A 72,089-nucleotide genomic window follows, 5' to 3' on the forward strand; every position below is an offset into this window, starting at 1 on the left:
ATATAAATTAATCAATCGGTTAAATCGATTAATTTTTTATATGTTTTATACTTATTTTAACCAAAAATAAAAATATATATGAATTTCGGTTAATTCTGTTAATCGACCGAATTAACAGAAAAAGTTCGGTTCGGTTAATTTTTTTTGAAAAAATTTCGGTTCGATTAACGGTTTAAAAGGATCAGTTAATTCGATTAACCGATTGAACACCCCTATGCACATGGCCCTCACGGCTTTGTTCTTGGGAGCACCCTTACACCCTCAAAAGGCATCTTACCACTTAAGTGTTGCTACTCCTTTATATAGCTCAGGTCTCTCCTATGCTTTGTTGATATGGGATTCGCCTAGGGTGTTACATTAAAAATGCAAGCAAAGAGAGTCGAACTCGGGTCTCATAGATAATTGCACTATCTTTTTACTTTCCCTTAACCATTAAGCCAATAATAAATGTGGCGCCCCAAACTCGGTCAGGACGGTCCGACCCAAATTTTGAACGTCACATTAACCACCGAATTGACTCTCCGTTTAAACCACCGGAAAACACACCAAGGGACCAATCACACCACACAATTAATCGTAGAATATTTAATAAAAACATAATATCATGCTTCCGTTTCGCTACTCTGATCAACAATCAACAATAAAACTAATTCACAATTTAACATTTAACAAACAATTACCTTGAAAACTTTAGTTAAACATACACGCATGCAGTAGGGTATTTTTAAAAAAGGCTATATTTGTAGAGACTTGAAAAACCGTTTAGTTTAAAAACATATAATTAGATTTAAAACGTAATATATAGTAATATGTTGGGAAAAACTCCATTTCACAAAGTTTAACAATAGTATTTAGGATTTAACGTATAAGTCTTTGTTTGGAAAATTTATTAAAGCATCTTGCACAACCTCGTAACATTATTAATTAATTAGTTAGTAGACATTTAACAGTTTACATGACTTGACCAAATTCTATGTTACATCTCATGTATACCAAGCACATGTTTATATCCAAATTACACATAAAACATCTAAGGCTTACCTCGATGACTAGTGACTCTTCAATATGCAATTACAAGTTAGTCCAACAATTATTCAAACCAATTATCAAACAATCATAATCCATCATTCATCCATCTATCTAACGCAATGATAAAGTTTTAAACCAAAAAATTAAATAGTCCATAGTATCCAATTACAACCCAAAAATTATAAGTCTAACACTAAATCCCATAACTTAGTCCCACATTGCCTTCCTCGTTGGGTTTGGGAACACAACGACATACCTAGATATAGCCTCGATTTGGATCACTTGGATGGCTCACTCCCACACCTCTTTACAAGCTAAGTCACTGCAAGATTATAAAAGAGTGGGTGAGCTTATGAAAGCTCAGTAAGTGCTCAAACATACTACAAATAAACACATCAGTTAGGTTAAAAGGGTGACAAACAATAACGATTTACATATTATTGCAATCTACACAAAATAGTAACTCACACAACACAATAGTTCTCATACAATAAGTAATGCACATATAATAAGTAATTCGCATAAATTGGGCAGATCACATAAATTATCAATTTGAACCAAACATCTGTTCATATGAAATAACAGTTCTTACCAAATGAAAGCTCATGCAAAATAATAGTTCATTTGAAATATTAGTTCATACTGAATAACAATTCATGCAAAATAACAGTTCATGCTCTATCATAATTCATATATCTCAAATAATGATAAATTGACATTTTTGTGATTATGAAGCATATGCAAAATAACAGTTCATGCCAAATATTGAAATTTGTTATTCATCAGACTTTTCGATATCAAAAATCGTTGTGTCACAGAATGAGTCGATCTATGGAAGTTGAACTAGGCTCTGATACCAATTTGATGGGGATCGACTCGTATAAACAACGAGATAGTAAAAGTGAAGAAAAACAAACACAATTTTTTTACATGAAAAATCCTCAAAGAGAGAAAAACCACGGGCAAAAGGGGTTTCAGCTTTTCACTAAATTAGTAAACAAATGAGAGTACAATATGGAGAAAATAAACCTAAATGTACGAAACGTACATTATCCAAACCCAAAAAATAAAGCTTGAAATCCCAAAAAGCAAACCAATAAACAAATTTCTAAATCTCATTGGGCACTCACAAAAGGGGTATAACATACTCTCCATAATTACCATGAAACTCTCACCAAAACTCATATACAACTACATCTTGTCTCCCATTTATGATTGGCATGTCAAAACAAGGATACAATGACCCCTTTAAATAGGCTAAGATTAAAGCTCTAATCATACTAAAATATCCCTAGAATAATCAAAGTTTAACTCGAAGAAGAAGTCTTGCTTGAAGTCTAAAATACTACTGTGAAATAGGAGAACATGTCGTGACATCATGACATCCCAAGTCGCATTATCACAACATTGTGATCCTCCTCATCGCGACATCGCTATCTGCTTCTCCGAAAATACGAGGCACACCCCCACACTAAGCACCCGAAACACTTTATAAAGGTTGCTAATGTGTTGCTTCACAGATACGCTCTAGATTGGCATGTCATCCTCTAATAGCCCTCACTCTTCCTGACGTCTTATACGAATGATAGATTCCACTAGAGCACATACGTAGCAAAAATCTTAAAATTATTTAAGAAAACAAAAACAATTAAAGAAATATATAAATTTTATATAAATAATTTTGAAGACTTTAAGTCCATTTTAAAATCGTTTAAAAGCATTTTTAAACCATTAAAAACATTTTTATGTGTGAATTTTTTCGCCCTTAGTATAGAAATTTATCAAATTTGATTGAAATGACCAAACTAATTATTCCTAAAAATAAATATATGTTATTTATTATTTCTATGGTGTACTATCCTTAATGGTTTTTGCAAGTAAAACAAAATGTGTAAGCAAATATTGGTTCATTAATTACCTAATGTTTAATTAATATTAAGTTGTATTATATGGATGGATTATAATTCGAGAAGATAACTTATTTTAATAGGTAATCTAAATTGTCCATAGTCTGTAGAATCAAATTGAGCAAATGATTCAAATATTAGGAACTATTATGTTATCTATAAGCCCAGTTGAGGAGATAGCTTGCCTTCGTTATCGAAGTAGGATGGACTCCCATAAATAGAGACATAGATATGATTCTCTCAATTGATAATACATTAGACATAACCTAAGTTGAATTTATTCTAAATTCGTTTATGAATTTATTCACTAATTTGTTTTGCCTTAATTTTTACATTTTTTTAATCTAGGTCCTCTCTAAGTTTTCATGGTGTATACATAAGGTTGTCTAAGGTGTTGTTCTGAAGGCCAAAACCTCTTCTGGTAAGGCTTTCATCATGCTATCAATAAATTAAAATGTGCATTATGTTTTAAGCATTGATTGTTTGCTATATTTTTTGTGATATATCCAAGTAATTAGTGGACTTAATCGAGATCAAGCTATGGTCATCACATGAATATCCATTGAAGACCAAATGATCGCCTTTCTTCTCTTTTTTAATATTTGAAAAATATGGGTTTATTAGTATTAAAGTATGCCATTATTATTTCAGCTTCTGTTCTGTGTATATAAATAAACTATTTTATAATAATGTCCTAAGAATAATATGATTATTCTTAAAAAGTCTTTAGTCGAGTATTATTGTGGGCTTGGACAACAATAATGCATTAAGACTAACATGTAGTTGATTGATGACAAAGTGTTGTCATTAATATAGGGATGTCGAAATCAATACATGAGTATATGTTAGAGAACGACATATTGGACTGACCCGCTACGAGTATATTTCTTGGATTACTATGTAATAGTCACAACATTACTCATAGTGATAACTATGTATACGATCTTTACACTTGAGATCATCATTGTCCCAACACAGTGAGTCATATATTTTGATACAGTCAAATGTCTACTGTAACAGGTTGTACTAGAAAGACTAATGTTGGGTATGACACATTCTATGTAGTGGGATATGATTAATCAAGATAGGATTTGTCCCTCTTCCATAATGGGAGCAATATCTTAGGCCACTTGGTGAAGTGAAACTAGAAATGCATGGTTATGCTCAAATAAGTTAATATGAGATATTACACTTATTTGTTTATTATAGTCTACTTCGGGTATCAAGAAACATGATATTAGACTTTGCAAGTGTGACTACTTCATGACTTGTGTCCAATCGAGATATAAAGGACAAAAGGATATAATACATGAAAATTTATCATGGAAAGGTTATGTTGAACCACAACTTCTTGTAACTTGGGTAGTGATGATGCATTACTAGATGCCACTCATTGCTTGTAACGTTAGAAGTATTCTAGTATTACTACCAATATTACAATAGCCTACAGGGTCACACCCTATGATTGAAACGAACAGAATCTAAACACAGTTGGTATTAAATTTAACTGTCACGAGAATTATATTAATTATTGAATTAATTTAATTTGAAAATTAAATAATAAACACAATATATGTACAAATTCGTTGTACAAGAATAGAGAGCATAATTAAAATAAATATATGAACTTGATTCATATAAATTATTAATTATGATCTGTTTACCAAAATTATTAAAATAAAGTATTATAATAATTAATTTCGGTCAAACATAAAAAAATATGGAAATTAATATCCTTTTGGAAAGGATATTACTGATCGCGATTATTTCTTAGTGATAAGTTTTATAAATTTATAATTAATCGTTCTTGAAAACTAACTATCACGACGAAGGCAAGTAAACCTATCGAATAGTAGTATAGTTTAGGCAAGACCGGATTGTCGAACCCAAAGGAACTAAAAGTACTAGTATTAACTCTCTTTCTATTATTTAGCCTAAAAATAAAGGGATTTGTTTTATCTAAATTAATTACTAAAAGTGCAAAAAGTAAATTGGGGAAAACTTTTAGGAAAGACTGATTGATTGAGACAATACCTAAGGATAAATCCACCTAGATTTCACTTGTTATCTGAATCTGAATTAGACGATTTATTCATTTGACTTGATCCATAGAAATCCCTAAGTTATATTATTATCACTCTCGAGACTAATAATGTCTAACCCTAGATTGATTAATTGAAATCTCTTTCTAATTAACACCCTAATGTTGCATTAACTCGATCTATGGATTCTTTTATTAGGTTTCACCCTAATCCGACAAAATCTTGTCACCCTATCTCTAGGCATGCAATCAACTCCGCTTAATTATGTTGGATCTACTATTAGATAGGGACTTTTGCTCCTCTGAATAAGCACATCAATATTTGAATCAATATCCTGGAATATTAAGACAAGAAACATTCCTAATTAAGAACAAGTCAAATATTTATCATATAATTCTGAAAATAATAACAAGATCCGTCTTAGGTTTCATTCTCCTTAGGTATTTAGCGGATTTAGTTTATGATTATAAAAGAAAACATCTCAGAAGAATAAATACAAAACATAAATAAAACCCAAAACTCCTGAAGGGAAGTTGAAGGAAGATCTTCAGTCTTGAAGGAGAATTCGGCTTCTGAGATGGATCAATCGGCTTTCTTCGAGTAATTCATTGCTTCCTATTCTGTGTGTCCCTCAAGTATCTCTTCCAGGGTGTTAATATAGGCTTTAGAATGCCTAAGAACCCTCATAAGTGGCCTTTTTTGAATAGAACTCGTCTTGGGCCCGATAGGGACACACCCGTGTGCGATTGCTTCAAGCCATGGTCAAGGTTGTTAAATGGGTACAGGCATGTGGTCTACCCATGTAAGTCGTGTTTAGAGTCTGCCAAATTAACACGGGCGTGTGGTCTACCCGTGTAAGGAACTCCAGGCTGTGTTGATTCCCTACGTTAGCCCATTTTCTCCTTTTTTGGCCTATTTCTCACTCTTTTTACTCTCCTATGCTCACCTAAGTATAAAACATGAAATTAAAGGATTAGGAGCATCAAATTCCATAAATCTAATGATAATTCATCCAAAAATGTGCTAAGCATGGGATAAAAATATGTATAAATTATGACTTATCAAATACCCCCACACTTAAGCATTTGCTTGTCCTCAAGCAAAATCCCAATCACAATTAATAATTCATTTTTGTTAACTTATAATTCCTATCAATAATATCTCAAAACAATCCATAAGTAATCATACATTAAGAATTCAACTATAAGAAAACTAAAGTTTCAAACATTCTAAGTTGACGATTTTATCATGAAAAATATAGGTATCTCCCATCATCTAAGTAATCACCTTTGATTCAAAATATCACAGAGTTTAACATCCTCACTAAGGATTCACTCAAATCACTTGAGGTGTTTAAGGACAACAAGTTTAGCACTCAATAGTCCATATGAAAAGTTATTACCATAGGCTTGCGTGAGAATCAAATCTCCACCACTATGTATTGAAATGATACATCAATCAAAAGGTCTTTAGAGGGTTGTAATGTGGCTTTGGTTAGAGGGTGTGGTCACATGCTAAAAGAGAAGGTTAGAATCAAGATTGAATTAAACAATTACCTAACTAGAAAAATACTAAAAATGATAAATTACATTCCTAGAATTAAGCTTTTCTTCATGAAATATGGAATTAGATACTCAAGCTCAATAAAAAAAGAATTATTACTAACATGTATGTATATAATTTTTTTTAAGAACAAGTCAAATATTGAGAAATTTGCTAAAAATAAAACATAGCTAAGCAATTTATTCAAATCAAATCTAGATAAAAATATGGATCAAATTAATCGAGGGGATTTCAACAATAATGGTTATGGGTTAATATTGGGGGTAAATCAATGAATGGCTTGTTAGGCTCAAGAGGGTTCACTAAGGGTTAATTATGAAGGTAGGCTTTTATGGAGTGAGTGGGTTAAACCTAAGTGCCTTTATCATCTTGACATATTAAACCTAAGGTGTGGTCTTGACATGCATAATCAAGCAAGTTCTAGAATAACAATTCAATACTTATGCACTCATAATAAAAGTGAGCATGAAAGAAGTAGTATATGCTCTAAAGTTCAAGATCTCACAAAAATTATGGCTTTTTGATATTAAACCTGTGAATTTCAACTTAGGATAATACCTAAACTTGAGGAAACAACCTAATTTTTTTTAATTCTCAAAAATCAACTTATCATGCTTGATTCTTTAATTCCTTAAAGTTTAAACCATCAATGCATAAATACCTATGTTTTAATTCAAGACATATCAATGAAAATCATAAATTAATAAAAATTCATTCTAATAATGCTATGAGAAGATCACATGAGAATAAGACAAAATTCAGGGATTTTCTAATAATGATATAAGTAATCCCCTCACACATAAGATGTACATTGTCCTCAATGTACAAAGATAGATTTACTGAAAAATATATATATAAGATCATAAGATAGGGAAAGAAGTGAAACTTCCTGTATGTGTGGATGAAATCCTTGAATTGGAATATTGGAAAGTAATCGGCTAAGGCAATGGTGAGCTTGGAGGAGGATACTTCGGTGGTGGTAGAGGTTGGGTTCCACAACCATAGTGTCCAGCGAAGAGGTTATCGTGGTGGTCAGGCAGGACATGGCAGTCGTGGAGAACCTTTCCCAATGGAGTTGCAAATTCCTAAGTAATAGTGAGCTTGGGAGCTCTTTATAACTGCGATATAATCAATAACTCTTTAAGAATTATAGAGTAGCATGATTACTCATAAAGAAATAATCGAACATATAAATTACTTTAAAAATTTTAAAACCTAAAAATGAAATAAAATAGTATTAAAAGAAAATAAGATGAAAAATACTTAAAAATAAATAAAGATAAAAGAAAATAAAAATAATAAATAAGTCTTTGAAAAATCTTCATCGTCAGATGGTTAACGAGGTGGGGGTGGCGATGAGATGTGAAGGTGCTGACAAATCTGATGAAGAGTAGCATCAATGTGATCAAATCGTTGAAAACATTGCTGCTCAAATCGAGTGAGGCACTCAAAGATGTCAGAAAGTGAAGCAGCCGCATGAACTGGGCGGTGGATAGGTGGTGGCTGAGATGGTGCATCCTCGTGCTGTGGAGGGACATCATCAGTAATGTTCTGTAGGTCCTCTTACTCGGCTGTCTAGACGAGGCGGTACTGGGAAGGATCAGTTCCATGTCGCCGCTCGATCATCTTTATATGAAGCATACTTGAGATGCCCTGTGGGGTCATCTGTCCGATGAGAGTGGGGGAGGATGCTTGCGCCGCCGTGTTGAGAAGACCGAAGTACCTTGCTAGGTGAGTAACATAAGGGTCAATGGAGATGACTCCTTTCTTTTTTCACTCCGTCTGATGGCGAATGGCGAGGGCTATGAAATAGGTAAGGTCGAAGACGTGCCTATACGCCATACTCCATAAAAAGTAGGCATCGTGAGTGTTGACGACGCCGGTGCTCTCTCGCCACCTTGTTAAGGTGTGAGCTAGAATGGCGTGTAAGTACCTTAAAGATGGGGCGAGCGCCGATGCCTTGGAACGACTAAGGTCATAGGTGGCTGAAACAGGGACTAGTGCATTCCAGCACTTTGAGGGTGAATAGTAGATGTGGCGATAGAGGGTGTCGAAGTTAAGGTCATCCATAAACTTCTCCGTATAAATGCCTAGTGTGACACTGAACTCAGGCACACTTAATTAGCGAACTAGGCCGTCAAGACAGAACTGGACCGTTCCAGGATCATCGAACTCTGTCATAACGATTTGGAAATAGAAAGTCGAACAAAGTTCCAATGTGAGCTCGAGGTACGTCGGCTCGATGATCTCAAAGAAGAGCCCCCATGGGTTAGTCGTCAGGAGGTCTCAGACCGCGTCAGCCATTTGAATTTGTTCAAGCGTGGCCCAATCAATGCAGCGGCCCACACTTAGGGGCCGGGCCCGTAATATTTGAAATAGTTCCTCTTGGTTCCATAGTAGGAATTGGAGGAATGGATGTCTTATCTCTGTAGTAGGAACCGATAAAGATGACGCTCCCTTTTGTTTTTTCGAGGTTGGGATGGCAGTCTTCTTCCCACGTGGGTTTGACATAATGTACCTACAGAAGATAATTTTATGAATTTAAGTCGATATGAACAAATAATTATCCCAACAATGACATAGGAGATGGGGTTAAAAGCGAGTTGTTAATTTTAACTAAATGATTACTATATAGAATATGAATAACATGGACAAAATGATGATAGTAGAATATGAATGCAAAATATAGTGAGTGTTCATAACTAGCCTAAACATAAAATTATCATATGATGAATCAAATTAACAAAATTATAGCAAAATCAAAATAGAACAAAATAGGAAAAAAAATATGAAAAGAACTTTAGAAATAATAATGGTGAATAAATCAAATTTAAACGATAATTAAGGGGTAAAAAAAGGGAAAACCAGCAATGTTGGATGGTGGTAGTCGAAGTGGTGCGATTTCCAACGATGGTGAGGGATGGGAGTTGGCCACGGGCGTGGACGAGGAGGCCGTGTGGTTTGGTAAGTGGATGGGGAAGAAGAAGAGGGAAAGAAAGGGAAGAAAAGAGGGGAAAAAAAGGAAAAAAGGAAGAAGTGGAAGGAAAAAGGGAAGAGAAAGAGAAAGAGAAAGGAAAAGGGAAAAGAGAGGGGAAAGGAGAAGGAAAAAAGGAAGAAAGTGTGGCTAGAGGTGGCCCGTCGGTGGGGGGGAGGAAGTTGCGGTGACTAGGGTTAGGGATTGGGGAAGGCGATGATGAATAGTTGGGGGTTATATAGATATTGGGGCACACGGCCATGGGGCACGCCCTTATGCCCTTATGCCCTTATTTCAGCTCGTGTTTGTCGTGTTTTCCAAATTTGAGTGCGTTTAAAATTCAAACCATGCCCGTGTTCTTTGGGCATGTTAGTGCACATGGCCGTGTCGCGCGGCCGTGTACTGCTTCGTTCGTTTCTCTTACACTCGTGTTAATTTGACAGGTTCAAACACGGGTGTTTGGCACGGGCATGTCGCACGCCCATGTTACTTTTTCAGGTTCTACCACGGATTATAGACATGGGCGTGTCGTACGCCCGTGTTGATTTGGCAGACTTGCCCACAGCCATGTCGCTCGACCGTGTCAACTTATCGAATCCCGTGTTTTGAGAGAATTTTGCTCTGTTTTCACATGGCCGTATCGCACGTCCGTGTCTCCTTCCATAGTGTGAGTACGGCTTAAGGCACGCCCGTGTATCTGGCCTTGTGGATTTGGCAAACCTGTGTTCACAGACTCAGTTAGTAATTAGATGTTAAACACTAAAATTTAAAGAAATTAATGCCGTTAGTGCTCGGGTTGCCTCTCGAAAAGCACTTATTTATAGTTTAAGCTCGACTTACCTCGATTTCACGTGGTCATAGTGGTTCGAGGAGTTTACACTTCCCAATCCTACTATCAGTTTTATCAAAATAAGGTTTAAGACGAGTACTATTTACCTTGAAAGTGCTGAATTTAGAATGAGTTACCTCGACTATACTGTATGGGAAGATGTTAAGCACCGTAAAAGGGATCACTCCATTAGGTTCAGAAGTGGCAATACGAGGGTCTGCTGCACCTAGTAGTACTTTGTCTTCAACCTTAAGTTGATTTGGTGAAACATTGAGTCTGTCATGGCGTGGTTTCGGTTTATCATGTGTTCTCAGTTTCTGTGTCCGCCATTCATCTAATTCCTTGATCTGTAGCCTTCGTTCTTCATAGATGTGTCCTTTGTTGTTACTTGAACATGGCTCATATATGGTCTTCAGACATGATTACTACAAAGAAGGTTGCATCACATGATCAGTATTAGTAGCACGATTTATACAACCACCCTCACTATTCGATGTGTTACTCGAGTTACGAGCTTGAAGAGTGATTGTTTTATCACCCACACGAAGTATGAGTTCACCTATACCAACATCAAAATTGTTCTAGCAATTGCTAAAAAGGGTCTTCCTAAAATTAAAGGTATTTCACAATCCACTTCTATGACTTGAACAACAAAATCAATTGGGAATATAAATTTGTCAATTTTAACAAGCACATCTTCAATGATACCCCTAAGAAATCTAATAGTTTTATCTGCCAATTGAATGCTCATCCTAGTTTGTTTGGGTTTCCCAAGACCTAGTTGTTTAAACATTTTGTAGGGCATGACATTAATGCTAGCCCCTAAATCAGCCAAAGCATTGTTAACTTTTAAACTACCAATTAAGGAAGGAATCGTAAAACTCCCTAGATCTTTTAATTTTTTGGGTAGCTTATTCTGTAAAATAGCTGAGCAAACTATGTTCAACTCCACATGCGGTGCCTCATCCAACTTACGCTTAATTGCTAAAAGCTCCTTTAAAAATTTAATTGCGTTTGGCATCTGTGAAAGAGCTTCAATAAACGGTAAGTTAATATGTAATTTCATTAATAATTTAAGGAATTTACCAAATTGTTCATCCGTATGGTCTTTCCTTGTCGCATTGGGGTATGGCACACAAGGTTTGTACTCTTTACTTACTGGTTTTTGCTCACTGTGGTCCACCTCACCTGTTTCTTTACTTGCCATGATTTCTTACCTCGGTTCTAGTTCAGGTTCGACTAACCCCTCCTTATCTTGAATAGTAATCGCATTGAGTTGTTACCTTGGGTTAGATTCAGTATTGTTCGGCAAGCTACCTTGTGGTCGTTCAAAAATTAATTTGGCAAGCTAGCCTATCTGAGTTTCGAACCCTTGGATCGACGCTTGTTGGTTCTTAAGTGCTGTCTCAATATTCTGAAAACGAGTTTTTGACACCAAGATGAATTTCGTTAGCATCTCCTCAAGGTTCGACTTATTTTCCTATTGGTAAGGTGGTTGTTGAAAACCTGGGGGATGTTGTGGCCTTTGATTTCCTTAGCCACCCCACGAGAAATTGGGCTGGTTCCTCCAAGCTGCATTATAAGTGTTATTATATGGGTTATTTTGAGGTCTAGAGTTATTACCCATATAGTGGACTTGTTCCTCCTTAGTGCTAGGATTGAATGGTGGATAATCTGGGTTTGCATTCCTCCATTTGAGTCGCACCTCATCACTAGATGTACCTGAGTAGAACCACATAAACCATAAATCTTTTTATTCAAAAGTTTTACCTGGTTTGATAGCATAGTAACCGTGTCGAAGTTGAAGACACCAGCTGCTTTCGTCGGCTTTGTTCTCATGACTTCCTACTGATAGTTATTCAGTGACATTTCTTCAATAAATTCATAAGCCTCTTCAGGTGTTTTGTTGTTTAATGTTCCACCGACGGCTGCATCGATAAGTTGCCTTGTTGAGGGGTTCACACCGTTGTAAAATGTCTGAACTTGTAGCCAAAGAGGTAACCCATGGTGAGGGCACTTTCTCAACAGATCCTTGTATTTCTCCCATGTATCATAGAGTGTTTCTAAATCCATCTGCACAAAAGAAGAGATATCATTTCGTAACTTAGCAGTTTTAGCCGGAAGAAAATACTTAAGTAAAATTTTTTCGGTCATTTGTTCCCAAGTGGTGATTGACCCTCATGGTAACGAGTTCAACCACTGTTTAGCTTTGTTCCTTAATGAAAAGGGAAACAACCAAAGATGAATGGCACCATAAAAAACGCCATTGATTTTTAAAATGTTGCAGAATTCTAGAAAATTCACCAAATGAGTGTTTGGGTCCTCATCCTGCAAACCATCAAACTGAACAAACTGTTGTATCATTTGAATTGTGTTAGGTTTCAGTTCAAAATTATTTACAGCAATAGCAAGCCTAACTATACTCAATTCGGCTCCTGTTAAATTAGGTTTAGCATAATTATACATAGTACGAGGAGCAGGATTCTGATTTACTCGGTCGGCGATAGCCACAGGAGGTAACTGATAATTTTGATTATCAGCCATCTCCTCGGTTACGGTTTGAATATCGTCCTCTTACTCTTCCTCAATGTATTGTAGGCTTCACCTTATTTCTCTTTGGTTTCTGCGAGCTGTGCTTTTAATCTCACTATCGAAAAGTAATTGACCTGACGGGTTTCTTCTAGTCATAAATTATGAAAACCTGCCAGAAGAAAATAAAAGAAAATTTAGTAATATAAATAGAAATTAAATTAAATTGCAGTAAAATAAATGGCTAAATTAATAAAAATTAAGCGTTCCTAATATCTTAGTTCCCCGGCAACGGCACCAAAAACTTGTTTGTGATTATTTCTTCGTGATAAGTTTTATAAATTTATAATTAATCGTTCTTGAAAACTAACTATCACGACGAAGGCAAGCGAACTTATCGAGTAGTAGTATAGTTTAGGTAAGACCGAATTGTCGAACCCAAAGGAACTAAAAGTACTAGTATTAACTCTCTTTCTATTATTTAGCCTAAAAATAAAGGGATTTGTTTTATCTAAACTAATTACTAAAAGTGCACAGAAAGTAAATTGGGGAAAACTTTTAGTAAAGACTGATTGATTGAGATAATACCTAAGGATAAATCCACCTAGACTTCACTTGTTATCTGACTCTGAATTAGACGATTTATTCATTTGACTTGATCCGTAGAAATCCCTAATTTATATTATTATCTCTCTCGAGACTAACAACGTCTAACCCTAGGTTGATTAATTGAAATCTCTTTCTAATTAACACCCTAGTGTTGCATTAACTAGATCTATGGATTCCCTTATTAGGTTTCACCTTAATCTGGCAAAATCTTGTCACCCTATCTCTAGGCGTGCAATCAACTCCGCTTAATTATGATGGATCTACTCTTAGATAGGGACTATTGCTCCTCTGAATAAGCACGTCAATACCTGAATCAATATCTTGGAATATTAAGACAAGAAGTATTCATAATTAAGAACAAGTCAAATATTTATCATATAATTCTGAAAATAATAACAAGATCCGTCTTTGGTTTCATTCCCCTTAGGTATTTAGGGGATTTAGTTCATGATTATAAAAGAAAACATCTCAGAAAAATAAATACAAAACATAAAGAAAACCCAAAACTCCTGAAGGGAAGTTGAAGGAAGATCTTCAGTCTTGAAGGAGAATCCGACTTCTGAGATGGATCAATAGGCTTTCTTCGAGTAATTCCTTACTTCCTACTCTGTGTGTCCCTCAAGTATCTCCTCTAGGGTGTTAATATAGGCTTTAGAATGCCTAAGAACCCTCAAAACTGGCCTTTTCCGAATAGAACTCGTCTTGGGCCCGACAGGGACACGCCCGTGTGCAATTGCTTCAAGCCATGGTCAAAGCTGTTAAATGGGCACGGACGTATGGTCTACCCGTGTAAGTCGTATTTAGAGTCTGCCAAATTAACACGGGCGTGTGGTCTACCCGTGTGAGGAACTCTAGGCCGTGTTGATTTCCTCGTTGGCCCATTTCTCTATTTTTGGCCCATTTCTCACTGTTTTTACTCTCCTATGCTCACCTAAGAATAAAACATGAAATTAAAGGATTAGGAGCATCAAATTCCATAAATCTAATGATAATTCATCCAAAAATGTGCTAAGCATGGGATAAAAATATGTATAAATTATGACCTATCAATTACAATGTGATATTTTCATATATATTCTGGCACCAAAAAGGGGATTCTGTTTTTTTAGGGAATATTAAATAAAAAGAAATGAATCATAAAATAAATTCCTAGGGTGCAGAAAAGTATTAACCAACATTAACCAAAAAAGAAAAAGAACTTAGGTCTAATAGCCACATTTCTTTTCAGAAGAACTCTTTGAAACATTCAGTAAGAGTTTTTTTCATTCGTTCGCAACAGGGTGGAGTACGTAGAGGTCGGGACGATTCTGTTGCGACTTTGGATCGGCAGCATGCGAAGGGGATTAAAACAGCAGTGGTTCCTTCCTATTTTTTAGAGTACAAAAGGTAATCTTTCAAACATTTTCTTCCTGATTTGTTCCTCGTGCATGGATTCCTAGTTTGGATTGTTAGAATAATTTTTTAGCTATGCCACGGGGCGTACTAGTGACCCAACAATCAGAGCTTTAATCCTTTGGGAACTCTGTAATTTGGAAAGGGTGGTAAATTATGCCCTTCACTCCTTGCCATCAAATAAAAGCTAAATCATCTTATTCCTATATCTAGAAAGGCATTCTAAAATAATGAGATGTTTACAATAGAGATAAAGATGTTCAAATGTGAAGTTGGAAGAACCATGGGATTGACACTTTTCATCCAAGCAACGTGTTGCATATGGCGAGTTTCAATCCTTCTCAATTTCAATATTAAGCAAATTAGTCACTCTAAAAAAAATCTGACCAATTTAATTCTTGTCAGTTTCGAAAGTGGACATATAACGACAATTACTCACAACACTAATGTTTTTCATCCATTTCAAATAATTTGATTGGTACAATAACAAATTTATCTCTTCAAGTTTACACATTCTATCTATTTATATATATATGGCGCTAAATTTTTTTTACATATATTTTTTTGAACTTTTTAGACTTTTTAAAATTTTATACATTTTTTTCAAGTAATTATTTTTAGAATCAAAACCAAATTGAAAGAATACATAAACATTGAGGCCTTAATTTATTATTATATTAATCAAAATTATGCACAATTTATAGGAAACATTAATTGTTGTGATTAATTATCCTTGGTTGCTCATTTTTTAATTTGATAGGGATTATAAATCGCTCTGATTTTTTTAGAGAGACTAATTTAATCAATATCAAAATTAAGAGAGATTGAAGATGTGTTTTTAAAAAAACTAATATATATATATATATACATATATATATTTCGTGGTTTACACTAGAGGTGTCCATGGGTCGGGCCGAGGCCCAGTTCCAAAAATTTTTCAAGCCCAGGCCTATTTTCAAATCAGCTCGACCCGCCCAAAAAGCCCATTTCACTATTCATAAAATAATAAAAAATTAAAAATTTTAATATTAATTAATATTATGTATACTTTTATATTTAAATTTAAATTACAAATATTTTTATTATTTAAATTTAATTCAGGCCCAGGTCAACTCGATGTGAGAAAATTCTTGTCCAAACTCGACCCTAATCAAGTTGAGCCTATTGGGCCAAAAGGTGGGGCTGTTAGACAAGTCTAGCTTCTAGTCGGCTAAAGGACAAACAAAGAGAGTGGCATGCCATTTTAGCCCTTTGATGACAATTTGCCAACTCATCATTTGTTTCAAAGTTATAAGAAAGTGTTGGGGATAAACCCAGTTAAACAATGAACATTTAAAATAACGAAGAAATTGAAAACATTGAACACAAATATTTTATGTGAAAAACCCCTTCGAAGATGATAAAAAATCACGGTCAAAGATAATTTTACTATAATGAAAAAAACAAAAATACAAAGATGGAGATAAAACTAAGCCCCAAAACCTGAAATAAGAACCCTCGATGTAATGCTCCAAATTTTTTGTTTTCGGCTTTTTACGATTTTTGGGCTATAAAATTTTGGTTCGTGTTATTTTGGCTTAAACGTATGTCGGGTTAAGTAATTATGAGCTCTGGGGTGTGTTTGGGAGGTCCCAAGTTCAAGCGTTTACTTAGGCTAAATTTTGGGTTTATTTGAATAAAGCTTGACTTGAGGTTAGTGGACTTATAAGGAATTGAGGGTAAATACTTAACAGTATGGGCTTGTTGGTCTAATGGTTAAATGGAAAGGAAATTATGCTTAGAGTCAAGGGTTCGATTCCCTATACAAGCGATGGGATTATTTTGCTGCAAGTTTCAGTTATGTGTTGGGCTTAGTTAAATTTTGAGTTGTGGCCTTTAGGGAAAACCTAGGGTTTTCCTTTATTTCCTTCTTTCTGGACAAAAATTTGTCTTTGCCTCCTTCTTTTCTAAAATTCCCTTTGCTACCGTTTTCTCTTCTCTTTTCCCCCTTCTCCGTTGTTTTCTTCTTTTTTTGTCGATAAGCTTAGGCGTGTTCAAGCGGGTATATCGATTCGGTAAGTTTGATTTTAAACATAGTTAAGTGAATTTTTTTGGAGTTTCTTAAGAGAGATTTTGGTTGTTGTTTAGAAAGTATTCAAGGAGCGGTGGATCAATAACCGAGTTCTAAACAGTAAAGAAACACCGTTCTTTGTCGAAAGGAGGTAGATCTCGTATTTCGAGTTTTATCCAATCTTAGGTAAATCAATTTAAGTGACTGATTTAGCCTTGATTTTGTCAATCTTAGGCTTTGGAGTGCTCGTGGTTGGATTAGCAGCAAAAACAAACTAGGTGTGTACTCCGATTGTACAGAAAATGAGTTTCAGCGAAAGCTAAAAATGTAGCCTGTCGACACCACACGGGCGTGTGGTCTGCCCGTGTGGTAGCTTGCATCGCAAGACACGGGCGTGTGACAGACGAGCCAGGCCATGCTTGCGCCACACGAGCACGATGGACACGAGCGTGTGAGGCTGGCGAGGCTGTGTGCGAGGCACGGGCTCGACCATTTGGGCCGTGTAGACCGCACGGGCATGTGGTTTACATGGGTGAACCACACGGGCATGTGGGTCTTAGGCCAGACCGTGTGATCCACACGGCAAGGCTAATATGGGCTGTGTGGGCCACACGGGTGTGTGGGCCCACACGAGCAGGGCACACGGACGTGTGAGCCCAATTTTGTTTGAAATGTCTGTAAGGTTGCACGGGTCGCCTAAGTCGACTGTGACCTGTCTGTAGGGGCAGTAAGCGTTACTTGAACCCCTTTCTCTGATTGATTACTGAGCTGTATGCAACAGCATGTTATTATACGCATATGTATTTGTCTGATTCTGTATATCTGTTCTGCCATGATCTGATATATGCATATAAGCATGTCACGATATTTATGATGCATTGCATTGGGTTGGGTTTGCTATGAAGAGAAGGAAATCTGAGAGGTGATAAGCCTGTTTTCTGGCAGCGATGCTGCATTTATCTTTATGTACTGTTTCACGGTACCATTTGGTGTGTAGGGCTGGATGGGTGAGTGTATCCCAATACTCGGTGTGTAGGGCCGGGTGGGTCGATTCTATCCCCACATGGTGTGTTGGGTTGGACGAAGATGGTATGCAGGGTTGGTGGGCATGACTTATGATTCTAATTTCTGATATCTGATCTGTTATGCATGTTATTTCTGCATTCTATTATTTGTCCGAATGCATGCTGTTTGTGGGATGTACACACTGAGTTTGCGAAAACTCACCCCTTTATTTATTTATTTATTTATTTTATGTCAGGTAATCCTTAGCAGTAGATGGATCGGTGTGACGTAGGGCTCGATGGTGACCACTGATAAACTCTTATGGATTTTGCGTAACACTTATTTCATCAGTTTTATTTTTAATATTTATTTTTGGGATTTATATGTCTTTGGATTTTAACTATTTGTTTTAAGATTATTTTAGGGATTTTTAAATTGTCAAGTTTTGATTTACGAGTTAATATTGTTTTAGCTTCTGCGTTAATGAAATGATTTCCCTTAATAAACTGTAATGTCGATTTCATGATTTAAGTAAAATAATAGATTAATCGATTTTAACTTGCTAAGGTTTTCCTAAAAACACTCACATATGACACCGCCAGATTCGGCCATGACGTCTAGGCCGGGTTTGTGGTGTTACACTCGAAACATAAATACAAAATTCTCTGAAAGCTTGCAAAAGCTAATACCTAAATGTGTAATGGGTTATCTTTCTAGGGTGGAAAATGGACTATTTATAGACTAAATATGTAGGTTAAATAATAATAAAATAACCTACACTAATCAGAGTTTAAGTGGGAAACAAAAAATAAAATTTAACTAGGAGAAGAAAAGTCAAAATATACGAGGTATAACTCTACGAATCTCCACCTTAACTTATATTTCCACAATGTCTTTTTTGCCAAAGCCTACCACTGGCTTATCTCAAACTATGCAAGATATTAACTAAGTTGAAGCTATGCTTAGAAGCTGGAAGTCTTCTAGTCTTCGACTTATGCACTACCAAATCTAAATTGACCCGGGTCTAGTTTCCATGAACATAGTGCGCTATCATTTCAAAACCTGCATACAAAAGAGAACCTCTCTTGTACGAAACGGTCATACCTTTTTCCCCCTATGATCAAGTCGTCTCCGCTTCAAACTAGTCGACTTCAACTCCTTAATAGATGAGAGATGTCATGTTTCACCTGTCATCGTTGATCCTTCCAAAACATAAAGACTGTCAACCTATTTACCTTTCATCTAAACGAGAGCCCCATAGGATACCATAATGTTGCTTGACTCGATGTTAATTCTATAACACTTTGAGTCCAAAATTCCCAAGGAGATGAGATTTTTCTTTAAGTCAGACACATGTCTAATATCTAACAATGTCTTAATTATCCCATCGTACATCCTGATTTAAATAGTACTAATATTGATTACTTTAGTAGATGAACCATTCCTCATGCATACAACTCCACCTTTAATTGAGCTATATATGGAGAACCAATCCCTGTTGGGACACGTGTGGAAAAAAACATCCCAAATCCAGGATTCACTTGGATGTAACCTTGGAGCTTTCACTTGTTGATACCAACAAGAAATCATCACCCTTGTCATTGGCCAAATTAGCTCTAGCTAAATCTTCATTGTTGCTGTCAGTAGCTCTTTTATTTCACAATTCGTAATAATCTACCTTGACGTGACCTAACTTCTTACAATGGCGACATCTCTTGTATTGTTTCCTTGATGCTACCAAAATCGAGACTTACTTATCTGACTTGCTATCCGAACCAAACTCATTGTCGAGTTTGTTTTCACTCAATAGATAGCCTTTCACATCCTCGAATGAAAGATTATCTCTATCATAAATCAAGGTCTCCTTGAAAGACTTGTATGAAGAGGATAAAGAAAACAATAATAGCAAAGCCTGATTTGCATTGTCAATCTAAATCTCAACATTTTTTAAATCATTCAAAAGAGTAATAAATTGACTAATGTGACCTCTAAGGTGCTCACTTTCGTCCATGCAGAATGTGTATAGACATTGTTTCAACATCAATCAGTTAGTTAGAGACTTTGTCACGTAGAGGGTTTCTAACCTTTTCCATAAAGTAAATGTTGTTTTCTCCATCAAAACCTCTTGCAACACATTATTTGTTAAACATAATTAAATCATGGATAAAGCTTTTTTTATCTAACCTATCCCATTCTAGTTTATCCATGTCTGCAAGCTTCCTTCTCTGTAATGACATTCTCAAGATTTCTCTAAATTAGAATTGTCATCATTCGAACTTGCCACAAATTGAAATTTGTGATGTCATCGAACTTATCAATATCAAAACTTGTTGTTGCCATCTCTGAAGGGTTGAATGAGAAAATCAAACTAGCTTTGGTACCAGTTTGTTGGGGGATAAACCCGATTAAGAAACAAACAAGTAAAATAATAAAGAAATTGAAAAGATCAAACACAAATATTTTACGTGGAAAAACCCTTCTGAAGAAAATTAAATATCACGAGTAAAGATAATTTCATTGTAATGGCAAAAACAAATAGTACAAAAATGGAGATAAAACTAAATCTCGAAACCCGAAATAAGAATTCTCAAAATATAAATACAAAATTCTCTGAAAGTTTGTAAAAGTTTGTAAAAGCATATACCTAAATGTGTAATTAGTTGTCTTTCTAGGGTGGAAAAATGACCTATTTATAAACTAAATTTATAGGTCAAATAATATTAAAATAACCTACAATAATCTGAATTTAAATATGAAGCTAAAAACAAATTTTAACTAGAAAAATAAAAACTGAAAAATACTAGACATAAGTATAGTTTATCATGCATATTGTAACATTGAAAAAACATCATTTCTACCTGTTTTCCAATTAGTGCAATTTTTATACAATTAAAATAAAGCTAATGGATAAAAATACCATTAGTAAAAAAACGAAAAATTAATTAAGCTTAAATTTACAATCAATTCAAGTATTGGGTCCTTTCGTTTATAGAAATTATTATTGACTAACTTAACCGTTAACGGACGCTAACATCACTAATAGAAGTAATGCGCAACTAACACGTAATATGTCATTTGAATTTTTTTTCTAAAAATTAACAATCTTAAAAAATTAATAAAAAGTTCTTAAAAAAAACTGTATGCCAAGAATGAATGTGGACAAATGAACATTTAAGTTCATCTGAAAATAGACTATTATTTGGCCAGAGTCAATTCAAATATGAATTATTTGAAAATCATAAAATATTATTTAGAAATCATAAAATATATTTAAAGTTTTTATAAAAATCAATAAAAATAAATATATAGATATAGATATTATTAAAAATTAAATTATAAAATCATTAAAAAAATTATATAAAAAATTCTAAAAATCCATAAAATGCAAAGTCAAAATAATACATAAAAATAGTGAAAATTTTCATCTAAATTAGTTTTTTTATATATGAGAAAAATATTTTGTACACTATTAATGGAGTTTTTAGACTCCACAAGTAAGATCAAGGAGTTGACAAGTAAGAAATAAATATTAAAAAAAAAAGACATTGTTGTAAATATATTAAATGGATGTCTATAACCTTTAAACATTTATGAAAGTAATGAGTTAAAACTCCTCATTCATTATTAAAAATGCTTAATGTACGTGTTAGTGAAGCAATTAAATAAGCTTCATTCATTTATGTTGCATGAAATATCAATGGCTTATATATAACTCTTTTATAAATGAAAACAAGAGGCGAAAAAATTCTCTCGTATTTTTCATCAACTTTTTACTTATTATTATTATTTTATTAATTTTTCTATAACATGCATGACAATTTTTTAATGTTGCTTGTGGAATAAAAAAAGATATATTGATGCCAGTGTACCAAATACTAACCCTTTATATATATATATCATAACATATATTTATTATTTTATCAATTTTATTTGTAAAATTTCTCTTAAACTAGATAGAGTCCCAAGACAAATAGAGTCTCGGGACAAATCTAATATTGAAGAAGTCATAAGAGAGCAAAGCGATGGCATGAGTTGCATTGATCACTACAAATATGCCTTTGGAGTCATTGTTGTATTCTTCTCCCTGTACCCATAATTTAATTTGAAAAATTAAAATGAAGATCTCTTCAAATGTTTTGTCTTGAGACATTATGATGAATAACCAATTACTTGAATTTTTATAATTTTATAATATATATTTTAAAAATTTTATGACTTTTATATTTTTTAATAATTTGTAAATAATTTTTATAATTTCATTTTTATTATTTTTGGAATTTTTAATAAATTTTATAATTATTAAAATATTTTGTGATTTTTAGATAATATTTTAATAATTTTTACTAACCACATTCGGAATGAATTTGAATAAATGAAGATGCAGATAAACTTGGACACCTATTTGTCAAGATTCATTATTGATGTGCATTTTAAAAGAAAATTATGATTTTTTTTATTTTTTAAATTCATGTTGATGTGGCATATTATGTTAGCTTACTTTCACGTGGTAGGTCATGTGTTAGCTTTTCATTACTTTCATTAATCACATTAGTATCTTTTCATGGTTAAATTGATGAATGGTTGTTTATGTTAGTAGAAGGTTCTAATTAATTTTTTTTTTATCATTGATTGAATCGAGTGCACTTTTTTAATAAAAACTTAAAAGGATATTTTGATTTTTTAATATAATAAGTAGAAAATTTTTAATTAAAAATATGAGGTATTATTATACATTCAATTGTAGTTGGTTGGTTTTAATTTTAATTGAGTGCAGATGTTGTTATAGGGTAAATTTTTAGAAGCAACAATACGTTGGTTTGTAGGGGAAGTAAAAGTAAAAGTAAGAATAGTTCCAACTTGTGTTGTCCAACTCCCATGCCATACAATGCTTTCCTTTAAATGGACTCATTTCATCAACTCCTTTTAGAAAGAACAAAAAATGCAGTCTTAAATGGACTGCAAAAGAATATTAACATACAAACAATATCATTCTTATGTTTGGACTCATCTCTTCATCACTTTCTTCTTATGCTACTCACTTCTTTCACAGCTTGAGTTGGGCCATCACCTGGTTCCTTAACCACCACGACATAACAAAGCTAAGAAGTTCATCAGATGTCCCTCTGCCAACACAGTGATGTCGGTGTTTGTTTCAGGGAAGATACACTTGACGGTAATACACTTGACACCAGGATTAGTTCTCGAGACCATGCATAGCGATTTCCTTATAAAAGTGATTGATGTTGCAAAAAAATGGCATTGTCCTTCATCTTCCTTATGTGAATAACCGTGATCATGTCCTTCATCTTCAAGACTCCTTCCATTAGAGCTGTAAGGGCACAAATAGAACTGATCTCATTGACGATGATGCGAGCATGAGCTTGCTGCAACGCATCAGCGCAACCCTTGCGAACATCACCATAACCACAGAAGAACAGCATCCTTGCCAGCAATCGTGACATCAGTAGCTCTCATCGAACCATCAGGAAAAGAATGATGGCATCCATGCAAGTTATTGAACTGTTCAAAAAGATCAAATCACTGCAACAATTAGATCGGAATACAGAAATTACAGTAAAAACCACAATTAGATCAGAAAACCCATATGAATACAACCCTTCAAATACATGAAAAAAAAACGTATCAAAATATTGAAGGTGACAGTCACACAGTCGACATGCCAGTCATAATGCAAACTAATAAAAGCTGACTACTTTGCTTTTCAATAAAAAAACAAATTCTTGCATTATTTCTTAAAATCAAGATCTAAGAATAAGTTTAACCAAACTTACAACACAATAACAGTGAAACCAGAGCAAGCAAACACCCAATTTGCATCAATTTACCCAAAAAAAATTGTCATTTCTAAATCATTTTCATCTAATCTGTAAGAAAAATACACCAGATCCATCAAGTAAAGTGTTGTAAGGTAAAGCAGAAATAAAGTTGGGAAAATTGTACCTAGCTCTCGATGACAAAGACATAGACATTATAGCTTCCTTTATGAACAAGGACTTCCGTTGTCTACGACTACACCATACTGTACTGATGAAATTAGCTTCCTTATCCCTAAAACTTTATGTAAAAAAGTTCATTTAATGGGATAGTCATTTAAAACATTCAAACTCATAACTCATGTTTACCTCAAATACAACTCATTCATCGAATCACCAAGATGCCATCTAGTTTGGTCCCTGCACTATATTGTAATTAAGTGATAGTGGAAATAAGAGATTTTACATAGATATCTACAATTTATAATTTCTATTATCAACATATCAAACCAATAACTAAAATATTATAATTATTAAGTATTCTAGAATGCTGACCAAATAACATTGGAACTTCTGTTTTGATGGAGTCACCTAGATCTTTTCCATTTCCGAATAAAACTAGCAATCCATTTGTTTCCAAACTCATTCAGCACTGTATATCCAATAGAAAATCCAATCACCAATCCACATCCAAACCCCATCAACACGACTTTCCAAACAGATAAACCATCTATCCACGAATCTTCACCCTCCTTTGGTGGCAGCATTTGCGAACCAACTTCATTGCATTTCTTTGTCAAAGGAACCCCACAAAATCTTGGGTTTGCTATGTAGGAATCATTTAAAAATGTACCAAATTGGTTGCTTTGTGGTATGCTTCCCTCAAGTTGGTTGTAAGAGAGATTCAGCGCTGCAAGAAAAGTAAGGCTTGTAAGCTGTGGAGGAATCTTCCCGAAGAGTTTGTTGCAGGAGAGATCCAATGACTCAAGCTCTGTTAAGCTTCCTAATGCTGAAGGAATGGAGTCAAAGAAGCTGTTGTAGGACAAGTTTAGCACATGGAGTGACTTGAGGTCTTGTATTTCTTCTAATATTCTCCCATGGAAGTTATTATTGGAGAGGTCAAGACAAGTAAGCAGGGTTAAGATTTTCTGGTAATTAATTTCAAACCCTTTATTCACAATTGTCACTGAATCTTGATAATAAGAATTATCTCCAACATAACTTGGCTTAGATTTGTTGCCGTCAATCACCATCATTGCCCTCAAAGATTGAAAAAATTCAACAGATACCTCACCCGAAAAGTTATTGGAAGCAAGATCCAGTATATGTAACATTGGGAAAGCATTTCCATCTCCGGAAAAATGAATTGAACCATAAAATTTGTTGGATCTTAGTATAAGAACCATCAAAGAAGGCAATTTCACTAACCAGTTAGGAAAAGTGTCATGTATCATATTTTTCCCAACATCCAAAACTTCAAGCTTTTTGCAATTGGCCAATGACCTTGGCAACTTCCCTTCTAATTTGTTCCCACCGATTTTGAGTGACCTTAGCTGATGAGTGGCATGAAAGAATTTAATTGATAAATGACCAGAAAAGTTATTAGAAGCTATGTCTAATACATCCAATACTGGAAAATTATTTTCCAAATGTTTAATTGGACCATAAAACCTATTTGCTCGCAGTATAAGAACCGTCAAGACAGGCAATTTTCCCAACCACAAAGGGAATGTGTCGTGCAGAGTATTGTTTTCGAGGTTTAAAACATAGAGCATTGTGCAATTGGCTAATGACCTCGGCAACTTCCCTTCCAATTTATTGTCATTGAGTTCAAGAGTGGACAGTTGGGTTGCTCCTCCAAAATCTGGTATGCTACCACTGAAACTATTTTGCTGTAGATCTAAATACTCAAGACTACTGATATTGCCTAAGCAACTTGGGATTGAGCCACTCAATTCGTTGAAGGATGCATTAAACCTCCATAGATGACTCAAATTACAAATAGGTATTTGTAAAGAGTCTTGATTGGATGAAAATTGGTCCAAAGATGTTAGAGAATTGTTGGAAAGATCCAAATATTGCAAACTTTTCTTCCACACCCAATTTGGTACGGCCCCGCTTATTTGGTTGTTTGAAAGGTCAAGTTCTTCTAAGCTCTCTTGACTCTTTAGAAATGCTGGAAACGTACTTATATTACAGGATCTCAAACGCAACGAAATCAGCATTGGAAAGGAGGAATTTGCATCATCAAAAGGAAACTGATTCGGAATGTCAATCGCATTGGAAGAAAGGTCTAATATTTCAAGTGTGCTCTTCCACAACCAATTTAGAACAAGACCGTGGATTCGGTTGTTAGAAAGATCTGGGTCAGTCAACTTGTTTTGGCTTTTGATGAATTCAGGAAATTCAGTAAGGTTGCATGACCTTAGGTATAGAGACTCTAATTGGGGTAAAGTACGGCTTTTGTTGTGGCTTCCAATTAACAAGCTGATGTTGGATAGGTCGAGACGCGTTAAGTTGCTGAGTTGGAGAAACATGTCAAGCTTTAATTGGCAATCACTAAAGCTGTTGTATCCAAGAGAGAGGGTTTGCAATGTTGAAAGAGTAAATAAGGAAGAAGGTATTGATCCAGAAAGGTGGTTCCATGACAAATCAAGAGATGCAAGATTTGGAACTCCAGATCTATGAAATGGAGGGATTGAACCATTGAAATTGTTATCACTTAGATACAATTCCACAAGGTTACTGAGATTTGCAATTGATGCTGGAATGGATCCAGAAAAATTAGTATATTGCAATGACAACACCTCTAAAGTGTTGTTAATTGGAAATTCTGGCAATTGGCTCATGAGACGAGAGTTGTCTGAAATATCAATTCTTTGCATTTTGGGCAATAAGAAAAATTCTGCTGGAAAATGCCCACTCAAATTGCAATCTACTAAACGAAGAGAAACCAATGGAGAGGAAATTTTCGAGAACTTGGGAGGCAAATAAGAGATTGGGTTAGAATCAAGGTTAAGTTTAGAAAGATAACGAAGGTTTAAGAGTGATGAACAAAATGGACCGGTCAAACCACAGCCTGACATGCTTAAAACACTCAGCTTGGGAAGTGACAACGATGTGGTTTCACACCATTCACTACTTTGACTTGAAATATTCACTCCATCCAAATACAACTCTCTGAGAGACCTCATGTTCTTTATGAATGTCTTGAAGTTTGGTTTCTCTAGTTTCAAAGTAGGGTCAAATGAAGCAAAACTTTGATCATTTCTCCAATAGCAATCATCTTGATAAGATAGGTTAAGTATGAAATCCCCACCGGAATTTGGCTATGAAAACATGAGGCCGAGAGGTTGAGATGAGTTAAATTTGGGAGTTTTCCAAACCCATACTGAAACAAAGTGGTATTAAAATTGTTTCCAGCAAGATTAAGGCGTTGGAGATGATGGAGATTGAAAATGGAGTGAAAGCTGCCTGAAAGGTTTTGGTAACTGAGATCAATCCCAATGACATGACCAAGAGCATCACATGTAACTCCTTTCCAAGAGCAACAATGGGTGTTGGGATCCCAGAGGTCAAGTTTGGAAGAGAAAGTGAAGTTTGGGGCATAGTAGAGATGATGCTGCAATTGTAGGAGAGCAGACCTCTGGTCATGGAGGCAATGGTTTTGGAGATTATTAGTATGAGAAGATGGGTGAAGGGAAGTGGAGGAGGAGAAGAGGAAAAACAGTGCAATTAGGATACCAAGGTTCTCCATGTTTGGTGTTTAGACAAAAAAGAAAGGATAGATTGTGTGGAGAATCAGAATTTGATATGCACCAAATTTATAGACAAGAAGTTGAGATTACATACTATTCTGTCATTAAAGCAGCCTTCATCTAACAGTGTTGATTTGTATATGATGCAAATGTTTTCGTACTCTATTTTAGTTGGTGTATCATGCAAATGTTGAGTTGATTTGGCCCACAGCTCAGTCGTGACTCGTGATGGTGGCATAGTATGTGAAAAGTATTGGTGCAAGTCATTAATTCAAACACAATGATAGTTTTTTAGAAGATTGACTAACTTTTTTTGTATATTCACATTGATAAAATAAACTATAAATTCTCAATTTAGCATGTGAATTGCAATAGTCTTAGTCTTTGCACTGTACTTCATAGTTCCAATGAGTTATTTGGAACAGACTAGTTCTGTTTCCGAAAAAAAAAATAATGCAAGCCACCAAGCCTTATCTTCGTCTCTGAATTGTTGCCTTCCCTTCGATCGAGTTTTCCATTTTTTTTTTTTATTTTTTTGTCACATATAGGTATAGGCGAATAAAAGATAACGATTTTCGAAGCTGTGCTAATAGTGGTCAAAAATAAGGTAAGAAGAAGTTTTAATAAAAAATACGGGGAAGTATTCCATTTTCCAATGTTCGACCAATCACTCGTCCAGGGCCTTCCTCGCGGTCAGGCAACTCTTTCCTCGTCGGCAATCCCAATCACTTGCTATTATATTATATATCAACAAAACACCTATCCAATTTGTGAAATTATATAAATATTATACCATTAATATTACAAATTTTGCTCCCATTTTTATTTTATTTTAGTTTAAATATGCCAAAAATCTTTATACTCTTTTAAAATTTACAATTTAATTTTTATATTTTAATTTTTAGATATTATATTTATGTATTTTTTAATTTAAAAATCTTAGTTCCTCCATCCAATTTTACCATTAAATATATTGGCCTAACAATTATAAAAAAAAAAAGTAAAATAACTTCTTTTACTTTCACGTACCAATCTTGTGGCAACCTCTTTTTCGGAAGAGTCGAAGATTCAAGTGGGTAAAGTTCAAAATGTGAAACTTTGAAATTTCCTTTTTACCTTTTTTTTTTTTAGTTTTCACTTAGAATTTGTTCATCTCTTTTAATTTTATTTATTGTTTTTTTAATAATATCATAAATTATTTGCAAAAGTATAAAAAAATTTAAAAATTGAAGATTTTCTTTATCGACTTTTAAAATTTTTAGTTTAAAAAATTATATTTTTATCTTTTTAATTTTTTTTATTTTTCATGTATTTTTAGAGAGTAGGAAACAAATTAATAAAAAATTGGACAGAGAGAGTACGAGTTTTAAGAAAAAAAATTAAAGAGATTCAATATTTTAAAATTAAAGTATAAAGACTAAATTTTAAATTTTAAAATAGTACAAGGACCTCTTATATATTTAAGCTTCTATTTTCTCAAAATTAAATTTGAAATTTTTCTTTTTTAATATTGAACTAATTAAGAAAAATAATGATAGTGGCATAGTATGCGTGGTGTAATTGATGTAAAAATTGCTTTTTGAAAAATGTTTTTCTAATTTAAAAAAAAAATTAGAGTCAAATAACATTCTTAATTTTTATTTATATTCTAATATATTTTATGTAATATTTATATTGGATATACAATTATTTTTCTATTTAAATTTATTTTAAATATATAACCTTATATATTTAAATTTGTAATAGTTATACTTTTATAATAACTAAACTATAGATTATATATTTAAATTAAGTTTTACAAATAATTAATATCAATTGGTTACAAATGTTTTAATTTTTATATTTCATATAAAAAAATATTAATAATGAGATATAATAAATTATTTTTTAATATTCTTACTAAGATATCATAATATTAATTAATTTAAATTTTAGTTAAATGCATACTTTTACTTTACAATATAATGTCTAAAATGGACGTTTTATTTTTTAAAAATATTTTTTTGATAACAATATTAAATACAATCAGTCCTATCTATAACAGCTACTAGTTATAGCAGCATTTCATTATAATAGCCAAGTTTCTACTAGAACCATTTTGTTATATTTTATTTAAACCTTCTATAACAACTTTTCATTTATAATAGCAACGTCCATAGTTATAAAGTACATTCTTTATTAAATTAGTTTTCTATAGCTGCATATTGTCAAATATTTCAAATAAGTAAGCATTTTAATTGTCATTTATTAAATGAAAGTGATCTTAATTAAAATATTATTTCGATAAAATGATTAAATTTCATGTGAAAAAATCTATTAATAATATTTTATTAAATTAAAATAATATTCAATTAGTGGAATTAAAAATATCAATTCACTGAACTATTAAGTCCCCCAATTAAACATTCTACATGAATTTGAAATACCATAAACTTATAAATTGATTATTTGAATTTCATAACTCATGATAAATTAAATAATTTAATTTGATAAATCATATTGATTAATTGAACTTGTTAGATTTATGAACTTTTATAATTAATCATGTGAAAAAATGTAAAATAAAAAAATATATAAAAGCAATAATGTATGCACCTGTTATACGTCTTTTAAATTTGTTGATTTAATTCCCCCTCTCTCTCTGTTTTGAACATAATTCTCACTTTCTTTATTTAATGGAAATTCACAATATAAATTCAATAGTAAGTTTACAAGTATCTCTCTATAAGAACATGTGGTTATAGGTTTATAATAGTCATCTCCCTCTAACAAGCAAAATATGGATAAACAAATAAGGTTGTAATAAAGAGGGTTAACTATATTATTAAACTAAACTTTTCAAAAGCACTTTTCATAAATATTTTTTTTCACAACACTTTTTAAAAGCAATGAAAAACTAGTCCGTTGTATATTTGGCATTACTTATAACTCTAAAAACATTTTTGAAAAGCAATCAGAAATTTAAAAAAATTTGTTATTTCAGTTTTTCATCGGTATTTCACATTTTTATTATTTATCATTTTTCTTAATTTATTTATTATTGAGAAAAAAAAGAAAAGAAAAATCTTTTAAAGGGAATTTAAATTAGAATGCTATAAATAATATTGTAACAAGAGGATAGGGAAAAAATGGTAGCGGTTAAATTTTAAAATCTAAAATAGTGGGATATTACATAAAAAAAATTTATTGAAACTTAATTTACATATTTGATAATAGAAAAATAAAACTAGCTTTCAATCAAGGCTTCTTAGCTTCATGATTTATACTTAATTATAAGAATTGGTTGAAGTATGATAGAGGTCCCATGTTAGAAGGTGGATTTCGTTTTATCTTAATTAGCAATTGTACGTTAAGAAAAAAGTGGAAATGGCCCTTCCATTAAACATTCCATTTATATATGTTGTTAAGTGTTGATTTGATTTTTTTCAATTTTTATATAAGTGATCTGGAGTTAAACGATGAGTAGGATTAGGTAAAAGTACCTGTAACAACTTGATTTTCAATTGTGTTGGAAAATACGATTTCGGAACCTCATTTCCTTAAATCGAGCTCGTAAATATTAAATAGGAATATTTACAAAGTTAATATAAAAATGTATTGAAATTTAGTTAAGTAATTTAGCAAAAAAAGTGTTTAATTAAGGCTTGGGGATTAAATCGTAAAAGTTTAATCTCTATAGAGTTTTTTTTAGGAAAAGGCTTAGGGACACTTCAAATTACGGCAGATCACATAAAAGAAAATGCTTCACAATTAGAACACTAGATCTAACATGATGGACTCGTATACTTTAATGGAAGTAAAAGCCTGAGTTTGAATAGATAAGAAACCAAAAACTGGTGTGTAAGGTATACGACTTCTACAGTATGTAACATCATTCACAATAGTGGAATTCATAGCACAAGACATGGGTAAATGATATACTCTCATTGGCATTATGTGATAGATGAAAAGTAAATGTAGTCACGGGTGGTTCACCTTTATTATATAAATGACTTAATTACTATTTGATAGTAGTTGACTTTTCATGAAGGAATATGTAATGGCTACCATGAGATAAAATAGGATCATATTGGGAGAACGAATATTATCCCAAAGAGATTATGGATATTCTATGAGGGTAACACACTTATGGCAAGGTCATTAGACGAGCACTGATCAAGTAACTTTCCTAATGGTATGTCATTAGGGAGAGCTCAGTCACAATACAATAGTGGATTGACTTTGTGATTAAATGAGTTTATAATTAATAGACAAAAAGCTCAAGCTTAATTATAAATCATTTAAGCCCTAATTATATATGTCCAATCAGTCCCTCAGTTAGCTCATTGAAATCAAAATTGGATTGCATGATTGAATCAAATGAATATAAATGGATAGAAATGATAAAGTTAGAGAAATAGGTAACATTCAGAAATAAATGTGGTTTCTCACTAAGTATGAAATACCTAAGAATTAATTTAAGTTTTTCAAATTATTAATTAATTAATTAATTAATTGAAATTCAAAATTAGAATCAAATTAATTGGTCATTATGAAATCCGTTAAAAAGTAGAAATTTTAAATATATTTTCTCATAGATTCTTTTCTGGAAAAGTTTTCATAAATTTAACGAAATTAGAATTTGGTTGAGAAATTTATTTAATTGGAAAGTTAATTTATTTAATTTAATTTAACAAATAATATTTAGTTTGGGAAATAGAAAAAATATGTATTGGGTTAAATTAAATTATAAAGTGCTAGGTTAAAAGTTCAAGAAGCACATATAATTAGACTTAGAACAGAAAAGGCTCAATGCCCTCTTGGTGAAAATAAGGGGACGGCAAACCCTAGTATTTTTACCTAGGGTTGTCGTCCCTCTCCCTAAAGAATAGGGAGCTAGGGTTTTCTATTAAAATAATATTATTTAGCTTCTACTAGTTCAACTAGGATTCTCTTAACTCTCACCATAAATAGATAGCTACGGCAAGGGCTTACACACACCAAAAACTTAAGAAAAGAGAGAAACAAAAAGTCTCTCAAGTTTTCAATATTACTATTCTGGTAGAAAGTAGTGGAAATTTATTTTAAGAATAAATTTTATTTTCTAAAAATAACAATTCTATAGGTTTATGTTTTGAGAGAGATTTACTTTCCCAGTGAAAGTAAATGAAATATTTATGGTTCTATGTTTGATTCGAATTTGTTCGAGTCTACACTTGAAGCAGTTCGTGGTACGAGGATAACGGAGAAGGTCACTTGGTTGAAAGTGTCAAGGATCCGTCTAACTCAAAACATAAGTGCATTTCGGAAAAAGTTTATTGGTGAAAATATCACAAACCGGTTCAGTTTTCAAAATTTTATTTTTCGTTGTGCAAAAAAATAGTTTTTGAACCGGATTTTTTCCAACACTTACATATTGTCCAGATCTTACTCATTTAGCTTTCATTCAAGTTCGATTTAATTACATAAGCTAGATATGCTTCACAACCTTGATTCAAAAGCTTTTTAGCTGAACTGATGAGTTGATATGAGTAGAATCACTCGATCTTATGCCATTGACTTCAATAATATTACTTCCAAGAATTTGGATAAGGAACTTCCTTTACAGTAGTCTAAAATCACACTAGCTCATTCCTAGAATTTTGTCAAAATCATGAAACAACTTGATTAACAGATCAATTGGGAATGTTTTATTTTGAATTTCTCATAGGCATCGTTTGCATACTTGATCAACTAAGATAGTTTGTCCCAAAGGACTAGAAACAACTATTGCAACTTTCGACATCTCAAATATCCAATTTCCCGATTTCATGAAGATAGAGTTAATATAGGAATGCGTAAAGCCAGGGTCAATTAAAGCAAGAATAAGCGCAGAATATAAAAGAAATATATTTGCTACAACATTGGTAGCATCACCTTCTTCTCGGGTTCAAACCACATAGGCTTGCACTGGGGCTCTAGCTTTGAATTGATGGACCGCAGTACTAACTCTTCTCTAACTACTCATCGCTACAGAACCACCACGACTATTTCCCCTTCCTCTAACTGCAGGAACGGATCTCTGAATGGTAGCAAGAGGATCATTATCATTCCTCGGACAATCTTGGTCAAAGTGTTCTTGAGACCTACGTCGGAAGCAAGCTCTTGTCAATTTCCAACACTCGCTTTTGTGCTTCTTCCAGCAATGTTCAAAATTTGAAATTTTTGAATCTCTTGTAGGTCCTCTAACACTGCCCACTAATACCGATGGTTGTCGATCCCGGGCTTCCTCTGATTTGACAGACCTTGAGGTTGATCTCCAGAGTTCTCAAGACTCTCTAGCTTGCTTAGGTAAATGTTGTGAACTAGAAGTTCCCACTCTATTTCCAAAGGCTCGGAAGGGTTCGATTTTCTTATCTAGGTCCATGGCCTGCTCCACCATCTTGGCTAATTTAGTATATTCAACAACTTATGCTTGTAGACAATTTTGATATAGTTCTAATTAAACATGTGGACATTGTTGTTGGATTATATTACTATGAATCATATGATTATGGAATGTTTGTTAAATTTATGCATTTGATTATTTTTCTATTTATGCTACAAATTTTATAAATATTACTTAAATTTTAGTTTTTATACTATTAATAAAATATAATTTCCAACCAATGTTGTTTATTAATTTAATTAAAACTTTGTTCTCTAGATTAGTTATGAAAAAATTCTCGTTAACATTGTATTTATTTCACTGGCAACAATTTTTGTAAAATGATTTCAGGAAAATTTATCAAAAAATATTTTACACAGATTCTTTTAAACATTTAAAATTATCATTTTTCCCCAAAAAATAATACATTTTTTAGAAATCGTTTTTTTTAATTTTTTTACACTAAACAAACAGACCCTAACTTCAAATCTTTATTTTCTTAATTTCCCTTGTACATATTCTTTAGGAGCTTATTGTATTATCTTTCATTAATTTCATTTCTTTTTATTTAGAGCTCAAACTTGCAAACACACACCTATTAGAGGTTTATTAATTGTTTGCTCTTTCTCTTTGTATTTAAAATATATACTTAAACCCAAACCTTAAGGTGATTTAAAGCAATTTCTAGTTTAGCATTGTAAAAGCTACATGGTTTTAGTTAAGTCGCAAAAACAAAGGGGAATGTTTTATCTTAACCATGTGAAAAAGAGACAAATTGTAAAGGTTATACATTTTCCTTGAAAAGTATCAATTGAAGTATGATGAATTGAGAAATCATTGGTTAAGGTATACCAAAGTAGTAGAGGTAGGCAATTGAGGCTGAACAATTATAAATGGAAGTGTCTTAATTATTCTCCCTTGTTCTTTTGTTTTAGAATGGTTTGTAAGAAATTTTTAAAATCCCAATTCACCCTCTCTTAGTATTGTCGAGCCTAACATATTTTATTTTTATATATTATGTAATTTATATCGCCTAAAATTATATATGTATATATATAATACAATATTATGTAAACATAAAAAAATAAAATGTTAACTTGTCTAAATTTAAATTTTTAATAAAAGAAAATTTATAAAAAATTAAATTAAAATTAATATATCTTTGAAACAAGCCTAAATGGAGATGGGCTAGTCATTTACAACATGGATAAGTTTTGACAAAATTTTAAATTTATATTTTAGACTAGATCGAATTTAGATAAAAATAAAATATATTAATAACATACATAAACTCAACCTATGAACATTTTTAATAAACGCGTATATTAAAATTCAAACCTAAATACAGAACATTTCAAAACCTCTATTTTTGTGAAACATTGTGAAAATTGGACTGACAATACAGACGTAATATTATTATTAGATCCATAGTCAGCAAACAATTTTCTTTCATCCTCAGTTTGATTATTTATGTAATCACCTGAACATGAAATTCTCCCTTGGTTTAGTAAAATGAGGTGACGTGATTTCTTAGTTGATAACTATTTGGTTTTTAATCAATAGTCTAAAAGATGTGTTGGAAAAATTAAGATTCTAATTAGAGTGGCATGGAATAAAATGTGAAACGTGCAGCTTTCAAATCCAAAAGGATGGCCTAAGAGAGAGAGGCCTGCCTATTTATCCAAAGTTGGACACCCCAAATCAATAGTCAATTGCCTCCTTCACGCTTGCCAACCACCCTATGCTGCCTGAATTAAGTGACCATATAATTTACCCTTTCTTATTCCATTTTCTAAGGCCACCATCGACGCCAAGAATGAAAATTAGAAATGAATACAACCTACCCCAACCAGCAACTGCCTTTTTGTCAACAAATATCCTACTGTTTAGTTCAACGTTCTTTTTTCCTCTATGAAATTTCCTCTGCCATAATAAAGCCAATTAAATATAAAGTTGGGTGTCACTATTTGATGAAATAGAAAGTGAAAATGAAAGCAAAGTTGCATCTTTTTTTGATTAATTAATTGAAAACCAGATGCAGCAAAACTGGACTGCACCAATGGCAAAATATCATCTCCCACACAATCCCCATCACCTTATTCAAACCCCATTTGGTCTTCTTCAAGCAGAGACCTCATTTCTCTTCCACCAAAACTTACCATCCACCCCACACACAAACTCCTACCAAAATCAAAATCTAACCATCTAACCACAAATCATCAATAAATTTTAGTAAAAACAAACCATCCCGTTGTATGGTTCCTTTTTCTAGTCCAACTCTCTCCCTCTCTCTCTCTCACTCTCTCTCCCTCTCTCGTATTCTCTCCTCAGTACCTGTAGTGAGGGGGCTTGTAAGGACCCTCAATGGGGACGCTAATGTAGTCAGCTTGATCCTTGGTGAGCTTGGTGAGGTTAGCCCCAAGCTTTCCAAGGTGAAGAGCAGCCACCTTCTCATCAAGGTGCTTAGGCAAAACGTACACCTTCTTCTCGTACTTGCCTGTTGCCTTCTCCTTCCACAGCTCCAGCTGGGCGATCACCTGGTTAGTGAACGAGCATGACATGACAAAGCTAGGGTGGCCAGTAGCACAACCCAAGTTCATGAGACGTCCTTCAGCCAACACAATGATGCCGGTGTTGGTTTCAGGGAAGACCCACCTATCGGTTTGAGGCTTGATGGTAATGCGCTTGACACCAGGATAATTCTCGAGACCAAGCATGTCAATTTCATTGTCGAAGTGACCGATGTTGCAAACAATGGCATTGTTCTTCATCTTCCTCATGTGGTTAACCATGATGATGTCCTTGTTACCAGTCGTGGTGACAAAGATATCAGCCTCGGAGACAACATCCTCAAGGGTCAAAACTTGAAGTCCTTCCATGAGAGCCTGAAGGGCACAGATGGGATCAATCTCGGTGACAATGACGCGAGCACCGGCTTGCTTCAAGGCAGCAGCACAACCCTTGCCGACATCACCATAACCACAGACAACAGCGACCTTACCAGCAATCATGACATCGGTAGCTCTCATCAACCCATCGGGAAGAGAGTGACGGCATCCATACAAGTTATCGAACTGTTCAAAAAGATCAAATCATAACAACAATTAGACCAAAATACAGTAAAAACCACAATTGAATTAATGAACAAAAAGACAATCAGCATTGCAATTAAAATCTAAACTCCACTAACAGTAAAAACAGAGCAAGCAAATATCAGATCTGAAGAAATTTTAAAAAATATGTATATTGTTATGTTATTTCTAAATCATTTTTTATCAGATCTGCTTGGAAAAAGACAATATCCTTCATATAAGAAGTTCAAAAGGTAAAGCAGCAAAAAAGTAGGGAAAAATGTACCTTGCTCTTGGTGACAGAGTCATTGACATTAATAGCAGGGAACAACAAGGTTCCATTGGCCTGCATCTGATAAAGCCTCTTAACACCGGTTGTAGTTTCCTCAGAAACACCAACTAATCTCTCCTTCATCCTTGTATACTTCTTGGGATCTGCCTTCAACCCATCTCTAATTATCGTCAAAACAATCTGAAACTCGGCATTGTCGGTGGAAGACGGATCTGGGAGCTGCCCGGTTTTCTCATAAACCTCCTCGGCTTTAACTCCTTCATGGATCAACAGAGTAGCATCGCCACCATCATCCACGATCAGATCAGGTCCACCGGTGGGACCCCAGTCAAGGGCTCTCTCGGTACACCACCAGTATTCCTGGAGGGTCTCACCTTTCCAGGCGAACACGGCTGCCGAGTCACGGGCAATGGCGGCGGCGGCATGGTCTTGGGTAGAGAAGATATTGCAAGAGCACCAACGGACTTCAGCTCCGAGGGCGGTGAGGGTTTCGATGAGGACAGCGGTCTGGATGGTCATGTGAAGAGAACCGGTGATTTTGGCTCCCTTGAAAGGTTGGGCAGGGCCGAACTCGGCTCGGCAAGCCATGAGACCGGGCATTTCGACCTCGGCCAACTCGATCTCGAGACGACCGAAGTCAGCCTGAGACATGTCCTTGACCTTGCACTCGCGGCCGGCGGCGGTTTTCTCGACGGAAAGAGCCATGGGTTAGTGAAATGAAGTGAAGAAGAACAGATCACACTCTCCCTTGGAAAAGGAACAAAAAGATAGCGTTGAGAGAGTGGGAAGTGGCGAGGGATATACGGCGATGTAAGGATGTTATAAATAGGTTAGAGTGGTGAAATCCGACGGTGCAGATTGGGTGGGGGCGGAGTTGGTAGATCTCCATCTTCAAACTCTCCCATAATCCGATTATTACAATTTAATCTAAATTACAATAAAATTAAGATTTTTATTTAAATTTAATTATATAATTTATTTTAGTATTTAAGAATCAAATATTAAATTAAAAAACTATTTTTTTATTTATTTTTCATTGAATAAGTTATATTATTAATATAATTGCAGGTAAATTTAAATCAATCATTTTATTTTATATTTCCTAAAAGCAAAATAATCTTAAAACAAATAAGGTTGTTTTGAAAATTTTCATTTTAATGAATTATAATTTGTAAGCATTTAGAAGAAATAAAGAAGCAGCATTAAAAATCAACTTTTTGGATAAATCCTTAATTTAATAGCTAATTTGGTTTACAACTTTAAAAAATCTTAATAATTAGGTGAAATGGAATCATACAAATCTTAACTAATCAATTCTTCTTTATATTAATCTTCCCACTTGAATTGTTGAATGATGATCAAACATATTCAAACACTGTTATTTATCTTCTATATTTAATATTGTATCCATAAAATTACTTTTTAATACAATCATATAAAATATTAGAAAGCGTGAGAATGCAACTCACAATGTTTGTTTAGTTCTAATCAAGATTCTATTATTTTTTCTTTGGGTTATTAAACAATAATATTAAGTGAAAATATTAGAATGATTCTCATAAAATTATAAAATTTTAATTTGACAAAATAATCATCAAACTTGTATCAATTCATCTAAAAATTAAATCGCATTTTATATATATCCTTTTTACAAAATTTTATTTGTAACTTAATATGTTTGCACAGCTAACTTAATTTTATGTTACAAATTATCTTTAATATTATAATTAAAGCTTATGATCTTAATTTTATGTTATAAAATATTAATTTTATTTTTATCCTTTTCTAAAACTAAAAGTTTTTTTTAAATATTATTTATATGAATATTTTTAAAGTAGGTAAAATTCTTTGAATATATTTATCATTTTTATATCTATTTTATAGTTCTTGTTTGGAGTTCGTAGTTGTCTCCTTTAACAAAGTAGTCTCCGAAATTCTAACATGTATTCTCCTCGTAAGATTGTAATGTGTTTTGCGACGCCTTGGAGTTTGCACCTTCTTAGGAGTTAGTCTGTCGTCTGGCATGTGGTGGTCTGCCTTTTTTTGGCATGATTTTAGTCTGCTGTCATAGCAAGGTTTCTTTGTTTTGGTGGGATTTAATGGAAGAGGAACTAAGTAATTTAAGTATGTTAGACAAAGAAGAGGATACTTTCCAGGTTCAGAAAGATGGATCGGCGTTGGTGGAGGATTACAATCTGTGTTTGGTCGGCAGTTATTTGATTGCAACTGTAGTGCATTTTCCCTCAATGAGAAATACTATGGCTGATGTATGGCATCCTATAAGGGGCATCTCTATCACGGATATTGGAAACAAAAGATGTTTATTTCAATTTTTCTATAAGGTGGACATGGATAGGGCTTTGGATAGATCACCATGGTTCTTTAATAACTATCTTCTGCTCCTTCACGAGATCTAGGGGGATGAGAACCCACTAATGGTTCTACTAATTTTTACAAAATTTGGATTCAAATTCATGATTTACCTCCAGACCTTATGTCAGAATCTATGGCGAGGCAGTTTGGGTCTTTCCTTGGGTTTTCTAGAGTATGATGCAAAGCTAGCTATTTCAAGTATGAAAAGGTTTATGCATATTCGTGTCAGATTGGATGTTCGATTACCACTAAAGAGAAGGAAGAAGATTGCTTTGGGGGGAAATTGAGTTAGGTATGCACGTTTTCAGTATGAGAAGCTTAGTTTGTTCTACTTTATTTGCGGGAAGCTTAGGCATGATGAGAGTTTCTATACGTTAAGGGTGACAATGGATTCGTTAAGAATCACTTTTGGTTGAGATATCTTGTTAAGAGCCCAACCAAAAAGAGGATCGAACGTGGTGAGCCAATGGTTGATGGAGATAGATATAAATATGTAGACCAAAGTTTCGAAAAGGGGAAGGAATGGGTCATTAATGGTCAGGACAAGATCTATACAAGCAGTTATTCTTTTCAAAAGGTGAAGGGTTTGGTCCATCCAATTTGCAAACCTTCATAATTAATAACAATACCCAAAGGAATAGTGATACAAGGGCTATGGAGTTGGAATCTGAAGCTAAAGATAATCTGGTTATGGTTATTGATGGTAAGAAAAGGCAACGTACAATAGGAGGGACATCCAATGTTTCTGTTAATGTTGATTTGGGGTTTTTGAAGGAAGGTCAAGGGAGACTGGCTGGCTTTGTGATGTAGGGCAGCCGGGAGCAATGAAAATACTAAGTTGAAATGTCTATGTTTTGGGGAGGACACGAATAGTAAATCGTCTTAGGAACAAGCTAAGAGATATTCGCCCCCAAAATTTTTTTCTTGTAAAGATAAAAGTTAGTGCACGAAGAATGGAGAAATTTTGGAGTAAATGTGGTTTTTTGAATAGGATTGATGTTGGTGTTGTTGGGTCTAAATGAGGGTTATCTCTGGGTTGGAGGCAAGAATATATATTGAGTTTAAGGAGTTACGCACAATTCCATATTGATGAGGATATACATGATGGTACTACTAAGACAATTTGGCGGTTCACAAGGTTTTATGGTCACCTTGAGGAAATGATGCGTAGTGATTCTTAGAATCTGTTGAAATAGTTGGGGCAGGATTAGTCACTTTCATGGTTGGCTATCAGTGATTTCAACAAGATTGCATACTCTTTTAAGAAAATGGGGGTCGTCTTAGATCAGAACGTAATATGAGAGTTTTTAGATCTGCTTTACAAGATTGTAATTTAAGCGATTTGCGTTTTTCTGGTCGTTGGTATACTTGGGAAAAAGGTCGACTATCGAGTAATAATATTAGGGAGAGGCTCGACAGGAGTGTAGCTACCACGACTTGGTGGGACATGTTTCTACATTATGTTATAATGTATTGGACGCATTCTTTTTTCGATCATTGCCTGGTATTAGTGGATACAGTAGCAACACAGAGGCCATCAAGTAATATGAGTTGCACTCAGTTCAAGTTTGATACTAGTTGGTGCTTAGAAGAAACTTATGAAGGGGAAATTAGACAGTTTAGGGCTTCTTCGATAGATGTAGTGCCAGTTAAACTGGGGAAGTTGGGAAAGAATCTACGTAGGTGGTACAAATCAATCAAGAGTGTCAAAAATAGGCGAAAGGGTAAGTTGGAGGCGAGACTTATTGAGTTGTATGAGAATAAGCCGAATGATGATGCTCTTGTTGAAATGTTGCAAGTCTAGTTAGATCTCAAACTAGAATTGGATAAGGAAGAAATTTACTGGAAGCAAAGGGCAAGGGTAAATTGGCTTACACATAGGACAAAAACACCACATTCTTTCATAATTATGCTTCAAATTGAAAAATGAAGAATACAGTATTTGGTATTGAGAATGAACAGGGATGTTAGGTGACTTCTAAGGAGGAAATTCAGAAAATGGCAACTATATTCTTTAGGGAATTTTTTACTGCATCTAATCAAAGAGATACTTCACATATTTATGCTAATGCCAAAAGGTGTGTTTCAACGAATATGAATGAGGAGCTATTGTTACCTTTTAGGGAGAAGGAGGTTTGGGCTAATCTTAAGGACATGACACCTTTAAAAGCTTTAGGTATTGATGGTTACCCAACTTTATTTTTTCAAAGTTTTTGGCCTATTGTTGGTAAAGATATCATTGATTTCTATTTAATAGTGCTAAATGGTGAGATAGGCGTTAAGAGTATCAACAAATCACATATTGTTCTCATACCTAAAGTCAGCAAGCCAAAAAATATGACCCAGTTCCGACCAATTAGTATGTGCAATTGTGTGTATAAGATCATTGCAAAAATCATTGTTTGCAGAATTAGGGGAATTCTGGAGAGTTGCATTGATAGAGCCCAAGGGACATTCATCCCTAGAAGATAAATTTCTGGCAATATACTGATTGCATATGAGGTCTTACATGTACTCAATATGAAGCGAAACGAATCAGCAGGTACATTTGCTCTCAAACTTGACATAAGCAAGGCTTATAACATAGTTGATTGGGAATTTCTATCTGGCATGATAGCAAGTATGGGATTTTATATTAATTGGATTAATTTGATCATGAGATGTATTAGATCGGTTTTGTATACTATAGGTGTTAATGGAGAGAGTAGCGAAGTGTTTAGTCCTTTTAAGGGTTTGAGGGTTTGAGACAAGGAGATCCTTTAAGCCCATATTTGTTTCTAACATGTGCAGAGGGTTTTTCAGCTATATTGAATAAGGTTAACAAAACTGGACTAATAAAAGGGGCAAGTATAGGTAGAGAAAAATTGGCAGTAAGTCACCTATTTTTTGCGAGTGATTATATCCTCTTTGGCGATGCTTCACTAGGAGGAGCAGGAAATCTTAAAGATGTGGTGACTAAATACAAAAATGCATCAGGCCAAAAGGTTAATCATGATAAGTCTTTGATCTATTTTAGTACAAATGTTGATAGTTCAATTTGGGACCAAATAGGGGATATGCTGGGAGTTCGGGTGGCGACTAATCCAAAGAAATACTTGAGCTTGCCAATTATGGTTAGTAGAAGAAAAGGGGAAGCTTTTCATCATTATGTGGACCATTTTGGAAAGAGAGTGCAAAATTGGGGTATGCATTTTCTCTTTATGGGTGGGAAGGAGGTATTCATTAAAGCGATTCTACAAGTATTATCGGTGTATACTATGCAGTATTTTCTTTTATCTAAGTTACTCTGTAATAGATTGGAAACAATAATCAATAGATATTGGTAGAGGAATAACATCTCGGGTAAGGGTTGTTATTAGAGCACATGGCAAACACTTTGTCTTCTAAAAAGCTGTAGGGGGTTGGGGTTTTGTGATTTATTGATGTTTAATATTGCGTTGTTAGCAAAACAAGGTTGGCGTATCTTAACTAAGCCTTTTAGTGTATTGGCTCAGGTTATGAAAGCAATGTATTTTTCGAACACAGACTTTATGAATGCAAAGTTAGGTGCTTACCCACCACTTACATAAAGGAGTATCTAGAGTGCTAGGAGCTTAATAGAAAAGGGTATGGGTTGGAGAATCGGTACTAGTGAAAATGTGAATATTTGGAATGACGATTGGGTTCCTAGACAAAGCAATGGAAAAGTTCAGGGTTATGATATCGATGTTAGGAACACATTGGTAGCAGAATTAATTGATTGCAATACTAATACCTGGGGTGAGGAGGCAGTGAGAGATTCATTTGATGATGAGCTAGCAGGGAACATTATTTGTATTCCTATTAGCTGATCATAATCTGCTAACGATTTGATTTGGAGATTTGATGGATCCAGCAAATATACATCGAAGAATGGATACATGCTTCTTTTAGAGGAAGAGTTGCATAAAATAGGGTATAATGCCTATAATTATACTCTACTTACTAAGCTCTATTCTAGGATGTGGGCCTTGCAAATACCAGCAAAGATCAAAATTACAATATGAAGGTTTGAAAATAACTTTCTACTTACTTTTGATAATTTACAAAGAAAAAAGCTACATGTAATTAATATTTGCCCGCTATACAGTATGGAGGAAGAATTTGTTGAGAGTGTGATGCGATTCTATTCTTCTTCAACACAGGTTCTGGATTTGTTGAACATAACATTGGTCCCTGTTATAAAGAGCTTAGACCATGAGCCATGGTTGGCAAAGATGGCAAGAATGTCTTATGAAACTGTATTGAAGATTATGGCAGTTGCATACTGGGTAATACAGTATGATATGAATAAAATAGAGCACGAGGGAATTAGACAAACTGCACTAGAACTAATAGTATTCATTAAGGCCTACCTGTCAGAGTTGGAGGCCAACGACCAAATCAAAATGCAAGATTTTTCATAGAAACAGGGGGTTTAGGTGCCGCCTAACCCAAACAGTGTGAAAGTTAACTTTGATATGACCTTTAATGCAGTTCCAAAAAAATTGGTTTCAGGGGTTATAATCAAGAATTCTAAGGGATTGATAATGGCTGCATGTACCTGTTAATAGACTGGGATTGTTGATGCTTTCATCACCGAAGCACAGGCATGTGAACAAGCCATTGATTTTGCGATAGAACTTAGGTTCAAGAAAACATAAATAGAAGGGGATTCTCTGACAACACTAAAAAAGTCAAGAGAAATTTGCAAGATAAATCCATGTTAAGTCCAATCATTAAAGATATTAAAACAAAATTAGTGGGTTTTGAAATATTTACCTTCCATTTTACTGGTAGAAAAGCTAATGTAGTTGCGCATGCTTTGGCTAAGGAAGGGCATCGATTGGAAGAGCTGTGATATTGGGTGGAAGAAGCCCCATGGGTAGTAGAAAGAGTGGTTGAGATGGATCATCAACACTGGTTTTCACGAAGGTGAAGGGTGTCAAACAACTTTAGGGGGTGGGAGTCTCTAATATTTCTTTTTTAACTCCTGGTGGTTCTCAAAGCTTTGCACTCTTTTTTATTTTGCTGGAATACGTGGGTGATATCGTCTGGAGGTGGTGCAAAAGAGAGACATTTATAGGTTTTCATTGGAGCTGAAAGAAGAGAAAGAGGTGATGTTTAGTTTTTGTGTGGTTTCTATTTGCTTTAGTTTTTGTGTGTTGGTTTGTTTCTATCTATTAGTTTTTGTTGGTTTTCCACTTTAGGGTCCGTTTGATTGGTGTAAAATGTTTTCCGGAAAATATTTTCTGAAATTTTCGGTGTTTGATTGGCTGAAAATATTTTCATACTGTAAAACCAATTACAAAACACGAGAAAAGAAGGTGTTAATTTTGGAAAATGTCTTACCGTTTCTAATTCGGTAAGACATTTTCAGGAAAATTAGAAAGAACAGAAATCTTCCATTTCCCTTTCCCTTCCCCTTCCCCCATCCTTGATCGGTTGTTCCCATGCCCAAGAAAAACTCAATTCCCCCCAATCGAAGCTCTCGTCGTTTGACCGTCACGTCCTCCTCAATGTAGATGTGATCTGTCCTGTTGTTCTTTGATTCATTTCTGTATCTTCCTTCGGCTCCTCATCTCCGTTCGTTGGCCTCACCTCACCATCTCAGCATCGTCGTCTCTGTCGCTCGACCGTCAGCCTTACCTCTGTATTTTGAAGAAACCTTAAAAAATTAAGGTCCACAGTCGAGAAAAATTCATCTCTAATCTCCTCGAGGTATCTGCATATTTCTCTAATATTTTACCTCTGCATTCTGTTTTCCTTCCTTTTCTCTCTAATTTTTGTTTAATATAATACAGAATTTTCTCTCTCTAATTCTGGTTATTAGATTCCTTAAGTGTGTCCAGTTGAATCTAGAATGGGTATTGAGTCTAGTTCCTTCTGCCATTCTTTGTATTTCTTGTGCTTTTCCAGCTTCTATGGCTGAATCTTGAGAAGAGAGGTCAGAGAAGAAAAAAGAAATTTGATCTATTCAGTCATAATCTCTTTTTTGCTTTGGCTATCAAGGAACTGTTTTTTTTTAATTGATTTATTCCAAGTTTCTCATTCGTTCTAAAGCTCTAACCTCAGGGCTTAATTTGATGCCTTTTATCTTCATCTTCTTTATCTGTTTATATATATGTTCTTCGATGCTGTTCAGGTGCAAACTTCCAAAACTTGCGCTCTTCAACTTTGAAGCAAGTCCTGTACTTGACTTGCGAGTGATCCCCACAAAAGAAGACTGCATTGTTGAGTTATTTTCTTGCAAGGTGAGCTTTGATCCTACATTTTAGATACTGTAAGGTAAAAGTAAGGTGGGGGTAAAATGTTTGCTTACAGTGAAGAGGAAGAATGAAAAGAAAAGGAAATAAATGCAAAGAACTCATTTAGCATTCAGAACCTGTCAGCAGAGTTTATATTTTGCAAGTACACTGCTAAGTTCTACTGAAAATTTTATGTCATCCAAAAAATGCATCATCCAGTGATTCCTCTTAGCGTTGAAGCCTCTATAGCAAAAGTGAAGAATGCTCAAAATTTGAACAGATTAATCTATGAAAATTACACTGTATGGAAAGACATCAGTGCTCTGTCATGCTGATTTCTAGTTGGTCACAAATCAAAAGCATACACATTAATAAGTAACATCAATATCAAAATGCTAATTTTTGCTATTGTGCTTATTAGATGAGAATGAGAATGTCTATTTTCACTGAATCCTGAAAATGAAAGATTTTTCAAGTATTACAAAGAAAATGGTTACTGTTATTCATATTCTGTTTGATGACTGTTGAAAATTGCGTATATACTTGTTGCTAAAATTGTATGCAGTTCAAGGTTCAGATGTTGTGGAACGCCAAAATGACCATTTTTCAGGTACTTATTATGGCATTTGTATACCTCTGAGCGAATATAGGTTTGGTTTTATTTAGAGTGACAGATGTTGTTTAGATGGACTAAAATGCTTGTTTCATAGTGTTAAACCTATTGTTTGAAAACCAATCATTTTAAACTTAAAATGTATGCCCTTTTGGATTTTAAAGACTATGGCTAAACTTTTCATTTGGTCCCTAGCTGCTATCCTCTTATCACCCAATTGGATACAAACTATAGCTACAAGTTTTGTGTTTTAATAGGCAAGATTTTGAAGGTCGTCCCTGACTTGCTATCTGCTTGGTTATGGGTTCAAACCTTGAAACAACCTTTGTGAACAGGGGAATGCAGCATACATTAGACCTGCCCCTATTTATAGCCAAGATCCTTGTGCACTGGGTACGACCTGTTTTTTGTGTGTGCTTGGATAGATTTCATTCGGTTGTATCCTTGATAACAGAACTAAGATGGACGGCCTATGAAGATTTTTCTTTTCAAAATATTTAAGAATGCATGTTGTGCTATATAAAGCAAGTATTTGGTACCATGTTGTAACTATTAATGTTGCTTTGAATTTTGCAGCTACTATGATAAATCATATTACTTGGGACACAAATATGTCTGAAGCATTTTAGAGGTTGAATCTATGTCTTGAGGTTGTTATCTTATTGGCTTCAAAGATCATGATAGTTACCTGGATATTTAACTTCAATTCTGCCCCGTGACAACATTGTTCTTTTGGGTTGTTCAGAATATCCATCTGTATATGTTTTTGCCTTCCAAAAGGCAAGCACAGGTAGTGAGTTATCTTTGCAAGCAAAATGTTGATGTTGGTGCTGCTGCCATGGATGGCATGGGTGCGATTCATTTTGCGGCGCAGAAAGAACATCTAGAGGCTGTCTGAACTCTGCTTTCATCAGGAGTTTCAGTGAGAGCCACTAATCGCAAGGGATTCACTCCACTTCACTATACTGTTCAAGGGTCCCATCTGGAAGTAATCAAAGTCTTATTAAAGAAAGGTGCAAATGGCTAGCAATTTGATAGCAGATGGTGAATCAGTTAATGCAACGCTAACAGTCGGAGTAGTGTTTTATGATTAGATTATTTAGGCTAAGTTTTGGTTTTTGTGTGTTTTGATTTGAACCCAGCAAGCTTCCTGGCAGCAGACATTGCCATTTTTTTAGTTGTAAGTGGCTAGCAATTTGATAGTAGATGCACTTAAGCAGTTACGCCAAACACAGTCTATAACAATTTACTAAGGATTTGGAATATGTCTTTTCTTTTGTTTAACATTTTGGTCTTGCTGAATCTGTTTAAAAGATCCAAAGTTTCATATTGGTAGGTAAATACATCTTATATGTTTTAAATAAATGCATAGATTAGTATTTTTTTAATTGTGGTTTGGAAGCTAAATTTATAAGTATCCAACCCTTGTTTTTTATTTTTTTAACACAATTACAAATAATTTATTTGACTTTGGTTATTTTCAATTTATGACGGTTAATATTGTAGCTTAATAATTGAGTATTATTATATATTTAATTTTATTTATTTATTTATAAATAAATCATTGCAATATATGTAAAAATAATTTAAAATATAAATATTTATTAATATATATTAATATATGTAAAAAAAAATTTCGGAAAATATTTTCAGGAAATCTGCCAAACAGCAGAAAATATTTTACACAGATTCAATCAAACACCAGAAAATATTTTCCAGTAAGTCATTTTACAGAAAAGTAAAACCTTTTCCAGAAATTATTTTACGGAAAATATTTTACTGGCAATCAAACGGACCCTTAATTTGTTGATTTTTTTTTTCTCTTTGTTTGTTTTTAATCCTTTGTTTTGGTAGTGCGTTGTGGGGCCCAAGACTTAAAGGGCATTGATTCATTTATGGCACATTGTAATTTTTATTCTGTCTTAAAAAAATTTTGTAATTTGTATTTTGTCTTCTATTAATGTTAAAAAAGTTTTACCGTTACATTCAATACTTATTAATATTACTTCAAATAATTAACAGTGATAACTATCAGACTAACTACTCAAAATATAAATTTAGTCCCATAATATCACTAAATTAAATTTTAATTCCTATACTCTTATTTATTAGAAATTCAAGTGATAGTTCTTTAGAAAAACTGAAAAAGGATTTTAAATTCCTTAATCTTCTAACTACTTTCTAAAACTAACCCTAATCCTATCTACACAATTGAAAATTTTAAATTATTGGAAATCATACAATTCAAATTCTTAAATTGTTTTAACCTAATTATTTATTCTTCTCAAAATTAGAGGTAAATTTGATTTGGTCAAGGTTTTTTTTTTTTTTGGAATTGTAATTTGGTTTGGTTTGTTTCTTGGTATTTTTATATTGATTTTGATTTTTTATTTTATTTTGATAAAATAGATTATATTTTATGATTTTTTACATTAATTGAGAAAGTTTCAATTTTTTTATTGATATTTCTAAAGTAGTTTAATTTGTCAAGTAAATAAAAATAATGGATAATTATTATATAGTATTTCTTCAAATATAAAATATTATCTTTTACATAAGAAAAATTAAAATTAGATGAAAATAAAAATTAGTTCAATTCAATTAACCGTAGTTTTTTTACTTGAATTACAAAAATTGTCCAAACATCACCGTTTGGATTGATTTTTCAATTTTAACTCAACTCAAAACTACAAAATTGTTTGAAATTTCAGAAGTCCCACTATGAAATTTCTAAATATTTCTAACTCAACAACCAACTTTATTCAAAATTCTTAAATTTTTTCCAATATCTTTAAACCCATTGCCACACACTTGAACGTTTCGTTTTGGTACTTGTATAATAATATAAGAGAAAAGTTTATTTAATACATATGTTTTAACATGAGGAAAAACTGATGTACTAACATGTTGAATAAATAGCCCATTATTTGACAGAGAGATTGCCGATCATGTAGTAAACATATATTACTTTGTTTGGCTAAAGTGTTAAACTTGAGTGTTAATTTTGCCCTTAATGAAAGATTATCGTGTTAAAATATTAATTTGAATTTTTTTTACCCTTAAATTTTTTTAATAATCATTTTTACTATTTACCACAAAAAGCTAAATAAATTGATTAAAAATGTTTTTTCTCTTTCTATTCTTGTTATCGTTTGTTCTTCTTGTTTCATTAGATTTTTAGAATTTATGACCATAATTATATTTTATTCTTTTATTCTTTTAAAAAACACCAAACAATGAATAAACATATAATTTAAATAAATGAATATACGAAATTAAGAAAAAAACACATCTATTAAAAAAACATATTAGAAACAATAAAAAATATATTTATGCCACTAAGATGACTTTTAGTACTTGAATCCTAATAATAAGTTAAACATATCTAAACTTGAATACTAATAATAGAAACCAATAGTAAAGTCAATGTTTTTTTCTCATGTCTTTAATGATATAGGCACCCTAATATTAGAATTACTCACTATTAAGGTATCCCTTAATACACTTCGGCTTTTGATAAGTTGGAACACTGAAAAACACAAGCATACGTCCAACATCTTTGACAGTCTTTCTTGAAGCGACCATTACTTCATGTTCTATTAACCTTTCAATTTTGGACAACTCTTCAAATAAAGTTTCATATTTTTGGGGCAAGCATTGCGTCAGTTCCAAAGTTCCTACTTAGATTGTTCAATGAAAACTTAAACCTATCGCCAAGTTCTTTCACCATTGGAACAAGATTAAAAGTTTCATTGATCTTTCTTTTCTTGTTAGACTTAGCAGAATAGGTAGCTTTGTCCTCTTTTATATATGTTGATGTAGCAAAGTTCTTATCAATCATTTTTGGAGAACCCAAGTCTTCATACATTCCTTCATCATTAATTTCAACTTCATTAATCTCATCCAAGATATCAATAGGAGCTTGAGCATATTTCCTAGTAACGCTATCTTTCCTATAAATCATGGTAAGCTCATCAAAATAAGGGAAACTTTTCATCCTCCAAGTGCTAGCATTTTTGTGGCTGTACCAAAATTAAAAATACAAGGACACTAATAAAAAAAAACTTTAAGTATCAAAATTAGACCAAACATGATAAAACATTTACTTGTGCTCATTATTAATTGATAAATATTGCATTTAAGACAAGATAACATAATCACCTTCATATATGCGTCCCAAATAGGTTGTTCTACAGTAACCATCTTTTTGTCGCCATCTCATCTAAAACCACTACTATTATGTCCATAAGTCATATCATATACCACTCCCCATTCCTTCTTCAAATTCCTAAGCCTTGAATCTATGTGAGGCTTAACTTTCAACCCACAACCAATATATTTCTCCTCTAATGTCTTCTCTAAAACTTGTAAATAGCCTTGTCTAAAGCCACAATCAACATTGTATGTTCCAATGTTGTATAGATCCATCATGCATGAAATAAGTTTAGAGTCCCAGGCTTTATTCAAATGTCTTTTTGTACCTTGGCTTATTGGCTTAGAAGTTCATCTGATTTAGAGTCTTACCCTTCCATTAATCCTTAAACAAAACAAAATGATAAAATAGCTTTCATAAGGCTCAATTTAGTGTAAAATATACCACAAAAACCTAATATAACAAGTTGAGAAAATAATACAAATTTTCCAAAGTTAAATGAAAATATAAATAAACATCATTCATTAGAGAGTTTAGTACTAGAATGTTCAATATAGTGAAAAAAATACCACAAACAACTTAACAAATTATGAGAAAAAATGCAGAATTACAATTAAAAAAACATGTAAGATAACATAATGAAGCTTAATTCCTTCTCTTATGGCCCTCCATTACTTCCATATTTAATTAGCAAGTTGGGTTCTAAATTTTTTTTCATCCATTAGAAGGTTCAATATTTCTAATTAAATCTCTTTCTTCGTTTCCAATAGAATTTGTTTCATTCATTCCTAATGTATTCAAGTCTTGCTCCATTGGATCAACTTGCATTTCTCTCCTTATAAAGTTGTACAAAAGGCAACATGTAATGATGATTGCATTTTAGGTTCTAATAGGGTAGAATGCAGGACTTCTTAATATCGCCCAACGTAGTTTGAGTAAGCCAAAGCATCTTTCTATAAAAGTGCGTGTAGAAGCATGCTTCATATTAAAAAATTCTTCGACGGCAGCAAGTTGTTGGTCACGCCTCCTTTCACTTAAGTGATAGCGTTGCCACTTAAAAGGTAATAGCAACCTAAAAATAAATTAAAAATTTAAAAGCCCTACAATAGAATTTAAGGTTTTGCCACACAAAGTGTACATATAGTTATCTTACCCTGTGGTACCTTTAAATCATTAGGCCTACTAATTGCATTAGAGGACTCTACTATCAGTAGCAGAACCTTCCCAACCAGGAAGAATATACACAAACTGCATATCAGATGTAAGACCACTTAACAATTTTGTAAAGATATCAATTTTCCTTGGCCTATATCTAGGTTTTTCAATTAAAGAAACTCGAACCTTGATGTGTGTACCATCTAAAGCTCCTAACCAATTCTATCACAATAATGAATAATTAATCTAAAAATTTAGTACTATAAAATTTTAATATTATCTTCCATATACCCTGAACCACTTTTATCTTTCATTTGCATGTTCTTCTATAATAGTCTTAGGTCTTTTAAATAAAAGATGATGAATCCGATAATAGATTTTAACACTTTGTTAAAATAACCACTGACTGTCTCACCAGACCTACCAAACCAATCCTTACAAGTTTGATTCTTTATGTGGTGGGATAAGATAAAAAGAAACATGGCAACTTGTTCATCAATTTCCATATGCTTTGTAGGTGCTAGATGGCCTATAGGTCTTAAGAGTTCACACAATTTTAAAAAGGCGGATTTGGACATCCTAAGTTGGTCAATACAAGTTTGTTCATTGAATAAACAAGTGACCTAATTGCTTCTCTTTTCCTATAATAATTTAGGTTATATTTCTTCACGGCGAGTCTAGGACTTTGCACAGTAGTTCTTAGAGCAATGACAATAACGATTCTATAGATTAATGCTAATAACTCACATAAAGAACATAGAACAACTATTAATTTTTGTCTGCATTCTTTGCTCCCTAATAAGTGAAATCCTCGTCTATCATTTTTATTCAAACTTAATCCAAGTTGAGCCATCAAGGCAACTTGCACAGTATTTAAATTATTATGTTTAATTTAATTTTTGCACAATATGTATACATGATGTAAATATATTTATTGTTTAAAATAATCTTATCATATATTTATATATATCAAAGATCATATTTCACCCTTACAAAGTAAGCAACCTATTATCTATGCAGTAAAAACGAATACATGTTTGCTAACTAAACTATTTACTCGTTTACAATGGAGACCAAAGACAAGCATCTCGTTAAAAAAATCATGCAAGATGGTGATGCTCCTGCTTCAAAAGCATTCCAAAGTTAAATTAACTAAATGCAACTTAAAAATTATAAAGTAAGCCACAAACATCATTGCATTAACCAGTCAATGGTACCAAGTACATTGATGTTTCGTAAATCAAGTTTGTAAATATAAAATAGGAATATTTATAGAATTAATATATAAATATATTAAAGAATGGTCAAATAATTTCATCGATTAAAATAGTTAATTAGGATTCAGGGACTAAATTATAAAATTCCAATCGTTATAGAATTTTAATTGACAAAATACTTGAGGACTTATATGACAATTAACCAAAGGTCCAAAATGATAATTAAACCATTTTCAATTATAAGATAATGGACATTGATGATGTTGGCGACTTAATATTAGTTAATAGAAAGATAAATATAATTAAGCTTTAAGTTAATTAAATTAGGTTAATTAAGTTCTAATAAATGTATATATAGGTTGGTTAGTGGAAGAGGAGATGAAAACACTATCATTTTCACCATTTCAACCGTACTCTATTGAAGCAAAATGAATAAAAAAAATCATTTTTGGTACTTTAACATTTGATCATTCAATAGGTATGAAAATCAAGTCTTTTTCTTGTAATTTTTAGAGATTTAAGATCATGGAAGCTTGATTTAGCTAGCCCATATATCAATTTGTGCAATTGTTGAGCTTTTAGCAAGTTTCCATTGTTGATAAATTGATGAATTAGGCTTTAAATTGATAGATGTTGAGCTTAGATTATGAAAAGACTAAATTGTGAAGTTAGTTAATTTTTTTGTTAACTTTGTTGCATTAGGGCATGTAACACCCTAAGCGAATCTCACATCAGCAAAGCATAGGAAAGACCTGGACTATATAAATGGGTAACAACACTTAAGTGGTAAAAGGCCTTTTGGGGGTGTATGGGTGCACCCAAGAACAAAGTTGTGAAGGTCATGTGCATCCAAAGCAGACAATACCTTACCAGGGTATTAGAGCTTGGTTCAAAACTCATATTGTGTATTTTAAATGGGTCTGTATGCATATTTTAAAAGAATTTTTTTTGAAAAAAAATCTTTCTATTGAAATTAAAAATTAAAGATTTCAGTAATATTTAAGTGATAACAATTTATTTCCATAATTTTCAGATAAATTAATAAGACTTAACCACTATGAATAGCCAAGAAGTTAGAACTCGTGGTGCATGTTGTCGTGCAGCTCAAGAAGAGTCATCCATTGTTCAAGTGCCTACACCGGACCGACAATGAGAACAATCCAATTATGGACAATGTGAGCGATGTGCTTAAGGAATTTGTTAATGAGAAGGCAAATCCTGAACCCGTTGATGGTGCAATATCTCAAGTACTGTTGAGGGTTTTACAACAAGTTGTTAGAGGTCAATCAGGAACTGGAGGTCATAAGTTTATTGCTGAGAGTCTTCGATCGATGGAGCCAAAGTATTTAGGGGAGTTGCTTGAATGACCCCTACGGTAGCTGGGTGCTGGATGGTGTCTACCGAGAGGATCTTGAATGATCTGGACTATACCCCGAATAGAAACTTAAAGGTATTGTGTCTCTTTTAAAGGATGAGGCATATTCTTGGTGGCAATCTATTATGGAGGGTACCCAATTAGAGAGGATAACTTGGGAATACTTCCAAATTGCCTTCCGTAAGAAATATATTGGCTCGAGATATGTTCAAGCCCAGAGACTTGAGTTTATTAAATTGAAGTAAAAGGATCGAACTGTATTTGAGTATGAGGTTAAGCCGGTATGGACAAAGGATGGTAGCTTCAGAGTAGGACAAGTGTGTTAGAATTGAGAATGGGCTACGATATGATCTCAAGGTTGAAGTTTCCATGTTGTAGGAGAGAGTCTTCAAGACTTTAGTAGAGAAGGTAAAGATCCCAGAAAAGGTGAAAGGGGTTGAGCGAGACAAAATGGATAAGACCAAGACTCCAGTGAAGAAAGATTTTAGTTTGGGAAATTCTAATCCACGTCCAACGAAGAGGTTTCGTGATTATAAACTACGTTAGTATGCTACTACTGCAGGTAATAGAAATCAGATTCGCGAATACGCTCACTGTAAGAAATCTCATAGTGGGGAGTATTGGAAGAGTAAGGGAGCATGCTTTAGGCGTGGAGCCATGGAGCATCAGCTAAAGGATTTTCAGTTGATGAAAGGTCAGAGGCAAGCACCGCAACCCTAACAAAATTAGAATCAAAGGGGTTGTGGTAATAACAGAAATGGTAATATTGGGCAGATGACAACAGGTCAATGTATGAACCGCACTGATGCTAGGCAGCCCACCTTGGTTTATGCAGCGAGACGCAGAGAGAACTATGATGCAGCTGATGTTATTGTAGGTACTATTACAATAAATTATTTACAGTACTTTGCTTTGATAAATGTAGGGTCAACTCACTTTTATGTTGCGTGCATTATGTCTGAGAAATTGAAAGTTTTAGTGGAAAACACTGCTAGCGACGTAACTTTACTTAGTCCCCTAAAACAATCTATGTATGTGAATAAAACCTTTAAGAGATGTCCTTTGAAAATTCAGGGAAAACTATTTCCAACCGACTTGATGGAGCTGCCTTTCGGAGAATTCGATCTTATTTTGGGCATGAATTGGTTGAAGGAGCATCGAGTTAGCCTAGATTGTGATACAAAGTAGGTTACTCTGAAGACTTTACCAGGAAATGAGATAGTTATGATCGATGAGTGTCGAGATTACTTGTCCAATGTGATTTCTGCTTTGATTGTTGAGAAACTAGTTCGTAAAGGGTGTGATGCGTACTTAGCATATATTTTAGATACGAAAGCTAATGAGTCAATGTTAGAGAGCATTCGTTTTGTAAAGGAGTTTCCTACTATCTTTCCAAAAGAGTTTTCCAGTTTACCTTCAGAATGCGAGGTTAATTTTAGAATCGAGTTGCTACTCGGGATAACTCCGGTATCCATTGCTCATTACCATATAGCAACTAAAAAACTAATGGTACAAGTGTAAGAGTTGTTGGATCGTGGGTTTATAACGCCGAGTGTGCTGCCTTGGGGAGCTCCAGTTTTGTTCGTAAAGAAGAAAGATGGATCGATGAGACTCTGCATTGATTATTGACAATTGAACAAGCTGACAGTAAAGAAAAAGTACCATTTATCGAGGATTGACGATCTTTTCGATCAATTTAAGGGTACCACAATTTTTTCCAAAATTGATTTGAGGTCAGGTTATTATTAGCTTAAGGCGAGAGAAGTTGATATACTTAATACTGCTTTCAGGCTCGGTATCGGCATTATGAATTCCTAATGATGCCCTTTAGTCTTACCATTACACCAGTTGCTTTTATGCACCTCATGAACAAAGTTTTACAACCCTATCTTGATTAATGTGTGGTGGCCTTTATTAAAGACATTTTGATATACTCCAAGTCTGAGTTGGAACACGAGGAACACTTGAGGATTATTACGCAAACTCTTTGTGAGAAAAATACACTTGAGGATAATTACACAAACTCTTTGTGAGAAAAATTTGTATGCAAAGTTGAGTAAGTTCGAGTTTTGACTTTGTGAAGTAATGTTTTTGGGACATGTGGCATCATTTGAAGGTGTTTGTGTTGATCCAAAAAAAATCAAGGTGATTCTAGAATGGAAACAACCTAGTAATGTTAGTGAGATTCGGAGTTTTCTTGAACTTGCGGGTTATTATAAGAGGTTCGTTAAAGGGTTTTCTTTGATTGCGGCACCCATGATGAAACTGTTGAGAAAGAGCGCACTGTTTAAGTGGACTGAGGAGTAGCAAGCTAACTTCTAGAAGCTTAAGTCAATGCTGACCCAAACACTTGCTTTGATTCAGCTCGAATTTGAGAAAGACTATATGGCTTATAGTGATGCATCTCACATTAATCTTTGTTGTGTATTGATGCAAGATAGAAAATTAGTGTCTTATGCTTCAAGACAACTCAAACCACATGAGTGTAACTACCCGAAATTTAACCTATAGTTGGTCGCAATTGTCTTAGCCTTTAAGATTTAGAGACGTTATTTGTATAGTGACAAGTGTATTATTTACACTTGTCATAAGAGCCTTAAGTACATCCTCAACCAGAAGTAGTTAAACTTGAGGCAAAGGTGTTGGATTAAATTACTTAAGGACTATAACTATACCATTGAGTACCATCCGAGTAAGCTGAATGTTGTGACCGATTCATTGAGTAGGAGGTCGATGGTTGAGTTGAAAACAATGTTTGCGAAGTTAAGTTTGTATGAGAATGGGGGTTTTCTTGTGGAACTACAAGCAAAGCCTATTTTGCTTGATGAGTTCAAATTGAAACAATATTTAGGTTCTTCTCTTGTATCACATGTGAAGCTGATTGAGGAAGGTAGGACTTCGGATTTCAAGTTTAATTTAAAAGGAGATTTGTGTTTCCATGGTAGGTATTGTGTACCTTCAGATAAATAGATGAGATAGTCTATCTTACAAGAAACGTCTAATAGCCATTATGCTATGCATCTTAAAGGAAACAAGATGTATAGGGATATTCATGAGCATATTGGTGGCCGGGACTTAAGTAAGATGTGATTGAGTTTGTGGCAAGATGTTTGACGTGTCAACAAGATAAGGCCGAACACCAATTTCTTTTTGGGTTGCTTCAGCCCACTCAGATTCCTCAGTGGAAGTGGGAGCGTCTTACTATGGATTTTGTTAGTGGGCTACCTTTGACACCTTCTAACAAAAATTCAGTTTGGTGATTCTTGATCGACTAAATAAGTAGCTCATTTTCTACCAGTGCGCACCGATTATTCATTATAAAAATTAGCAAGGTTGTATCCATAGGGTATTGATTTCGATGTCTTTAATCGGGATCCCCGTTTCAAATATCAATTTTGGAAGAAACTGCATGAGGCTCTTGGCACGCAATTACGCTTTAGTACCACATTCTATCTGCAGTCTAATGGATAGTCTGAGAGGGTTATTTAGGCTCTTGAGGATACGTTGAGAGGTTGCATGATTGATTTTCAAGGCAGTTGGGAAGAGCATTTGCCCCTTATTGAGTTTGTGTATAATAACAACTTCTAATCAAGCATTCAGATGGCTCCTTATGAAGCTCTTTATAGTCGCAAGTATGGGACACCTTTGTGTTGGACCGAATTGAGGGACAAAAGTGTTGGGACCGGATTTAATGCAAGAGACTAAGAATATTGTGAAGCTCATTCAGGATCATTTGAGAACGACATCTGATCGATAAAAGTTTTATTCTGATTTGAAGAGAAAGGCTATAGAGTTTAATGTTGACGATATCACCTTGGAAAAAGTGTTGAGATTTGGCCTAAAAGGGAAATTGAGTCTAAGATTCATTGGACCTTATCGCATTATTAAGAGAGTTGGACCAATGGCATATCAGATGGAGTTATCGCCAAACTTCGATCGTATTCGTGACAAATTTCATGTGTCCATGTTGAGACGTTATCTGTCAGGCCCATCTCATGTGATCCCGATTGAGGAGATTGATGTACATCCAAATCTGTCATTTGATAAGGAACCAGTTCAAATCCTTGATCTCGAGGTCAAAGTATTAAGAAAGAAACAAATCCCGCTTGTGAAAGTTTTGTGGAGGAATCACGGTTCTAGTGAGGCCACTTAGGAACTAGAAGAATCGATGCAAAAGCAAAATCTTCACATTTTCCAACCAGGTAAATTTCGATGACGGAATTTATTTTTAAGGATGGCAGAGTTGCCACATCCCATATTTTTATTTACTATGTGCTAAGTTAAAAATAAGGAATTGAATGGCCTAGTGGTTAACTGCTTAAATTTTTGGTGAATTCCCATGTGTTAAAAACACCCTTGTTGCCCACCCATACATGCCTTACTTAGGGAGATTCTTTTCCATCTTTTGTGAGCCAACATTCCATGTTTAACCAAACATGATCCCTTATTTCACTCACTTGTCTCACTTTCTTGCATTTTCTCTTCACAAATGTCTTGTGTGAAGTTCAATGAACCTAGTCATGGTTAACGATCGTCTTTCTCACCTAATTTGGCATACCCACCCTCATTGTCTCTTTATTTAGTTTAATTTAAAATGTGTGAGGTTTACTTGATCAAGTTGATCTAACCTAAATATACATGATCAAGTTGAACCTCACACAATGCATTTGTGAAGAGAAAAGGCAAGAGAAGGAGACAAGAGAGTGAAAAAAGGGACCATGTTTGGTTAAACATGGAATGTTGACTCATAAAATATAGAAAAGAATCTCCCTAAGAAAGGCATGTATAGGTGGATGGCAAAGGTGTTTTTAGCACATAGGAAATTCACAAAAATTTTAATTAAAAAGATGTTAAAATGGAGACTTGAACCTAGGACCTCTAGGATAACTTTAGAGCACGTAACCACTAGGCCTTTCACTTTCTTATTTTTAACTTAGCACATAGTAAATAAAATTATGGGATGTGATAGGACCAAATTGAATAAATGTAAAAGCTACCATAAAATTATGTTAGAAATAGAAATTATAAGGTCTCTAATGAAAATATGTGAAATCGAATTTTAATTCAGAGTAAGCAATCAAAAGATATGCTTATCCCAAGTATAGAAACTAAATTGAATGAAATGTAAAATATGTGGGAAATATAAAATTAGACTTTATTTTGGACTATGCATCTCATGACATTGTGTGATAATGTATTATATTGATTTGGTATGTAAAATATTCTTATAGATTAAGAATTGGACCAATGTGGAGCTAATAGAGGAAAACAATAAATATGGATTAGTCCCTGAAGAATCCACTCATTTTGTGTTTTGAACAGGTAAGTTCATATGGAACTTACTACCCTTCTTTACGTTATATGTATGTTTGTGTTTATTTCATTATAATTATGTTTGAACATGACTTTAAATGTTGATTAAGCTGGCACACATGGGTAGAAAATGAAATGGAATTGGATTGAATTGAATTGAATTGAATTGAAATGTTTTAAGATTGATGATTGATATGAAATGTTATAGGACATGAAATGAAAATATGAATGATTATAGAATGAGAAAATGCAAATGTGACCGTTTATAGGGTACGATATGTAAATATGGATAAGTGTAGGGATAAGTGTAGGGTATAAACATGTACAAATGATTGATTATAGGGAATGGTAATGCTTACATATATAATTGATGCCTATGTGAACTTAGTAAAATGTTAAGATACTATTGGCATGCAATAGGGTCATATGCGTGCTTGTATGGATATGTAATGATACAAAGTTTATGACAGGTTATATTGAGATCCAACATTTGTTGCAAATCATCAAACATTATTTGTTGTTACAGAGACTTTGGTGTGATGGAGGGATATAATTGAAAATGTTTATACATTTGATGCCTACAAGCTTTGCCCTTTGGTACCTTGGTGTGGTGTAGTTTAAGCTCCTATGAGCTGTCTGGTATGGTGTAGCTCACCCGTGTATCCAAGTCCATTTTACTAGGGTTCCATTGGGTGAAATATTGAAAATGGATCTAGAAACTGAAAAGAGGAAAATGAACCAATTTGATATGTTATTATGATATTTGAATCAAATTAAGATAACTTGATCTTGTACATTGATGATATATTATAAAATGGTAATGATCTTAATGAAAGTAGATGAATTGATGATAAACCTATGTGAAATGATGCAAAATGGTGTTTAGTTCTATCATGTTTAATGTAGATGAACACTTATGATTCTTGTGTACACTTTGTTGTGACTTAAAGTACCATGTGTTAGCTAAATGTATGTCTAACTTTTGGTTGTAATAAGTTCACCTATGAGCAAGGTAAGAGTTGTAATTTCCATTTGAACTTTCTAAACATTTATATGTTTACTCTAGTTGTTTCTCCCACTTATGGATCTCCAACTTGCGGAACTCTCAAAGTCAGATCTTTGTAGACATCAAACTATCGTCGAAACGGTAAAAATATGTTTATTTGGTTCCTAAAGTTGTGGCATGTATATAAGGTCATTGTGTTATGTAATAATCATCTTAATGTGAATGTTAAGGTGGTAATTGTAGCTAAGTTTGTGTTTGCATTATAAGCTTAATATATGGCCTAAATAATGCTTTGTTTTGGTCATGGTAAATGTTATTTGAACTCATGATTTGAAGTTTACTTAAGTCTTATATGTCATAATTTGCAAAACGAGGTATCGTGGCACGTTAATGCCGGAGCATGACTTGGAATGTTTAAGTTTGAGTATGTTTTTTTATATGTAATCCATGTGTAACACTCTAAACCCGGCCTAAACGTTATGGCAGAATCTAGAAGAGTTACATTAGTTTGTTAAAAAAAAAACTTTTGTTTTAACCAAACTTGGTTGAGCGTTTCAAAAACATAAAAACTGGCAGAACTTTAACAAACGTTCAGAAAAACTTAAGTTCAAAAAATTTATTTCAAATGTTAAAATCTATTTCAAATTTGTTTGCTTCGAAAATACCTATTTTTAAAAAATCTTTCCCAGTTAATGCAAACATTAATATCATATCATATCATATCATAACAAAGTTCAACATATATCGGAACATATTTTATCATGCCAAAGCATATCATAAATCATACCATATTTGTTCATATCATATCAGATCATATCATACAAAGTCGTACCCCCAACAACTATACACAATCTCCGATTAGCCAATCACACCAAATAGGACAACAAGAGTCTATTCATCTAATCACACCAATATGTGACGGTGTAACAATCACATAATTGCAGCTGAGCTGCCATATATATAAATTTACGGTCTAGTCACTATAATTGCAGTATAAACTGCCATATAACATTTCCTCCATTATATCATAACCCACCCCAATGCATATGTAAAGTCACGTTAACATACATATATATCACATAGGTTGTATGGCATGCACACATAAATAGATGTTACTCGAAGTGTAACATAACATATAACTTATACAGATCATAGCATAACATATTACATAGTCGAACCGGATAGCTTATCAGAATAGATAACAAAATACATATAACACACAAGCTTAACACACATACCTACTTATAGCAAATCATAATATATTATTATATTTATCGAAACTTATTTAACATACCTCCAACACTTATTCATGTTTGTTTACTGTGCTTCTCTGGGCCTACATAATACCCATAGACCTAATTTCTAAGTCCCATAATCAGTTTCTAATTGGACCTCAAAATTGGTCCAAAAGGCCCACACAACCCAAAAAGCTAGTCCGTGTGGTCCACACAGTCTACAAAATCTCACATAGCCAAGCCACACGGGCTGCATGATTTCACGTGGTTGTATACCCCACTTGGCCTACACGATTACACAGTCGTATACCCCACACGGTCTATCGACACGGCTTACAAAAATACACACGATCGTATGATCCACACGACCTAGCACACGGTCGTATGGCACACACAGTCCACCACACGGTCGTGTGGTTGCTGGCTAGTTTCAAAAATAGCCTATGTTTTGTGAATTTCTCGAATTTTGAGCAATAACTAGAGTTAAAATCTCACACCTGGTAGTAGAATTAATCGACCACACAACAAATACACTCCAAATCCTACATATAACGTTTAAATGAATTGAATATAATGCAATTAAATCCCGAAAAACCTACTCGAAAACACTTCATTTTCTTATGAAAATAATCCCAAACAGCATTCAAATACATACCCATTCCAGAATAGCAAACTCATGACAATTACACTGTTGATAATTCTCGATTCAAAACCCCCTTACTTAAAAAGAAAACCAATAATTGTTCATTAACCAACCTATGAGGATAATACCAACGAATTCATCCTTTCACGACAAACAACATAGAACCAAAAAGCACAACCAAAATAACTGAAACTTATACTAACCTTGGATATAATTGAATCCAGAGGACAACCAAAATCCCACAAGAAAAAATGGCAGAATGAATGTCCAATAGAAAAAGAAAAAGAAGTCTTAAAAGATTCAAAGGAAGCAAAGGAGGAGGAAACCAAAAGAAAGAAAAGAAAATATAGAGAAAATAAGAAGTGGGAGAGAGGAACGTAAGAGTGGGAGAGACAATTGGGATAATTTCTTAACCAGCCACATCCCAATAAGTCTCATAATTAATCAGCCACACCCCACTAAATCCCACAATTAACCACCCACTAGATTCCATCATAATTTAAAACAAAAATAATTTCTACTTGCCCACATAAGGACTCGAACACCAAAAGGTAAGTTAACAATCATCTTACACCAAACTAGTAAGCTCATTCTTGTCAACAAATGCACTCAAATATTTCTTAAACCAAATACCAAAAACTAGGTATTTAGAAGAAATTGACAAAAATACAAGCAAAAGGATCCGAACCCACCTTACACAAGCACAACCCCTAACCACTTAATTAGAACAAATTACTTAGAATAATTTCGAAATCTTAACTCAAAAATCACAATGTGACCCCTTTAGGTTTCACTAACCCAATTTCTTCCAACCCAGTTTTCGGGATGTGACTACTCTGCCCTCCTTAAAAAGAATTTTGTCCTCGAAATTTTTGCTATCCCACCACACACTTAATCACAAACTCTGAAATTTCTTATTCATACTAATCACTACGCTATCGCTACGCAACTCTTGTCTTAATGCAAACGTGATCCAGAAAATATTTCTAACTAACTTTCTATTCACAATCCCATATTTGTCTTCAGAAACTTTTTACAGAGGTATTACTTACGATTCCCCAATATCAAAGTCTCAAAACTCCAATGAAGATGAAATATTTAAGTACCACCAAACACTTAATTAATGCAGGGTATAATTTCAAATGTAGTTGTATTGCTGCCAAATACGTCTCAATCCTCACAATGCTAATTGCACAAACCAGTCTCTGTTTCCCTTTCTGAGCTGAAACTTGCATCTGAATAAGGGAATGTCAAGTACCACCAAACACTTAATCAATGTAGGGTATAATTCTAAATGTAGTTGTATTGCTGCCAAATACGTCTCAATCCTCACAATACTAATTGCACAAACCAGTCTCTGTTTCCCTTTCTGAGCTGAAACTTGCATCTGAATAAGGGAATGTCACGAACAGTCCCAAACACAATGCTCAACGGATCCATATTTAAAACACACTCCCATTTTCTCTAACATTCGCTCGAATGGCGCCATCACAGAAAGCACAAATCAAAAACCTAATATACACTCACATCTGCCTAAACTCATTGAGGCCTAATTAATCTAGCTCGTTTCCTAGATTGCAGATTCAAATCAACAGAAACAAAACTCCTCTTATTTTGTACTTTATTCCTTTCATTTTCCTCGCTTTTAAAGCGGTTAATTTCCTTCGCTAACTTAGTCTCGTTCGACCAAAGTCGTGCAGTGACAGACCCTCGACTCACAGATAAAGGTTGGGCCCCAATGACCTTTATAAATCCCTGAACGTAACTTGGGACACATCAGCATCCTTAACTTCCTAATTACCGCCCTCAAATTCAAACGTCTTAGCAAACTCATGAATTTTTAGGTTGGGCATGCTGCCCCGAGAAAAGGACTCGGCATGAGCCACTTGACAATGTCCACTATATCCTTGCGCATCGCGACCACAGATACCGCTTAAACTTATTTTACAAAGCTTCAGTTCAGAAATCTAAATTTTAACTTAGGTTATTAAAAATCCTATGTCTTATGTTTAGCAGAAGTGCTTAGTTATCTTAAAGCAATGAATATTTTATTCGATAATTTCTAATGTTTATTAGGCTATCTAAAGTAGTTAAAGTGGAAATAATCAAGTTATAAGTAATCTACTTGGATCAGTGTCAAAGTCACGGATTCGCATTTTCAAAATTTTAATAAATTTTTGTACAAATTCCCCATATCATATTTTCAAAAAATTTCCTTAATAATCGAAAATTTCAAAACACGCTATGCATATAATTTCAAACCCAAAAACATAGCCCAAGTTTTGCAACCTGGCTCTGATACTACTAAATATAACACCCCAAACTCAACCTAAACATTATAGCCGAATCTAGAAGAGTTACATTAGTTTGTTAAAAAAATTTGTTTTAACCAAACTTGGTTGAGCGTTTTAAAAACATAAAACCTGGAAAAACTATCACAAATGTTTAGAAAAACTTAAACTCAAAAACATTTATTTCAAATGCCAAAATCTATTTCAAATTCGTTTTCTTTGAAAATATTGATTTTGAACAAATCTTTCCCCAGTAATGCAAACATTAGTTAAAAAAAGTTTATTTGTTTACAGAAAAACACTTCAGTGTTTACTTAACTCGCAGCGAAAGAATTTCAGGGTTTTAAATTTTGAAAAAATGAATTCTAATTTGTTAGCTTATATGATTTTGTAGTTTTATGTTAAAACTTCCAAAAGTTGACTAACAAAACAAAAACCAAAACACAACCCAAAAAAATATACAGTTCCAAAAGTCCAAGAATAAATTTGCTAATGTAAATCACCATATTTACTTAGCCGAAAAAACAATCCAAGCTCCTACATGCCGTCCAGTCCTAAGTCGGAGGTTCACCTGAAAGTTATACACAAACAATTAAGCTAGAAGCCCAGTGCGTGACCTGACCCACAAAAATAAATTTTACTATGGTTTTACATATACAATAAGCAACTTGTAATTTCATATCATACCATGTATCAGAGCATATCATAAATCATAACAAAGTTCAACATATATTGGAACATATCTTATCATACTAGAGCATATCATAAATCATACCATATCGATTCATATCATATCATATTTGATCATATCATATAAAGTCTTACCCCCATCCGTTACACACTATCTCTAACTTGCCAATCACACCAAATAGGACTACAAGAGTCCATTCATCCAATCACACCAATATGTGGTGATGTGCCATTCACATAATTGCAATTAAGTTGCCATAAATATAAATTTGCAGTCTAGTCGTTATAATTGTAATATAAACTGCCATATAACACTTCCTCCATCATATCATAACCCACCCAATGCATATGCAAAGTCACGTTAATATAGATACATATCACATAGGTTGTATGCCATGCACAAATAAATAGATGTTATACGAAACATAACATAACACATAACTTATACAGATCATAGCATAACATATTACATAGTCGAATCAGATAGCTTATCAGAACAGATAACAAAATACGTATAACACACAAGCTTAACTCACGTACTTACTTATAGCAAATCACAACACATTATTATACTTATCGGAACTTATTTAACATACCTTCAATATTTACTCATGTTTGTTTACTGAAACTTACACTTCTCTAGGCCTACATAATGCCCACAGACCTAATTTCGGTGTCCCATAATCGACTCCTAATTAGGCCTCAAAATTGGTCCAAAAGGCCCACACAACCTAAAAAGCTAGCCAGTGTGGGCCATACGGTCTACCCATATGGTTTGCAAAATCTCACACGGCCAAGCTACACAGGTTGCATGATTTCACACGGTCTACCCACACGGTCTGCATGGTTTCACACGGACTACCCACACGACCTACAAAAACACACACAACTGTGTGCTCCACACGATCCATCATACACCGTGTGGTTACCGGTCAGTTTAAAAAACAACCCATGTTTCGTGAATTTCTTAAGTTTCGAACGATAATTCAGGTCTAGAAGTGCGCATGGGCTGGGCCGGGTCGAATCGGGTTTGGGCCGGGCTCAACTAAAAATTTAGACCTGTTTCCTAGGCCCGGGCCTGGTTTGGCCCAAAAAATGAGCCTAAAATTTTTCCCAAGCCCAACCAGGATAAAAATGCTAAAACCCGAGCCTGACCCAGCCCGCCCATATTAATTTTTATATTATTTTTATATAATTTTAAAATATATATAATACATCAAAAATACTAAAAAATCAAAATAAATATTTCCTAACAAATTAAAAATAAATTTTAAAAAATATGTATACTTAAATAACACTAAGATAGGTGCAACTTAACAAGGAAATGTCTCTAAAATAATAACAAAATTAACAAATATCTTTAAAATAATAACAATAATAATAATAAAATAAGTTTTATACAATATCCAAATAATAACAACAAAATAGTAGCAGTATAATAGTAAAGTGGTAGTAAAATAGAGAGAAAACAACAAGAAAATAATATTAAAAAAAGTAGATTTTTTTGTCCTTTAGTGAATTCGGACCGGCCCGGGCCAAAAATACCTTACCTGAAGCCCAGCCCGTTTTTAAACGGGCCTTATTTTTTTCTAAGCCCATTTTTTGGGCTTATATTTTTGCCCGAATCCACCAACATTTTGGGCAGGCCTTTGGGCCGAACCGGGTGGCCCAACCCATGATCAGGTTTACTCGAGTTAGAATCACACACTTGATAGTAGAATTGATTGACCATACAACAAATGCATTCTGAATCCTACATATAACGTTTAAATGAACTAATTATAATGCAATTAAATCTCGAAAAACCTACTCGAAAACATTTCCTTCTTACGGAAATAATCCCAAACAGCATTCAAATACTTACCCACTCTAGAATAGTGAACTCATGACAATTACACTGCTGAAGATTCTTCATTCAAAACCCCCTCGCCAAAAAAGAAAACCAATAATGGTTCATCAACCAACCTATGAGGATAATACCAAAAAATTCATCATTTCACGACATGCATCATAGAACCAAAAAACACAACCAAAATAATTGAAACTTATACTAACCTTAGATATAATCGAATCCAGAGGACCACCAAAATCCCACAAGAAAAAATGGCAGCAAGGAATGCCCAATGGCAAAAGAAAAAGAAATCTCAAAATATTCAAAGGAAGTAAAGGATGAGGAAACCAAAAGAAAGAAAAGAAAATATGAAGAAAAGGGGAAGTGGGAAAGAGGAATGCGAGAGTGGGAGAGACAATTGGGATAATTTTTTAACCACCAAAATCCTACAACGTCCCATAATTAATCGTCCACACCCCACTAAATCCCACAATTAACCACCCACTAGATTCCCTCATAGTTCAAAATAAAAGCAATATCCACTTGCTCACATAAGGATTCAAACACGGGATCAAAGGATAAGCTAATAATCACCTTACCACTGAACCAGGAGACTCATTCTTGTTAACAAATGCACTCAAATATTTCTTAAACCAACTACCAAAAAATAGGTATTTAGACAAAATTAGCAAAAATACAAGTGAAAGGATTTAAAACCCAGAGCCTTTCTCATACAAGCACAACCCCTAACCACTTAACTAGCACAAATTACGTAGAATAGTTTCATAATCTTAACTCAAAAATCACAATTTGACCCCTCTAGATTTCACTAACCCAATTTCTTCCAACCTAATTTTCAGGATGTGATACCATGAATGCAAAAGTGTTATAAAATTGATTTGGCATAGTTTTGTATGATGTTATGCATTGGTAAAAATTTTGTTATGTTTATGTTTGTTTGAACACGGAAAGTTCATATAGATGTATAAACATGTTAGGTAGGGAGCATGAAATAAGTACCAATGTGATTTTTGCCAAAAAAAAGAGGGCAACGTCACGACATTGATCGACAGTGAGTGGCGTCGTGACGTTGAGATTTCTAAAGTCACCATGTAACTCACTGATTGAAAATGTCATGATGTTGCCATGTCAGCCTGCAAGTTTGAAAACTTTATAATTTAGTCCTTAACCAGCCTCGAGTTGGCAAGTGAGCTTTTGTAAGCTCGTATAAGACCCTAAAATGTTTCTATATCATATTGAAAATGTGATGCTAATGAGCATGATGGAATGATTGAATTGCATTGAAGTTTGTTGTAGTTTCTCTGACAACGAATGTAGCATCCTGTAGCTTGGACGCAGTGATTTGGTTGGACAAGGGGTGTTACACCAAACCTCTTTGGTATGATCCAAAATGATTTTCAAAGCTTCTAAGTTTCTCTAAACTTAATCTAATGAGATTTAAAAAATTATTTTGAAGGTTTAATCTTTTGAAATTTGTATACCGTGTGTATGCATTCGTGTGGTGTCATCTCATATCCGAACCATTCGTCATACATATAAAGGAAATTTCATAACCTAAAGTCAAATTTGATCAACTAATGAGACCTTAACTTAATAATAATGTCGAGGCCCTGAAAACTTTAAAATTCTAAGCTCAAGTCTCACATTGTGTAAACCATTTTTAGGTTTTCCTAGATTTTATTCTAATCTAATTCTGGTTTTGAGTTTATTCATGGTTATAATGTTTGGTTTGGGTTATGTTTATTCAGACGTATATTATTACTGATTATATTTATAATTCTACTTGTGTTTTCTTAAAAAATAATAAATTAGCCAACATTAAATTACATCAAATTCATAATATATGTTGATTTATTACACAATTGCCTAATATAATAATTGTACTTGTGTAATATATTATTACCACAAGTAATCAAACCGAACATAAATGGATTTCAATTTACAGTTTATTAAGTAATTATATTCAATAATTTTCAATTAAAAATAAAAATGAATAGTTATAAAAATATTTTATTTATTATTACATAAAATTATAATTGTATTACATTTTAATATAATAATATATTAAACATAATGTATTTATATGTACACATATATTAATTAAAAATTAAATAAAAAAATGCATAAATAATGAATGGGTTGAAAAGATTGACTTCAAAATTAAAAAAGTAAATGTACATTCTTAAAACCATAGCAAACTACATATATTTCACACAAAACTTGAAAGATAATGTCTTTTGCCTAAGATTACAAAATTAATAATAATAATAATAAAAGACAATCTGTGTCTTTAAAAATCTGAAGTAAGGGAACATGGTGGTGTCCCACGTTGCTAAAGAAATCACTTGAGTGAATGTTACAACATTCATGTATCATATGGTTGTACTTTATTATATTTGTAACTATTTATATTTATTTTTTAAAAACTATTTAATTTTCAATGGATTTGTTTTATTTGAGAAAAAATGAAGGACTTAATATCATTGATCTCTGACTATTGGCTGATTGATCGAGTGGGACCCATTTGCATTTAACGGCTCAGATCCAACTTGTGATTGTAATTAGAAAAAGGCAAAAGCAAAAAAGAGAAAAGCCAAGTGCGTGTCTGTCGGTGGTCATTTATGTAAACATTAATTTAATTAAAAAAGAAAAAGAAAAAATATGTAAAAACGCAGTGGACTGTGGAGCAGCTGGATGATCAGGACCAAAGACCATGCTCCAGGGGAATATTGCCACGTGCGCTGGGTTGTATCCTTGTGGATCTCATCATTGCCGCACCGACGGGATCTTATGAGGCCACTTCTACTTTTCGTAATAGGAAATCGGAATTTCAGAAGACATATCCCCATTTCAATGTTTATGGATCAGTAGATCCCTAACTAAGTTTGTTGGTTTCCTTCAAATCAGATAAATTAGGAGTAGTACAATACCTTAATCATTTTTGCAATATGCCTCTTTAATAGAATATCGATAGATGGTATTCTAATTCTTTTCCACCCACCACCTTTCCAAGCATGAAGCATCTCTTGCCATTTAACTTCCCACCTCTGCTTGCTAATGAAACTTGCATTCATTGGTACACACTTGTACTAACACAACCTCTAGTGTCATCGTGTACTGTAAAAGTATGATGAATCTAAGGTTGTATTTTCTACTTTTTAGTTTATTGAAAAAGTGAGTAAATTTATTTTTGTATATTGAAAAAAAAGTGTAAATTGATCTTTCTATTAAAACTTTATGCTTAAATGATGATGTAGAATAACCATGCCGGAATTAATTTTTTATTCAAAATAACATAAAATCCAATATGGTAAAATTATAGTAGAGGCTCCTATACTAAAAGTCAGATTACATTTAGTCCCTTCTACAAAAAAAATTAGACAAATTGGTTCTTTTATTAAAAATACATCCATTTCTACTATTAAGTGCTAACGTGGTGTGCCATGTATATATCATGCTGACTTGGTATTATTTAAACCAATTTAAAAAATCCTAAAAAATAAATAAAAGTTCTGTAATTATTTAAATTCTACATCCAAGATAAATCCTTAACATGGTTTTTCAAATAATTATAAAAAATAGAAAATATAGAAAATTATTTAAAAATGATTAAGAATTATAAAAAGTTTTAAAATTATAAAAAAAAAGTTCAAAATGAACCTAAACAAATGGTTGTTCAAGCTCAAATGAACCTGCACAAATGTTGTTCATTCTGGAATGGTTTCTTAAATAATTATAAAAACTATAGAAAATTATTTAAAACATATTAAGAATTATATTCTTAATAATATTCTATAATTTTAAAAAACATATTTAAACTTTATGTTTTTTTTTAATTTTTAAAATATTTATTAACATGAACAAATGTCACATCAACATGAGGTATACATGGCTCACCATGTGTCATTGTCTAGTTGCTTTATTAGCCACTTTGTCACATAATAATAAAAATAGATGAAATTTTTAATAGAATGGCTAGTTTGCTCTTTAATCTAATATACAGGAACTAATTTGCCCATTTTAAGTAAAGGGACTGATAGGTGCTAAAAGTAACATATTTTAATCTTATTTTTAATGCATTTTTGGGTGATTATTCGATGTTAATGCTGAATTTTATGCCCCTAATCCTTTAAATTCATGTTTTTATACTTATGAGAGCATTTGGGGAAAAAATGAGCAAAAATCAGAAAATTGAAATAAGTTACAGGAGCCACACAGGCTGGACCATTCCACACGAACTAGACATACAACTGTGTGAGCCACATGGGTTGCCACATGGCCATGTGGTAGGTCATTTCAATTTCACAAATTACACTTCGAACAATGGAAAAACGTAACTTTTAGGGTTTTTCGAGTATTTTGAGACCTATCTATGACAAAATAAGAAGATAGGAGTGAGTCATCATAGAATACTCAAGAAAACAACTCGAAAAACACCATTGAAGCCGATTTGAAATAGATTTCCATCAAGATTGAAGGTTTCCTTTTGAGTTCTTTGGAGACTATTATGAGTTTCTTTGTTTCTTAGGATTATATTGTATTTTGGATGTTTTTATTTGCTAGCATAAACTCATTTTTTAGATATCTAGTGAGATGAATCCTATGACGAATTCTGTCTTTGGATTTCTATTTTACACAATAAAGACTTAGTTTCTTGTTCTCTATTATGTGTGCTTAATTTTTGGTTTAATATTTCTAGACTATTGATCCATGTTTTAT

At 33.5% G+C, this 72,089-nt stretch overlaps 2 protein-coding genes, 1 long non-coding RNA gene and 1 other non-coding gene across 4 annotated transcripts; 2 read left to right on the forward strand and 2 right to left on the reverse strand.

Moving 5' to 3' along the window:
* Positions 1 to 12,343: 12,343 nt before the first annotated feature.
* Positions 12,344 to 12,450, forward strand: LOC121209045 (small nucleolar RNA R71). Its single transcript, XR_005904163.1, has one exon. It is a non-coding gene; the product is annotated as a small nucleolar RNA R71 (small nucleolar RNA).
* Positions 12,451 to 22,764: 10,314 nt separating this feature from the next.
* On the reverse strand, positions 22,765 to 26,897 carry LOC107896985 (receptor-like protein 7). Its single transcript, XM_041078541.1, has 2 exons — positions 23,891 to 26,897; positions 22,765 to 23,449 (listed from the first exon to the last, which is right to left on the reverse strand). Exon 1 carries the CDS (start codon positions 26,895 to 26,897, stop codon positions 24,291 to 24,293), a length of 2,607 nt encoding a protein of 868 aa, XP_040934475.1. The 3' UTR covers positions 22,765 to 23,449; positions 23,891 to 24,290.
* An 8,938-nt stretch (positions 26,898 to 35,835) lies between these two features.
* On the reverse strand, positions 35,836 to 38,057 carry LOC107896986 (adenosylhomocysteinase). Its single transcript, XM_016822311.2, has 2 exons — positions 37,204 to 38,057; positions 35,836 to 36,920 (listed from the first exon to the last, which is right to left on the reverse strand). The coding sequence occupies exons 1-2, from the start codon at positions 37,912 to 37,914 to the stop codon at positions 36,174 to 36,176; spliced, it is 1,458 nt and encodes a 485-aa protein (XP_016677800.1). The 5' UTR covers positions 37,915 to 38,057; the 3' UTR covers positions 35,836 to 36,173.
* Positions 38,058 to 45,070: 7,013 nt separating this feature from the next.
* LOC107896987 (uncharacterized) lies at positions 45,071 to 47,076 on the forward strand. Its single transcript, XR_001683983.2, has 4 exons — positions 45,071 to 45,300; positions 45,725 to 45,833; positions 46,393 to 46,437; positions 47,017 to 47,076. It is a non-coding gene; the product is annotated as an uncharacterized lncRNA (long non-coding RNA).
* The last annotated feature ends 25,013 nt before the right edge of the window (positions 47,077 to 72,089 follow it).

The sequence above is a fragment of the Gossypium hirsutum genome, chromosome A10, assembly GCF_007990345.1.
Source record: "Gossypium hirsutum isolate 1008001.06 chromosome A10, Gossypium_hirsutum_v2.1, whole genome shotgun sequence".
Classification (NCBI taxonomy): domain Eukaryota; kingdom Viridiplantae; phylum Streptophyta; class Magnoliopsida; order Malvales; family Malvaceae; genus Gossypium; species Gossypium hirsutum.

Bases quoted from the DNA above. Each gene is read 5' to 3' on its own strand.
- LOC107896985 (XM_041078541.1), bottom strand. From the start codon at position 26,897: ATGAGGTCTCTCAGAGAGTTGTATTTGGATGGAGTGAATATTTCAAGT.
- LOC107896986 (XM_016822311.2), bottom strand. From the start codon at position 37,914: ATGGCTCTTTCCGTCGAGAAAACCGCCGCCGGCCGCGAGTGCAAGGTC. The intron at 36,921-37,203 runs GTACATTTTTCC...CTTTTTGAACAG, and splicing joins ACTCTGTCACCAAGAGCAAG to TTCGATAACTTGTATGGATG.